Raw genomic sequence first — 71,493 nt, forward strand, 5'->3', positions numbered from 1 at the left:
GCGGCAGTCGCAGCGCTGTGCGGCGGGACAGGCTCGCGTGCGCCGCCGGCTCGCCAGCGGGGGGAGACCGTGAGAGACCGAGAGGGCGTGGGACTGTACGTGGGGGGAGGATGGACTGCTGCTAGCTGCCTCGGTTGTTGTGGCTTTGCACACCACCTTTTTGTTCGCGACCACCGAGGAGAGGACGGCGGCCCCCTGGCTGACCGGGGAAACGCCAAGCCTTGCCCGTCGCCTAGACATGTGCACCGCGCGGTGGACGCGGATGCCTTCCATTCCCGTGAACGCTCGGCTCCGGTGAACGCAGGCTAGAATTCTCATGGTGGTGGATCCTGGATTGGAAAAAAGCTTCTTTCTTCGAGGATCAGCAGTAGGACCTGAACCGTACTGTCAATAATACTCAACAACTGATCAAGAACTGAAACATCGCGGTTAACGGTCACTGTTGCCTGTGTCAGACGCACAGGATGTCGTTTGCAAATCGCTCGTACTGTGCGCGGATGACGGGTTCCTGTTATCATCGGTTGCTGCTGCTGCTGACCTCATGGAACGCTGGCCGTCGCTGTGGACCCGGACACATCGAAGACGAACTCGCGACGTGTCGCCACTCGCTGACGGCTAAAGAGAACGCGTGTCAGCTATCGAAAGGGATGTGTGGGGATGGCACGGTCCAGGCATCAAGCGTTGGGTGGACCATACCGCAACCGCACCCCTCATCTCGTCATCCCTGCTCAGCCGCGCAAGGACCCGTGCCCCGAAGGTATCTGAATAATCTGGCATGGTGATCTCAAAGCGTTTCATTGCATAGGTCACTGTTATTCCTCTATCTAATCTTTTATTGGTAGAATCAGTGCTCTATAATATTCACTAATATAGAAATTATAAAAAAACATTACCTACTCAGTACTCATCATGACAGCCTCCGCTGAATCCATTACACTTTATACACCCGGGTGCATATCTGTCATGCGAGAATATGATCTTTTGGACTAATAAAGCCCTATCCCCCGCCTTCTAAAATTTTAGCCATCTAAAAACGGGATCGACATCTAAGACGATGAAGAACGGCAAGATTAAGGGAGATGGCTCGATTTCTGACAGGATTTTTCGTCGATGGATTTAGAGGTCGTGGGAGGTAGGCCGACCTAATAGAGGTGATGGATGCGGAAGCGGAGCGATAAGGCGGTGGGGACACCACCGATCATGAACGATGGATGATGGGCTACGAGCAGATATGACCTAACGAAACTGGGTTAGTACAGGAGATTCGGTGACAAGAGCGTAAAAAAAAACATGTATCGGTAATCAGTAGAACGAGAACGAGAGGTTAAAGACGGCCAACCATCGTCTGAAAAAACTTGAAAAACAAATGTCTAAGTTACAGCAACGCCCTTATTAGGAAGATATAGAATAAAAAATTGACACTCGGGATCGAGGCTGTACCGTCGGCATACCCTCGCCTGATGTGAAAGCTCTTCGGCGATTGTATACCGTATTTCAGAAAGAACTGGCTTTTGGGTGGAGTAATCATTCTCGAGAGGAATGCCAAATAACAACCGTGACGGCGACGTAGGCGCTTTCGGGTGTGGTTGATGGTGCAAGGAAGCAAGTGTTGCTGCTGCCGGCTGCCTAGCTGCTGCTTTTCCAGGCCCTTTTTATTTTCTAGTTGCTTCTTCATGGCTTTTTCTTTCCTCTACTTTTATAATCGGCTCCGTACTCTGAGATGTGGGCGGCAAAGGAGATGGTGCATATATAGCTGCGTATTCGCGCCATACCAAACATCTCCTCTTCTTCCTCTCTCTCTCTCTCTCTCTCTCTCTCTCTCTCTCTCTCTCTCTCTCTCTCTCTCTCTCTCTCTCTCTCTCATCACCGCCACCACCACCACCTCTTGTCCACAGTTCTTCCTCTTCATCTTCGCCGTCTCGCATCGCTGGTGCCACCAGCTGAATCAAGGTGCTCACTCAGTCCATGTCCTTCTCATTCTTTACTCTTCAAGAAGCTAGCCGAGAATTTAATGCTAGGATTACGTGTTGATTTGATTTTTGCCAATCTTCTTGATGTCCCTGGTTAATTTATTCTCGAGGGTGTTCCACGCTTCAAATTCAAACTGGCCCTTTGCTTCTTCATCATCTTCTAAGTTATTTTCTTCTTTTGTACTGGTAGTCATAAATCAATTTTAATCAACAGTGGCCTCCTATGTGTATCTCTCTATGCATCAAATTGATGCTTCTCTCTGCGTTCCTTTACATCTTGTGTACAAGAAAGATAAGAAATATAGCCAAAAGAATTTCTGATCAGGGAGCTGTGCAGTGTAGATGCCGACCATCATCGTCAAGGTGGACCTGGAATGCAGCCGCTGCTATGCCAAGATCCAGAGGGTGCTCAACAGGATCCAAGGTCCGTGCTTGCTTGCATGGTTGCATGTTCTCTATGATTAATCAAACGATAGCTGTTCTTTTTTCTGTATCTTTTGAGTCGTTTATAGCGACACCCTTCTCTGATGAATCTTGGGACTGATGTCGCGGTTTGTTGCATGCAGAGAAGGGTGAGTTCTGCATCGACGACATCGAGTACGACGAGAAGAACAACCGGGTGATCGTCACGGGGCCCTTCGACGCGGAGAAGCTCGCCGACAAGCTCTGCTGCAAGGCCTGCAAGATCATCAAGGAGATCGAGATCGTCGAGCCCCCGCCGCCCAAGAAGGAAAAGACCAAGCCCCCGCCGCCAGAGCCGGATGTCGTGCCACCACCCCCACCGCCGGTGGTCGTGGAGCCGCCGCCCAAGAAGGACCCCCCTCCGCCGCCACCGCCCAAGGTGGTGGAGGTTCCCTACCCGTGGCCGTACCCGTACCCATTCCCGGCGTGGCCGTCCGACTGCTGCTGCCGCCACGGCCACGGCGGCTGCCACTGCTGCTCCTGCGGCAAGGCCCCCGAGCCGGCACCGCAGCCGCAGTACATCCCGATGCCGCAGTACGTGCCGCAGCCGTACCCCTGCGGGCCCTACCGGATCGTCTGCGAGGAGGACCCCTCCTACGCCTGCACCATCATGTGATTATCTATTAATGACGTCATGAGTACCCCGTTAATCACTATACCCCGCCGGTGTCATCATGCCTCCTGTATAAGCATCGTGCAGATTCATACTCATATAGCATTATGTATACGCACTTTCTTAGTTTTTTCTGCTAATGACGTCATGAGTACCCCCTTAATCACTATACCCCGCCGGTGTCATCATGCCTCCTGTATAAGCATCGTAAAGATTCGTACTCATATAGCACTAAAAATGTCTAGCTCTACGACACCACCCCACTTTATTTATGTTGCACTAAAAAAATGTTTCTTTACCAATCCTTTCCAGCTTCACTTCGCTCCCTAGCTTCCATTTGTCACCACTAGCGACATAATGCAGCATGTTTTGAGAATATTTCATCGTGCAAAGATGGGACGACACTGAAAGCGTGACTGGTACGTGCTAATTAATCGGGGCGAGGCGAGTGTCACAGAGCCGGAAAAAGCGAGCAGAGCACACGTAGCGATGAGGTGAAGATTGAGATCAGGCCATCAGACTATTAGATGGTACAAAGACGAGTGGAAGCCGGAAAGCGAGAGGCAGCGAAAGCCGGGATGGATAAGTATTATGGCCTTGAACGGCCGGTCGTGTCCTTGTGGGGTAGCGTAGGATCTGTACACACGCTAGACGGAGAGCCATACGCACGTAGTCACGTAGCGCGCTACATGGCTAGCGACGTGGATGAGATGAGAGGTGTAGGAGAGGGAAGCACGTGGATGGGGAGGGGACGGGGAGCGATTGGGTTGGGGCCTTGGGGGAAAAATCCTGGCAATGGGGCCCTTGGCCCTTGTCCATGGTGGCGTCGCCGTCTCGCCGAACCTTCGGTTCAGTTGAGTTGGGTCACCCGCGCACGCGGCTCGCGCACCGGAGGAGAGGAGGGAGGATCCGAGGATGGGGATGTGCGGTGCGGTGTCTGTACCGTCCTGCTTTCTTCGCTTCCAGGCTCCACGCCTCCACCCACGTCTGATTTGGACGGGCCACCTGCAGCTGCGCTGGCGAGCACTTTCTGTTCCTTCCTGCTCTCGTGGGGCTCGGTTTGGAGTTTGGACTCGCCGCTCGCCTGGTCTCAGCCGCGGTTTCTGAACATGCACATATTCAAACCTATATACTAGACACAGTTTACATAATCATATCTCTAAAAAGATCGATATAACTATCTAAAGCTCTATAGTTGATAAGCACATCACTACTTTTATTATAGCTCCACAGGCGAGATGCAATGGAATTTATTTTGAGAACAAGATCCGATGAAAAACCCGAGACGATCAAAAAATTTATTTCGGAGACGAACCCCTAGTAAGACACTAGGATGATCAGAATCGAACCCAAGTGAATAGGCTGCCTAAAGACAGCACTACCACTAGAGGTGGATCAGATTGGTTCCATGCTATCGGAGGATATTAATGAAATTTGATAATCTTCATAAAAACACATGTTTACGTGGTGTTTATTAGATAATATGACGTCATATTTAGTGGCGGTGACACTAACTATTTCTTTTTCCTTATCCACCCCTGACTACTGATTCTTGTAGACCTGTAGTTCTTCTCACACTTGATGAGTAGTAGGTGAGTTTATATGTGAGTATCAGCGAGTTAAATGTGATCTGTAACCTTTCCAAAAGAAGTGATTTGTAATCTTGATGTTGTTCCGTTTTCACCTGTTTCAGCAATGATCTCATCCACCCCGATGGAACTAGCTTGATGAGCACACGACATGGGTGAGTTCATAGGCAAACTCATGTTGGAGCTCGGTGCATAGAACACCGAATAATTATTTTTTTTAATTTTCTAGTGATCTATCGTATGGATCATATAATATGATATCTCTAACTTAACATGTAAGATATCCGAATTTTTTAGTCTAATAATTGAAACAACCGATTATTTTTGTTTTAAATCAAATAACAAGTAAGATATCCGAACTTCTTAGTCAAATAATTGAAACAACCGATCATTTTTGTTCGGAATCCGTTACTTATGAGTATAATTTTTTTTTAGGAAAGGTGAGTCGTAAATTCGTAATAGTCTGATATTCTCCTCCCTTACGCCTGTCAAAAAGGTTTGTGCTCACCAAACATCATCCCTACCAAAACACAACTCTCTGGGACTATCAATCAAATGCGATTTCATAAGATTGAGACGACCCTAAATTAGAATGAAGTCCCTGCACGGAACCAAACAGCCCTATTGTAATTTTGAAATTGTCCTATCTGATTTCCGAGGACCAGGAGGCAGGAGGAGCCTTCCACCTTCCTACTTGATCTTACCCTAACAATGCGGAGCTAGGACATGTCAGCGACGACATTTAGCAGCAGCCCCGGTTGTTCAAGTGTCCTATCAGCTGGCCTAGTGTGCTCGGTGCACGTGTGGAGCACTGCGGCTAATTGCTTTATGGTCCGGCAGAGCAGCCTTTCGTCTTTTAGCTCCGTGTGCGCAAGTTGCAGCGCCCTGACCCTGACCTATCCATGGCCGTCGCCTGATTCCATCATTTTATTATCCTCCTTGGGTACTGCTTGCTTTTGATTTTCAATTGGATATAAGCTGGACTAAAGGAGAGGATTAATGCAAGGGGACTAGGGAGGAAGAGAGATCTCCATCAACTCCCCTGAGAAAGCAAGCAACAAATGCTGGACGGATTCACAGTCCATAAGGCTGGGGGTACCGGCGTAACTTTAAGCCCATGGGCCGCCAGGGAGAAACTAGCCGAAGCGTTCAACTCAATGCTCGGCCTCCGTTGCCCGTGGCCCAAGATGGGAAAGGCAGATCGGGCACGGAGACGTGGTTGGTTTGGGATGGATCAGCACTGCTCTGGCAGCATGGCCGGCTCGCTGAGCTTCCACTGTTGCCCACACCCCTCTGCCTGACAGGCACGGCGGTTTGCGCGAGTTCTGGCTGGATCACGTTGTGGAGCAGGAGCACAGGCACGTAGGGATGGCAAAGGGACCAATTTTCGTTGGGAATGGGGGAATTTTGCGAGGGGTCTGTAATAAGAGGTAAAATAAAATAACATTTGATTGTTTTTATATATTAATAATAAGTACGTTGTATAAATAAGTAATTTACTTATGCGTACGGGAGTAATTAATAGAAGATTGATTAAATATTGTAAATTAGAAAAAAAGTAATTTATTATTTACTCTATACAATATAATATTTGTACATTTATATAAAAAAAATATGTATTCGTTCCCACATTCCCATATGAATTCGTTCCCGTCAAGATGGGTCCCATGAACATCCCTACAGGCACGCCTCACCTGCCCACCACCAACGTTTGTTGGAATCTGGACCTGGATGCGACGCTTCATCGGCCAACCCAACCATGCCGATGCCGTGCTCCGTCCTCACATACATGATACATCGACCCCAGGTGCGAGTGATCGCCTCAACGTGAGCGCCGCGCCCTCTGCTTCCTGACCGCCGCCGTCTCGCCACACGCGCGCGCGGTCTCGTGCTCGCCGGGTGGATATGGTTTTTCGATGGCGTTTCCAGGGACCCGTGGCGTCGTCCGTGCGATCTGTCCAAACTGCCGTGCCGAGGCCCGAGAGCAGGCGTGGAGGAACGTGACCCCATGAATTCACTTGCAACTGTGTGCCGACGGCAATGCTGCTCTGCGGTTTCAGAAACGTCGCCGTATCCTACGTGTTTGACACCCTGTTCCGGGATCAGCCATCACACTTCTCCAGGTTTGGAGTATCTTGGTTTCGACGGGACTGACGGCGTCCACAGTCCACTGCTCCGATGACATGAATATACTCTTTCTCTGCTTTTTACAGCCGAGGTTGTGGTCCAAAGAGAACTAGATAAGGGTCCATGTATCCTTTTCCCCGTTACATTAATAAAGCAAAAAAGACAGATTCTACGAAAAAGAAAAGGTTTGAAAGTACTAGTCGCATCTCGGACTTTAAGTTAATTTAGGCCATCTCCAGGAAAGTCACCTTCCGTATTGTAAATAACTGTAGCAACGTGTTTTTGCTGATTTTGCCGATCGCGAGCGGCTGGCGGAGCTCCAACGGAGTCTTTTTCGGATGAACAGTGTTACGGAGAGAGGAAGTGAGCTGGCAAATTTGAGGAGAAAAAAAAAATCCCGTATCACTGTGCATAGCATATGCATGTGGGTCTGAGGAGAGGAGGAGAATAATGAAAGGGAGAAAATAGGGTAGCTGTTGGAGATGAAAAAAATAGAGGATAATGTAATAGTATTAGGGGATGCTGTAATAGAGTTATAGGGGATGATTTTTTAGAGTATCTGCTGGAGATGACCTTAGGGAAATTCTATATCTTGAATGTTCCAACAATCGATTTCTGATGGCAACGGATTGCTACGGTTGATGGTGCGTTTCCCTTCTTCTCCACCTCTTTCTGAGATTCTCCAATGAGGTTAGGTTCCAGGAGACTAGGATTGGAGGTTAGATCACGTCCAAGGGATTTTCATCGTGGGCGAAAATCCCTTGACGGGATTTTTGTTCCATTTAGCGCTCCAACGGTTTGCTTTTACGGTTCTCGTCACGAAGGGATTCTTAGGGTCATTCCCTTCATGACGTGATTCTCTTTCCTTTCCCTTCGCGATTCCGCTCGAATGGAAGCTGTTGGAGATGAGAGAAAATAAAGGGAATGTGAACGTAGAAGGGAATCGGGAAGGGAATGAAATGAAGTGAATATGGTTGGAGATGGTCTTATGGTTTGGGGTTAGAGGCTCATTCGAGTTTGGTGGGCTTAGAAGGAAGACCGTTGGGGAAGGCTAACATGTCGGTGATTGCGGTTGATGGGCAAGGCGGCGAGAAGGTGGGAGCGTTGTAGGACGGTGTGGCAAAGGACGACTAGTGAGCAAGGTTAGGGTGGGGGTGAAGATGATGATAGCAGTGACGGGAGGTTGCCCCCGGCAAGGCGGCGACAAGGGCAGGAGAGGGTGTGGAAAGAAGAGGAGGAGGCAACCAGCGAGAGATTGAATAAGAATGATGGGTGGATTTGTTGGGGGAACGGGTATGCTACGATAGTGTAAATCAAAAATTTCTACCGCGCTCAACCAGGATACCATAAGAGTACGGGATTATGGATCGTTAACACTTAACGCATAGCACAACGAAAGAAGCGTTGGAGTAGATTGGTCCAACGTCGTACGCATTGAAGTATAGGAAGTAGCCGACCTTAGCATCGTGGTTGTCACTTCCACGTGATCTCCTCCTTAAATAGATATAGACGATCGACTTGCTAGTTGAAAGTGTTTTGACTTTCAACTCAAAATCGAACTGGAGTCAGATCACCAGCAGCCCGAGTTCTAGTCGCCGAGTCGATCAACATCGTAATAGTAGCAACGCATCTACAATATCAACACGTCCTAGGGTGGAACGTCGAGCACTAATGTGCTAGCACCGCACGCACGACTAGGGATTCTAGAGGTCTGGTGGAGAGGGCGTGGCTAGGGTTTAGAGTGGTTGAACTGCATGCACTCTCTCCGTGTCTCCCCATATATAAATCCCACTAATCGGCTTCCACATTGGTTGCCCATTAGGATTCTAAGCCCATTAGGATTCTAATCCCTAATGGATCACAATCTAATCAAACCCGCTAATGGATCCATTTTGTATATGTTGTTTCAAGCCATTAAATGTGTGACCCGTTAGGTTCACATCTAAACGGCACAACTTGAAAACCCTTTTCTGAACTGAAATCAACAACGGTCCCTAGTAAGGCATGTTGACTTTTGAGTATACATAAATATCATATCGACTGAATTTTGATATACACATACACTACTCCCTTTGCCTCACAATATCATTCAAGCTCAAGGCAAGACACGTGTCATCTTTATGATAGCTCGATCATTCACTCAATCTTATAGTGTATTACTAAATTTGTGATTAATTCTGTAATCACATTGGCATGACCATATATTTTCTAATCCAACAACATTGAGGGGCCTAGAGATAACTCTCATGTTACATAAGAAGAACAAATTCCATCTCGATCGCTCACACCCATAATATGTTTCATTATCTTTATGACTACCCAATTACGAAGTAACGTTTGACAGCCCTAACGTGTTATACTACACATTCTGTGAATTAATGACGATCTCAAATCTAAAAATACTGCAGGTACACCATTTAAAATTATAATTGATAGCATATTATATAACAATCTCAGCAGTATCTCAAGGTGAGTCTATGCAACACCATATTCTCTAACATATATTCATATTATTGATTTGATATCTTCCTATGTATGATCCGTGAAATATAATGATCAATTAATACATGTGCTAGTATATATGAATCATTATTATCACGCGTAATGATATGAGACTAAAAATTATTTAGAATAACATCACAATAAAAATAAGGAGCTTCACAAATAAATCACATATTTGCTAATTAATATAAATAATAATTATTAAGAAACCGAATAACATATTATTAAAAAATACATAAATATAGATATAATTAATTATCTTTATGATTATCTTTAGCATATCATCAACAGGATCCAACAGTCAAAAAAACTCAGGTGTTGGTCACTAGAGAAACACTCAGGTACCTGTAGACGGCCCCTTAATTTATCAATAAGCGTCCAACAGTAATAGCCATAGACTTTACTAGTACCAGTCGGTTTTGGTCAGTAACACAAGTAAGCTGACTAATGACCTGTCTCACCGAGAGTACAATTGCACACTGAAGCAATCAAGGGTTAATATGATAGCGCACTGGTTGTACAGAGCATTGTTATGATGGCCAAGTTGTCGCCACTGGTTAATGTAATACTGACATTGTGCGCATCATTGACGTACTGCCAAAATCTTGTCATACACAGGAACTCTCATCTGCTCTTCCATACCAGTCTCCTCATGGATGATGTGACAACCCCAAGGCACAATGATCAACCGAGGCCTCGTGTGCTGGGGACAAAATCAAGCACAGCTCGATCCAGTTACGCCTGCCGTTGGGAGCAGGGTTTCAAAATAGTCGGTAACCGTTTGATATTCACAGATACCGACTAATTTAGTGCGATTCGTATTTAGAAATATATGGTTTTTGGTTAAATTCAAATTCAGAATTAAAAATATTAAAACTTTGATAAAATTCGACCAATTTCTATTGAATTACTGTTGAAAACCGCAAGTATGGAAGAAATCGTTGGGGCTCGGTAATCGGTCTTGAATCGAATTTTGAAACCTTGGTTGGGAGTTGGGTTTAGGCCGGGATCATCTCCAGAGGTAAGCACCAGATTACGCGAAAAGGTTGAAGTTCTAGGGCCTGTTTGTGTTTTGGTTGGGTACCAAACCTATACACAGTTTACCACAATTTCTAGGCATGTTTATGCAGGTGTTTGGTTTTAGCTACAATTTATTAGTCATGCCAAATTTTTTCCATTCTGGTCCCACGCGTCGCATGCACTAGATATGTGGTAAGATTCTCTTATGCATGACTAAGTTGTTGTGCCGCTTTTTTCCCATCGCAAGTTACATGAGTTTGACAAGGTTAATTGATATACTTTGACAACATGCCCTTGGCCAGGAACATTGGCTACCTCCGCTAATCATGTGATATCTCAGAGCTAGCCAGTGGCTTATAAAGCTCGGGTAGTGGCAAGATTAGGATTTGCTTTATGTCTTTTCACGTGGATCATCTTATTAGCTCAGATCATGGTTTTGACTTTGACAGAGTTGATTTGCTACTCCATTCATCGGCACGACAGCACTTCAGGGTTTTAAACTCGATGGACATGTAGGTGTAAGTCCCGAGATGATAAGGAATGGGTGGCAAATCCTGATTTTACAATGCAAAGTAGCCCTCTTTTTTTTTTCTCCTCGTCCGATCCAAGAAATGCTCGAGTCGTCTCAGCATCTCAGGCGATCTTTTTTTATCTAAACCACTTGCACAATTAAGGAAAGTTTAACCAGCTAGTGCTAGTCTTCTCGAACGAAAGAAGAACAAAGTTTTACCCCAACTAAGATGAGACGCAGCAATACAATACTCCTGACAAGGGTCCGGCAATCTAACAGCTGATCTGATCCTCTAATTTATCGCTGCCATTATTATTATCGCTTACCACGGGGCCGGGGGGTCATCGCTACCAGAGATGGAAATGGCGGCAACTACTTTGGGAAGAGATTGATATCCTCTGATTCGACCCCTTAGAAGTCACGGCATGACTTCAGTCTCAACTCCGCCGTCTGTTAACCTGGCTTACATTCTGCGGCTGCAATCACCTCGCGTTGTTCTTTGCGGGAAATCAATCCCTCGCCTCGCACAGGGGCTCGCTCACGATCTTGTTCTTGCCTCGCGGTGGCGGCGACGACTGACCAGCGAGATGAACGCGAGGAGACAAGGTGCAAGAATTAACATTTGCACGAGTCCACATTTACTAGCCGAAATTACTTGTATTCAGTACAAGGACCGAACAAGAACAAACTTAGTTTTCATCATGATGTAGCATTACAACATTCATGCTTGTATGTAGCTCCCTAGAATACTTTTTTTTTCTTTTTATTTGCGAAAGGGGAGGGGAGTTACATTACTATTTCAGCACAGTACATCCTCAAATTGCAAAAAGGACCCTATGAAAGTAAGAAAATACAACAAAGTCCCTGCAGGTCCTCTTCATCCATTCCAGTCCTCTTCTTCCACTCCGATGAGAACCGCCGACGAAGCAGAGCGCAACACCAGAGACCGGCGAAGAAAGGACCAAGTCCTCCCACCGAAGCTAGCGAGGAAGCCCCAACTTTGGAAATGCGACGAAAGCCAATGCCCCGAAACCTCCATCGGAACACATCTATAGCTGAGAGAGCGCATCAACAACTGTCTCGCCACCATCGGTGGAGGAAAGACAACCCCGACCCTCACAACAATAGAACCAAAGCTGGAGGGTGAGAAACAAACCCCAACGTTGCCAAAAACAAGTCTGGCGACTTGAGCACAACACAAGGGGAAAAAATCCCCCCGAACGCAACACAATAAGCAAATTTACAAATACAAACCCATAAAAATCATCACCGAAGTGCACATCAGCGACGATGAACCCGCCATGGACGACCTTGATGAACAAAAGCTGGATCGACACAACCGTGGCGGAAGAGAGCGTCCGGAAAGCTTGAAACCTACCTTATTACAGCTATTCCTACTGAACTACCTACACCAAACGTCGATCCGCACGTTCCCCTCCTCCTCTAAGCCCTGAGAGCCCGTCGGAGGAAGGGGATCGACCGGATCGACGCCGGAGACGAGAAAATCACCTTGAGGTTGCCTCGCGCTACTATAGCTGTGGGACGACTCGAGTGGATAAGGGGATGATGATTGACGACTTTTACATCCCTAAAGTACTTCAGTGATGCAAACTGAAGTAAAATTGCTACGAGTTCAAAACCTGGACAAGCTCTCTTAACAATAAGAGGCTATTGGGAAACATGTACACTCATTACAACAGAATTTAGGAGTAATAGGTGAATGTGACATCATCAAAAGCTTAAAAATTGTTATCAACATAAGTCAGAGCTGAACGTAACAATTACATGAACCAGTCACTAAATGTGATACATAGATTGTACAACAATTGCAGCATATCCTGATGCACACAAAAATAATACCACCATTAGAAAGCCATTTTTTGATGCATGGAGCAAGTTAGCAGCATCACACAAAACCAAGACCCAACCTGGATTGAACTGCTACCAGTGCATTGGATTTGGGAACTTCAGATCCTTAGAGGAGCGAACATCCTATATGGCACTATTAATGAAACACTATCAGAGGAAGAGGGAGAAGAAGCGTGCAAGCATCTATCAACTCATCAAAATAGTTCTTCGGTGTAAAGGTCGTTGGTAATTCGTCCGTGCAAAGTTTAAGCACATGAAAAAACTCTTAGTAATAATACAATCACTAAATTTTTATATTTATAATATGAACAAGATTACCATCAATAGTTGAGTGAGGCTATCGATGACCATATATTCTTCAACACTATTATTTACTTGTAATTCCACATCATCATTTCTAGAATCACTATCCTCTTTTACTTATGCTTCCACATTATCATTCCTAGTCACTTGTGTTTTTTCGCTTGTAGTTTAGTTTTATTCTATGTTTTCTCCTTGCTTTGTGCTATTTATCAAGCCGAATTGTTTTTCTCTTTGAACCTCTTGTGTGGATTTCTTTTTTCTTTAAGTGTGCAACACTCAACAAGTCGTTTGGTTTCTCAACATCCATGCTGATTGTACATGGATCCAAAGTACTTCTATATGTATTGATTTGGTCTTTAACTTGCCTACTAAGGATGTCAAATGTGTTATCTACTAACAATCAATATTACATGAGCAGGCTGTTTGATGTACCAAACTGAGAAATTTGTAACATAGCACAACGACTATATTTGGATTTTCAATTATGCTTATTCCCTGGTTATCTTGTATAGTTCTATGACGTGCTTTCCGTGTCTATTGCTTTAATACATATTGTGACGGTAGTGACTTAATATTCATCAAATCAACTTTCAAAGCATGAGCACATAATATTCTAATCCTACTAAATTAGTTGCAGTGGCATAGAACTGTTTGATCAAAGGGTTACCAATAACTTTGTATTCCTCAAAGATTAGTTCTTCATCGAGACTCTCAATTCTTCATCGACTCTTTCAATTTCAAAAACTTGTAATTCTAATTTTTTTTTTATGATGCTATCAAGTAGAAGGTTTATGGAAAGTGAATGATGTGATTGTAATGTAGAACAAGATCAGTCACCTCATAGTTTCCCACCCCTCGGTCTAATACAAGACTCATGCATACTTCACAATTGGTTCTAGTTTCAGCTTGAGGACACTTTACCAGATGGTCTCTTTTATCTTGTTTTACGATAACCCTCATTTGAACAAATATACTTATGTGATATAACCTTAGCATTAGATTTCCTTTTATCTGTGTACCTCTTTCTAACCTCAAAACCTATGTGACATCCATAGGCTACCTAAAATTTTCAAGCCTCATCCATGTTCTGAAACTTCATCCCAAGTTGAGGCACCCAACTAGCTATCATGCTCTCTTCGACAAAAAAATATGAGCATTTTACCAGTGTAGCATATAACTCATATGCATATAACAAATATGAAAGTTATATTGTTTACTCATTGGATCCATGGTACTCTCCACCCATCCCAGTTCACAACTCACCCTCAAATTCTGATCTCGCCACCGTCTCCTCACTCCAGGGCTAGTTTTGTGAATACAGTTATGAAACATATTCTGCATTACAATTCTATTGTACAACAAAGATCGAGATAACCATACCATTGCAGCCATTAAAAGTGCCGCAGCGCGCCTGCAATGGGCTTTGGCCTCATCGAATCAGGATGAGGGTGAGCATCGGTGCATGACGTATGGTGAGATGAGATGTAGGACCCCTGGCTACCACCGTGCCTTGCTACTACCCCAAATGTGGGGGCGAACTGCCGCAGCTACTGTCACAGTAACAACCGCCGCCGTCACTATTGGCTCCTCACTCCGTCTGCAATGCTGCCCTCACGCACCCTTGCCTAGAGTGTGGGTGAGCTATGGAGTGGCAACGAGCGTTCAGGAGACCATGAGATGGTGGGGACAGGGAGGTGGAGTCTGATGCGAGTGCCACAAGTAGGAAGGCGACCAGAAGAGAAGAAGAGGTGGTGTGAGTAGGGGTGTAGGAGCCGCTGAGAAATTGACCAACAGTGGCAGCAGCGAGAAGGCCATCACTAAAAGAGGGGGCAGACAGATTGCGAGCAAGCTTTTGCATGAGGGATTGATTTTTCGCGAAAGGACTCTCCTGTGTCTTGAGGGATTTGCATCCATATGATGTAATGGACGGTGGATTGGATGTTGAATTAATGCCGTGACAGAGGATCTCAATCCTCGGTAAAGGAGTTGTTTGGATCCTGGTCTTAATATGATGCCTAGCTAAATTTTGATTATGCTAAAACCCGGTTAATGCCAAAATATAGACAAAATATATATTGTTTGGATTGTGATAATGCTAAGCCAAAATCGGGGCCAGCACTTTGCTCGCCCACGGATGGCCTTAGAACTATTGTTTACCGTCGCTGAACAGACCAAATTATACTAAAGCAAACTAAATTTTGATCTTAAACTAAATAGAAGCCGATTTTTTTTGGGCATGGGCATAGCCGGATGCCCGGATGACGCTGTACTTTCCACTCTCGGAGCCCCCACATCTCGTTCCAGCCCAGCTGCGGCCGCCGGTTTAGCTCCGCGCCGCCCAATCCCCTTCCCCGCCGCGCCGGCGTCCTCTCCTCGCGGTTAGTCGCGCATCGCTGTTGCTCCCTTCGTTTCCTTTCGCCTCCCCCTTTGGAGCAAGGAAGGAGGCCTGAGATATTATCACTGCTGCGGTATTCCCTTTCCCTCCCCGTGCTTATCCGCGTCGGAATCCAATCTCCTCCTTCCCGTCTCTCTCCAAGGGAAAGCAAAGCTAGCAAACCCCCCGCTTTTCGCGTATGACCCCCTCTCCGCGCCCATGATTCCCGCCGATTCGCCCGCCCATTTGCTCCTACCTGCTTCGGCGGCGTTAGTTCGGTAGTGGGAAGGAGGAGGAGGAGGAGGAGGAGGAGGAGGAGGAGGCGGGTGGGGGGGGGGAATTGAATCGGGGGCGCGGAGATGTCGTCGTCGCGGTCCAACAACCGTGGCACGTGCTCGCGGAGCAGCTCGGCGCGGTCCAAGCACAGCGCACGCGTGGTGGCGCAGACGCCGGTTGACGCGCAGCTGCACGTCGAGTTCGAGGGGTCGCAGCGCCACTTCGACTACTCGTCGTCGGTGGGCGCGGCGGGGGCCAGCACCAGCACCGTCTCCGCCTACCTCCAGAACATGCAGCGGGGCCGCTACATCCAGCCCTTCGGCTGCCTGCTCGCCGTCCAACCGGACACCTTCGCGCTGCTCGCCTACAGCGAGAACGCGCCCGAGATGCTCGACCTCACTCCACATGCCGTGCCGACCATCGACCAGCGGGACGCGCTGGCCGTCGGCGCCGACGTGCGCACGCTCTTCCGATCCCAGAGCTCCGTCGCGCTGCACAAGGCCGCCACCTTCGGGGAGGTCAACCTGCTCAACCCCATCCTCGTGCACGCCAGGACGTCCGGGAAGCCGTTCTACGCCATCATGCACCGCGTCGACGTCGGCCTCGTCATCGATCTCGAGCCGGTCAACCCAGCCGACGTGCCAGTCACCGCCGCTGGCGCGCTCAAGTCGTACAAGCTCGCCGCCAAGGCCATCTCCCGGCTGCAGTCGCTGCCCAGCGGGAACCTCTCGCTGCTGTGCGACGTGCTGGTCCGTGAGGTGAGCGAGCTCACGGGCTATGACAGGGTGATGGCGTACAAGTTCCATGAGGATGAGCATGGCGAGGTCATTGCCGAGTGCAGGAGGTCTGATCTGGAGCCGTATCTTGGCCTGCACTACCCGGCCACCGACATCCCGCAGGCATCCAGGTTTCTGTTTATGAAGAATAAAGTGCGGATGATATGCGATTGCGCTGCTACTCCTGTGAAGATCATTCAGGATGACAGCCTATCACAGCCTCTCAGCTTATGCGGCTCCACACTCCGGGCTCCCCATGGTTGCCATGCGCAGTACATGGCAAACATGGGTTCCGTTGCATCACTTGTGATGTCGGTCACTATAAACGAGGATGAGGAGGAGGACAGGGGCACCGGGAGTGACCAGCAGCCCAAAGGCAGGAAGCTTTGGGGGCTGGTGGTCTGCCATCACACAAGCCCAAGGTTCGTCCCTTTCCCGCTAAGGTATGCTTGCGAGTTCCTCTTGCAAGTGTTTGGCATACAGCTCAACAAGGAGGTGGAACTGGCTGCTCAGGCAAAGGAGAGACACATCCTCAAAACGCAGACCCTTCTCTGTGATATGCTCCTCCGGGATGCTCCTGTTGGGATATTTACCCAGTCACCTAATGTAATGGATCTAGTAACGTGCGATGGTGCTGCATTGTATTACCAAAACCAGCTTTGGGCGCTAGGATCAACACCCTCCGAGGCAGATATAAAGAACATTGCCACGTGGCTGCAGGAGTACCATGATGGTTCAACTGGGCTGAGTACTGACAGCTTAGTCGAAGCGGGTTATCCCGGTGCTGCTGCAATTCGTGACACTGTGTGTGGCATGGCAGCCATAAAGATCTCTTCCGTAGATTTTATCTTTTGGTTTCGATCCCACACAGCAAAGGAGATCAAGTGGGGTGGAGCTAAGCATGAACCAGTTGATGCAGATGAGAATGGGAGGAAGATGCATCCACGATCTTCGTTCAAGGCCTTCTTGGAGGTGGTTAAATGGAGAAGTGTTCCTTGGGAGGATATTGAAATGGATGCTATCCATTCTTTGCAGGTAATATTACGTGGCTCCCTGCAAGATGAAGATGCCAACAAAAACAATTTAAGGTCTATTGTAAAAGCTCCATCCGATGATATGAAGAGGATACAGGGTCTACTTGAACTGAGAACAGTTACAAACGAGATGGTCCGCTTAATTGAGACGGCAACTGCCCCTATCTTGGCTGTCGACATCACCGGTAACATAAATGGATGGAACAATAAAGCTGCAGAACTCACTGGATTACCTGTCATGGAAGCCATAGGGAGGTCTCTGGTGGATCTCGTCGAGGATGATTCTGTTGAAGTGGTCAAACAGATTTTGAACTCAGCCTTACAAGGTTTGTCACTATGCCTTGAATTTGATCTTTTGTGCTCTCCAGCTCAGTCTGAATGTGTCCATTTATTTTTAATGATAACTTAGTGCTTCCTTTCTTGTATTTCAGGAATTGAAGAGCAAAATCTGGAAATCAAGCTAAAAACATTCCATGAGCAGGAACACAACGGCCCTGTAACCTTGATGGCTAATTCCTGCTGTAGTCGTGATCTTTCAGATAAAGTTGTGGGGGTTTGCTTTGTAGCACAAGATTTAACAGGGCAGAAGATGATTATGGATGAGTATACTCGGATACAAGGGGACTATGTTGCAATAGTAAAGAACCCCAGTGAACTCATCCCTCCCATATTTATGATCAATGATCTTGGTTCCTGCTTAGAGTGGAATGAAGCTATGCAAAAGATTACTGGTATGAAGAGGGAAGATGCGATAGATAAGTTGTTAATTGGGGAGGTTTTCACCCTTCATGATTATGGCTGTAGGGTTAAAGATCATGCTACTCTAACGCAACTTAGCATTCTAATGAACACACTGATTTCTGGTCGAGATCCCGAGAAACTCCTTTTTGGTTTCTTTGACACAGACGGCAAGTATGTAGAATCCCTGCTGACAGCAAACAAGAGGACAAATGCTGAGGGTAAGATCACTGGTGCTCTTTGCTTTCTGCATGTGGCCAGCCCAGAGCTTCAGCATGCTCTGCAGGTGCAGAAAATGTCTGAACAAGCTGCTACAAACAGCTTCAAGGAATTGACATATATTCGCCAAGAATTAAGGAACCCACTCAATGGAATGCAATTTACTCGTAATTTGTTGGAACCTTCCGAATTGACAGAGGAGCAGAGGCGACTTGTTGCATCAAATGTTCTCTGTCAGGAACAGCTGAAAAAGATTTTACATGACAGTGATCTAGAAAGCATTGAACAGTGGTAAGTGCATCTGCAGTAATGTGAGTTTAATTATCTTTTCTTATTGGGAGCCCATTGTTTATTTTTGAAATCATGTCTCTACTCATGCTTATCTTATAACAAAGAGTAAAAATCCCAAAACTACACTTCTTTTGGCTAAACTATCACAAAACTACACTTTTTGATCTCCATTTCACAAAACCGCACTTCTTTTGGGTTATGTATCATAGAACCACACTATTTTGTTTCCGTTTCGCAGAACTACACTTTCTTTGCAACATTTTTTCCCCGCAAAAAGTACACTTTGAAGGTCCTGGGTCCGCATGGCATACTCACACTCTCCATGAGTATTCCATGTGGGTCCGAGCTTTTCAACCTAACAAAAATGTGGTTTTGTGAAAATTTATTGCAAAGGAAGTGTAATTTTGTGAAATGGAAACAAAAACGTGTAGTTTTGTGATAACTTATCTAAAAGAAGTGTTGTTATGTGAAATTGAAACAAAAAAGTGTCATTTTGTGATAGTTTACCCAAAAAAAGTGTGAAGAAGTGTATTTTTGTGATATTTGCTCTATAACAAATCTTTGGGTTACTATATGATAACATAAAGACATAGTTTCTATTCATATCTACGTGATGGTTATAAATGCTGATTACTGAGACATGAGAGTTTTGTTCAATGTAGTAATGCTTTTCGTACTAGAAATCTATGCAATCTATGCATACAACTTTATAGCATGGCAGCTCCTTCCACTTGTACATTCATGACAAAATTTAGTAGATTAACTACTAACAAATGCTTTCTGTTACAGCTATATGGAGATGAACACAGTAGAATTCAACCTTGAGGAAGCTCTGAATACGGTCCTAATGCAAGGCATGCCATTGAGCAAGGAAAAAAGAATTTCTATTGATCGTGATTGGCCTGTTGAGGTATCATGCATGTACCTATATGGGGACAATTTAAGGCTTCAGCAGGTCCTTGCAGACTACCTGGCATGCACTCTTCAATTCACACAACCAGCCGAAGGACCTATTGTACTACAAGTCATTCCTAAGAAGGAAAATATTGGGTCTGGCATGCAGATTGCTCATTTAGAGTTCAGGTAACACACCAATTACCTCATTTAGAGTTCATGAACTGAAAGGACTTTGGAAGTAAATGAACCACTAGATTTTACATCTGGTCCCATTGATCCAACATAATAGTTTCATGTTTAGCTGGGTGCTCTTGTTAATAAATTCGACAGTGGCCCTTGTTACTTCTACTATGAACAAAGAGGACTGTATGTTGACATGCAACAAATAAGCCCTGCCCCTAATGTAGGCAGATTCAGGCACATGAAAACTCTGCAGTTAGAAACTGTACCCCTGTGTAAAACCAGCCCCATGTCACCCACTTGTATAAACATTGCGGCGGTTAAGAATACCTGTCACATTGGTAAAATGTGGTCATCCACAACTCTTTCTTGGGCGCTAAATTTTGTATATTGCTTAATGAGTTTACTGGGATGCAAGAGTAGTCTGCATTACAAGTCTTAACTTCTCATGAATAGCAGCCGTTTAAACCGACTGATTCTAACGCAGGATCGTCCATCCCGCACCGGGCGTCCCAGAGGCTCTGATACAGGAGATGTTCCGAAACAGCCCAGGGGTGTCCAGGGAGGGCCTGGGCCTGTACATAAGCCAGAAGCTCGTGAAGACAATGAGCGGGACGGTACAGTACCTCCGGGAAGCCGAGAGCTCGTCGTTCATCGTCCTGGTGGAGTTCCCGGTCGCCCAGCTCAGCAGCAAGCGGTCCAGGCCTTCGACAAGTAAATTCTGATGCTCTTGCTCCCCCAGAACTGTAAACTAGGTAGCCCCTTCAGGGAGAGCTCAGCTGTGCCAAATGCTCAGACGTACCAGTATGGCAGTGTGGAACATTGGTTGGTCACGCTGGTACGCATCTGGCGCGGACTGTGTAATGCGGGTTGATTTGGTCGTTTGGAGAGCTAGCTAGCTGGCTAGGTGTAGTGTAACGTTAACCGACAACTGTATGTGAATGATGGAATGTGGCGATGAATAAAAACTTCACTTGTGTTTTTTTGGTTCCCTTCCGTTTGACACGAGCGTCGCTTGTGTTGTCAATACGAGTGTCTCTCGGGTCACGTTGTGCAATTGTGCTGGTGAAAAACAAACCGTTCAAAGGTTGCAGATGAGCTTGTGTTGTAGGTTCATGGGAGCTGTATGTATTAATCAGTTCATATAAAAATTTATGTTTATAAAGAAATGTGTTAATAAAGAAAGATAGATAATTTACTTATATTTTAATACTTCTCTTCACGTGGAGGTTTAAAGAAATCTTATACATAGAAATAGGAGTCACCTGTATTTTTTTTTAATTGCGCTTGTCACGACTCCAACTTTAAGACCTCTGCCTTAATGCCGTATTGAGCTGTATGTACCGATCGGTTCATCTAAAATTTTAAACTGATGTGAAAAGATAAGTAATTCAATTGTACTCTAATAAGTTTCTCTTTCTGATACTGAGTACATTAGCAATGGGTTGTTTATTTGTAAGAAATTTATTTTTTCTTCTCATGATAAGTCACATTTCTTACCAACTAGATCCACATCTAATGAATCAACCGAATAATCTGCATAAAATTCAGTGGTCACAGGAAGCAACTAATTTTTTTTGCTATTATAAATAGCAAACCTGTTTATAAATTTCTGCTATAAAGTCGCATCACCGGGCCCACAGAGGTTCTGGAAAGCCCATCAGCCTAAACCCACAAGGCGTCCAACCCAAGCTTCGTCGCCGCCAGCACTCGAATAGCCGTTGTTGGTGCAAGCCTGCGCCGGGTGGGGACTGGGGAGGCGGGGAGCCGTAGCGGCGCGCGCATCACGATCGACTCGCGCCATGGCGGGGAGGGAGAGGCGGAGGCGCTCGACGACGCTCGACGGCGACGGTCAGCGGCGGCGGCAAGAGGAGGCGGCGCTCCTCCTCCGGAAGATCAAAGGTTCCGTTCCCCCATCTCCTCGATCGCCTGCCCTTAAACCCTCTCGCCTGTAGCAGCTGGAGCTGATCCGTGTGGGCGGACGGCGCAGGGCTCGTGCGCTGGGTGGTCGCGGAGCTGGCCGCCGGCCGCTCCCCGTCCGTCGCGCTCCGCCGGTACCAGAACTACTGCGCCGCCGGCGCGGTCGCCGCGTCCCCGTCCCCATGGTTTGGCTCCCAGCCTCCCACTGTCCCTCCCCACATCACCACTCCTTTCCTCGCCTTCACGTCTCTAGCTTCGCAAATTCTACCCTAATGTGTCGAATACTAGCCCCCTATGTGTGCGTGCGTGCGTGCAGCGCCTGCAGCTACGACGCCCCCGTCGGCACGGACGTGCTCTCCCTGCTCCACAAGGATTACCACGCCTCCCGCCTCAGTAAACATCTGCGTGGCCTAGCACGCAGAATCCACCAGTGCTTTTATCTCAAATTGTATGTGTATTAGTGTATGATCACGTTAATCACTTTGGAATGCATTGTTGATGCCCAGATGTGCTGCTGAGGGTTCTGCTCGTGGTGCAGCAGCTCCTGCAGCAGAACAAACACTGCTCTAAGAGGGACATCTACTACATGTACCCCTCCCTTTTCCATGGTCTGTGCTCACTAGCTGCCATGTTTGCTCCTCTTTCCGCGTAGTGAGAGTTTCAGATGAAACATGTTTCGCGTCATGTGCGAAAATTTATACATCAGCATCTTTGCTCGCTGCAGAACAAGCCATTGTTGACCGTGCCATCAACGATATCTGCATACTCTTCAAGTGCAGCCGGCACAATCTCAACGTGGTAAGTCTAGCTACTATGACATCTTTCCAGAACTTTTAATTATGCTTTCAGGAGGCATATGTGCATTGACGAATAAGTCTATAGTTGCTCCTTCACTACAGTGTAGCACCTTGTCTTGTTACGCTTGTATTGTGAATAATGTCTTTATTTCATAGCTTTTTTCACTATTTCTTCATAGCTGACTGGAAATTGTGCTCCCTTGGCTGTTTGCAGGTTCCTGTAGTGAAAGGGTATGGACTCTGTCATAGAGTTGTGAGCTCTAAAGATATGTTTAGTCTATTATATTTGTTTTATGATGTTATGATGCTTCATTTTTGTAACTTAAACCAATCAGATTTTCTTTTGTTTCTTAATCCACACAAATGCTTCTCTACTTTATGTAAAAAAATCCGGGTTTGATTCATGAACTAGCGGGGATGGGATAAAGTTCTTTCAGCATAGGCTGAGTATAATGTGTACAGTTGCTTATGCTATGCATCCATGGATCAATCTGCAAGCAAAGTATTGCATTTGAACGCCTAAATTTGCCTTAAGATTACGTGTGTGAATTGCAAAAATATGAAGCCATGAAGAATGGTTTGTCCTTCCCAGTGTTGATTTTTTGAGATATTTCCTGATAAGTGACATGTCTGGATACATCTTTCTGTCTTGATTCATCTGAATGCAAAAATCTTCCAACATAGCAGAAGTGCTAGATAAAGTAATGATTGGAAACACAAGATGATTTTCCTATTAATTTTTTGTTGTTGCTCAAATTTTAGTAGGTTCAATGTTTTCTTGATATAATTGTTCGATTATATGCATTCATTTTTTGGTTGTGCAATTGCATATGCCTTCACCGTTCTAGTTTGGTGATGGGCTGGATAAGATTTGTGGAGGGCGAAAAGAAAGTGTATTGCATGACAAACGTCAATGCTGTAAGCTTCTATGATTTTTTTTTCTAATCACTTGGAAGTGCTTTGTTTACATAAATCATTTATTTGGTTTGATTTTACCTTCTTTGTATGTAGGCTTTCACCATCCCAGTCAGCATTGAGTCAATCAAAGGTTGTTCTGCAGTTTTAAGAGGCACAACTCTCTTTTGACACTAATTTAAAATGTGAAGGGAGAAGGCACTGAAAAAAGAACTGCTTCCTGATATGTTATGTTAACACAGATTCAACACGAGGCTCTAAGATGATTTTCACCCTCAGATATTAACAGAGATATTTAATTTCATATCTTTCTTTTCTCGACAGAATTCAATTTCATATATCCTGAATTAAACTACTATCTTTGATATTTTATTAAGTTGTTCTCAGCTAGAACTTGTAATCAAGTTAGCATTTGATCTCTTAACAAGCTGGATTTAGACATGCCTATTAGCAAAATTTGGATGTCCAGCAACAACAACAAAAGAACAATTTATTTCTAGTTGTTGTAACCATGGAGTTGAATATCCTTATCATTCCAAGTGTGTCACAGGCATCCTCCCTGATTCCGATTTACATTGCAATGAGCCAATGAACTGAAGCTGTCTTAGTTTTTTTTCCTTTTCTTCCGCATATTGCAGATGTTGTTAGTGTAGCTCACTACGTACTAGCTGTTGAGAAGGAGACAGGTATGAGTTTTGAAATGTTCCATTTGCATGTGATACTTCTACTCTTCCTACAGTTGCTTCAGTACTTTCTTCACAGTGTTCCAACGTTTGGCCAATGACAAGTTCTGCGAAAGGAATCATTGCATTGTTATTACAGTAAGTGGCAACTTACGGCTAGTGTTATAGTGACAGTGTTTCTAACGTTTTCTTTTTATGATATCGCATTGTCTATGCAGGGAAGAGGCTACCCTGATATTCCAACAAGAAGGCATGCCCTTTTTGTTCTCTAAGTTTCACTTGTATATTACTGAAGTGCATTACATTTTAAATTCTTTTTTACTATCACAGATTCTTGCACTACCTTGTTGAACAGCTTCATCTGCCTGCCTATTGCTTAGTGGACTCAGATCCTTATGGGTTTGACATTCTGGCCACCTATAAATTTGGTTCCATGGTAGGGCATGGTTTATCTAATGTTCTACTCTTCTATTGTTATTATGAACTAAACTTTCTTAACAGGTCTGCAAATTAAATTTGCAGTTAGCAACTTTACGGATATGATCATACTGCACCGTTTTTTATTGTTTCCCTTCAGCAGCTGGCCTGGTCTCTTTGCATTTTCATTTTTGTTTACTTTATGAAGTTCTGCTAGCATTAATGCTGGGAAAAAAACAAATAGTCAACTCTGGTTTTTTCCCACACAAATGAAACATAATTAGATCCATTTTGCACATCTTATTCATGAAGTGTTGTCCTATTTTTGTTGGCAAACTTGGCCTTTCATGCTTATTTTTCCTCCTTGAAACCTAGGATTATGGTATATTTAATTGTGTAACGTGTGTTAACTGACCAATTTTTGCTACTCGCTTGTGTACTTATCATTCTATTTCAGCAATTGGCATATGATGCAAACATGCTACGTGTGCCTGATATTCGGTGGCTTGGGGTCTTCACATCTGACTTCAAGGAATATTGCCTTCCAGACTGCTGCCTACTTCGCTTGTCACCTGAAGGTGATTAACTAGAGGGATATAAATTCCATCTGTATTCTTTTGATTGTAAAATGCTCATTAATTTTGCTGTTGTATGTCAAATGCCAAAATGTTGAGCCATGTATTCTGCTGCACAGATAGGAGGAAAGCTGAAGGCATTCTCACCAGGTGTTATTTGCACAGGGAAGCCCCAGAATGGAGGTAAAGAAGAAGGAAATTTGACTTTGTTGTTTTACTAGGTACAACAACAACAACAACAACAACAAAGCCTTTGTCCCAAGCAAGTTGGGGTAGGCTAGAGATGAAACCTACAAGATCCAACTAAAAAGAGTTGTTTTACTAGGTGTATTCCAAGAATTTACTCCATGACTTGATGTGAGCTCTGGTTCATGTCCAAGGCTTGCTATTGAAACTTTGCCTTTTAATGGTCGATCCCAAATCTCAGTAGTAGTTAAACTCTAATTTTCTTAATTTATTTCTTAGAGGTCCGCACAAAGAACATGTTGACAAAACTAGTTGACCAAATGCAGCAAACGAGCTAGTTTGTCTGTGCAGTGATCAATTCTATGATTTAACCCCTGCAGTTTTAAGTGACTTCAGCACCAGTTCTTTAGTTTCAGATTTTTAGTAACTCTATACCTGCCTGCATTCACCAGTAAGGGACAATGGGTGCTTGATATTTGGAAGATATTAAATGTATCATTCGCCTAGCAAAAATTCTGAGTTCTTTTCCCTTTGTTCTCGAAGGACTTTTTTCTGAAGTTTTCACTATTATTCTCCCCTTGGCAGGTCAGAATTGGAAGCAATGTTGCAAAGGGGTGTCAAATTTGAGATTGAGGCACTGTCTGCAAGTTCCATTTCCTTTTTGTCAGAAGAATACATACCCCAGAAGATCAAGCAAGGAAAGTATATATAAGATCGAGCATGCCTGTACCCGTCCAGAGTTGTGCCTTTCTAATGAAAAGAGCCTTATTTTGTTTAGTTATGCTGCCTGACTGTGGTTTAGTGTAGTGTTACATATCTGATCTTGTAGTAAAGATATCCTTCAAGATGGGTTGCCTGTGACTGGAACTTAACTTGCTGCAAAGATCCAGCAACAATTGTTAGGATGGAAGCACTTACATGCTCTCACAAAAAGTGAATGGCACAATTCTGAAAGCAAGGAGGGTTTTATTCGCAACCACCAATCGCTCAGCTACGAACAATGCTGCTTTAAGATTTCTCCAATTTTAGTTTTACCATTGTTGTATTACTGCGGTAGTGGTAACCCATTAGAAGTGAATTGCTTAATGATTTGGAACTTTGCATGTTCTTTGAGTTCTGCCAGGTCACCTTCCTATGTGAACTGAACTAACTCCACAAGCATTGTTGAATTCATGGATGATCTCTAGGCATCAGGTTTGCTAATTGCTTGCGGCTTCGGAGCTAAGGCCGTCTCCAACGGCAGCGGCAAAACCGGTCGCTTCCCTGTTGATAGCGACATTTGGTGCTTGACCCTGCCACATCCTTCTCCAACGGAAGCGGCAACATTGATCTTCCCAGTGCTACAGGGTTGCAGGATCCAGCATCGGTACTTGCTGATGGAAACCGGTCTCCGTATTACTGTTCCTAGAGACTGATGTGTGGATCTGAGGGAAGAAGTAGAGTAATGGAAGACAGGAAATATGGTAGCTGTTGGGGATGGAAAAAATATGGGATGCTATAATAGTGTTAGGAGATACTGTAATAGTGTTATAGGAGACGAATTTTTAGAGTATCTATTGAAGATGATCTAAGAGTAAAAATTCCAAAAGGTCGTGCATCCATTCCAGTGAACATCTCGGGGACAATCATTTGCACATTGTAAGCTGGAATACGGCAATGATAGAAAAGATTTAAAAACTTCATATATATATATATATATATATGCAAGTGTGCAAGACCGGCGAAATTTACAGCACATATTTGTTCTTACACATGTTCAGGGGAGATTCCACTATGTTGGTTAGGGAGGGATATATGGACAGCAGAAATGCTAAAAGCATCAACCATAATCATTACAGTAACAACAAAATCATTCAAGCAGAAAAATTAAGGCCACATGCGCATATCTGTCACTGATCGGTTTGTGCCGGATAAAGGTCATAAGCTGAGAGTGTGCCCGACTCGACTGGTCAACGTCGAGCTCGTCAAACTCCTCAAGAAGGGAACGGAAGGTATCTCCTCTTGGTTGATCTTACCCAGCTCTTTGAGCTTGTACAGGACAAATTCAGCAGCACTGTGCACATATCAATGTTAAGAAGTCAGCATCAGTGATATCAACACTTCAAAAAAACTTGACTGCTCTGATGGAAGAGATGCCAGAACTGAGTTATGAGTTATGAACTTACCCGACTTGACGGTCGCCATCCAGATCAGCTGCCTCGAGATCGATGGTTGTTATCGTCCGTGTGAGCACCCATTTGGGCAGCATTTTCTGCCGTTGCTCGGTGTAGAGTTCAGCAAGGTACAGGAAGAACTGAGCCATTATGATGGTGCTCGAGATTATCCAAAACACCGCAAAACACGCCCCATTTTAGATGAGAAGCTTTTATCCCCATAACCCAGGGTAGTGATCGTGGCACATACGCAGTAGAAGGAATCAACAAGACTCAGCTTCTCGACCTTCCACAGAAATAGAGTACCAGCAACAATGGCCATTTCGAGAAGTAGAGCAACCGTGTAGAATTTGTACTTTATCCTGTTTGTCTCGATTGCTCTGAGCATTTTAGCCTCACCACCCTTCATATTCATGTGCAGTGCTTTGAAGAACAACACCTCCTGCTTCTCAACAAGGTAATCCGCTGCTTCGCTGATGAAGAGAGCAATGATTGCCATGCCGGTGAAGACGAAAGCACAAGCAAGCATCTTTGTTGCGTTACTGTTAGGGACGAGATCTCCATAGCCAACCGAGGTCATTGTGACAATACAGAAGTACAAGGCATCAAGCACTCTGTTGGTTCTCTTTCCAGATATCTGGTCCATGACAAGGTAAAAGACGATGACGCCCACTAGCAGGTAGACGAAGAGGAGAAGGCCTACTAGTCTGAAGCTCGGTCTTATCTTCTTGAACAACTCCTTGGCTTGAAGCAAGGAGCCGTCTTCCACATGTTTTTGACCTGGAACTGAGGAGGGAGTTGTCCTGCATCGTCGAAACTGTCTAGCTCCTTCAGATGGCTTCCCTTTCAGCACATTGGGAGGATCATCTAGCAATGCTTGTTGGATACTATTGTCAGCCATTAATGGGCTTAGCCTGAATCTGCTGCGATCACATTGAACGAACTTATATCAGATAGCTGCACACATTGCAATATATATGATGATGAGAAAGGTAACTGAGGAGGAAAGCATTTGGATACTCTTAAACTATCATCGAGACATGCATACACACAAACAGAGCTGCACGGATCACCAGGATTGTGTTATTTTCAGCTTATGGACTGGGTGAAGACCAATTCATAGACAAGGCAAGGCAGCCCGACCTTATGACTTTTGGCCCTTTGGCACAGAAAAGGCATGAGCATCCCCTTATCCCTACCTGTCTCTTTCTTTCTCGGTCAAATGTCCATGCCAGTCTCTATCCCCATTCGTTGAAATCGGATCTCTGGTTCTCTACCCCGAGTCAAGTTGTAACTTAAAGAAACACCATGAAACCGAGCAAGAGAGTTTCTGCGTTGAACATGGTAACCATGAGGTGGTTGGGGAGTTCAACTATTCAAGCAAGGATGGAGATGATCAAGAACGATACACGAAGGGAACCGAAACGAGACAGGGAGGGAAGCGTTTCGTTTCAGCATGCAGTCAAGAACTGTTGCTACTAATGCAATCACAGATACACCGAGACAGCCTTGATAGTGCTTGTAGAGAAAGTCGGCTTTGATGGTTCCAAAAAAATGGCATAAAGCTATCAAGCAAGCAAGAAGAGATGCTGCAGCGATTCAGGGAGCTTCGTTACCTTGGGGCTTTGGGAGAGTCGGACCAATCGAGCTAGAACTGGATTGGATCCTCCGGGCAAGGCAAGTTTCTTCGGTTCTTTCTCTCCCGGCACTTCCGTCTTCTCCCCTCTCCTCATTCTCCGTGTCGCTTTTTGTCAAACTTGAGCTGAAGCCGAGAAGACCGACCCCGACGTGAGCTGCGCGTGCCTGCCACGTGGGTCGTAGAGGCTGCTATTTGAAGGGAGATAATCGAGTAACCGACAGGCCACCGAGCCGGTGGAAGATGGAGCCCACCGATCCTTTTGAGTTGCAGGGGCGAGCCCAAGCGCGAATCCTGATACGAGCGCGCGTGACTTCCGATTCGGGCGGGGGAGGGGCGCGAGCGGCCTGCGGGCTGTAGGGAGGGGGGCGCGGCCTGTGGGCCAAGACTAGGGGGAGCAGGGAAAATCTAGGTCGGTTTTTTAGTCTATGTGGATTTATGTTGAGAATTTTGTTTAAAATTTTGAGTTGAAAACTTTTTGTTGAAAAAAGTTTGTGCTGAAAATTTTTCACGATAATTTTTTCTCGCTAATTTTTCTTGATAACTTTTCTTGATAACTTTTTTCGATAACTTTTCCCGATAATTTGTCTCGATAACTTTTGCTTAAATTTTTTTGGAAAACTTTCAAAAAAAGAAAGTTGCGGAGGGAGAGGGCTTTCCGAAAAAGAAAAGTTGTTAGTTGGCTTCCTAGCGTGCGCTCGTGAATTAGCCACATCTAAGCCTAAGAAGGATCATTGGTGTACATATGTACACCTAAATTTTGTTCCATTTTTTTTCAAGATATATGCTATCCAGTCGAGCCCAAGCGGTCGGCCTCGATGCTACGTATGCAAGGCAGTGTGTGCACGACCATGTGCGTGATGACTGGCCTACCCACGGGCCACGTTTGATGGCCCACGCCAACTGCCAGCTAGAGAGCGGAGACAAGGTCACGGACAGGATGAATCAACGAAGGCACGAGCCCACAAAGCCACTAATGGATCGATTCGATACGAGATGGAGGGCGCTGCTGGTGCCAGCGCCAACGCGGGTGAGATCTAAGCCGTCTAGGCGGGAGCAGCGGGGCGCGAGGGTGAGATGGGCCCCACGGGACAGTCGGGGCACGGGCGCAGCGCGGCTAAGGCCAGCTAGGCGGGTGCCGCAGCCGCAGGTAGAGGGCGCGGCATGGCCGAGGAAGGCCAAGTGGGAACGGCGCGGGCAACAATGAAGATCAACGCGCGGGCAAGACCGATGGCTTGAGTGCTCTAGGTGTTGACTAAGGATTGCATTAGTAGTTCATTTTTACCAGCTGGGCAATTACACTTCAGTCAATGCTGCCATCTAGTTTCTCATTCATGCACATTTAAATTCCGTAGGTTTCGGTAGTAGCTTATGTGACTATATCCAGTTTGTTGTCGGGTTTCAGTTCATTCCACAGTATAGCAAATTACACACAACAACCAAAATGCTAAGTTCCACTTAGCAACTTCATGCTTGCTAGTGAGCATTCCAATAGAATATATTTAGCAGTCAATAGGGATAGTACATTATATGTTGTTTGCTGTTAAGATTCACCATAGTCAAGGAGGGGGAAATATTATATGGGGAAGAGGAAATGCTACGGAGATATGGTTGATGTTACTCTCTATGGAGCTATGCTCTAGTTTTCATTAGCTAGTTTAAAGCTATCCAAATGGGCCGTGTTTACTGGGCTAGTCTAAGGCACGCCAATGTAGGCATGACACGATGCATTGGGCCATGCCCAGGCCAAGCGTTTGGCATGCTGTGCCGGCACGACACGTCTCGGCTTAAACAGGCTAGCATGGGCACAGCGCGCCCTGGTCGCTCCGCCGCTCTGCCGCCCGACCACCTGCCTTGCCACTCTGCCCCATTGCCCGACCACCCCGCTCCTCCCTGGTTGCACCGCTGCCCGACTGCCACTCACAACATGATACTTTATATCAATGTGTTTGGTAACTCCACTTGTCCTGTTGTTACTCGAAAAGAATACTGCAACTTTATTATCACATTATATTTTGAGCGGTTTTGTTATGCTCTCAACCATTCTTAGCTCCGGGATAAAATTCTTAAGTCATACAGTTTGCCCGATGACCTCATAACATACCACAAATTCAGATTGCATCGTAGAAGATGTAGTAAGGGATTGTTTGGAGCTCTTCCAGGAAATGGCTTCTCCCGTGAGGGTGAAAATATAACCTGAAGTTGATTTCTTTATGTCCATGCACCTTGCAAAGATAGCATCCAAATTACCCTTAATCTCAAGATTATCAGACCTCTTATATGTGAGCATAAAATGCTTAGTGCCTTGAAAATAATGCAATGTCTTCTTGATAGCTTTCCAGTGCTCTAATTCTGGATTAGATTGATATCTGCCTAGCATCCCCATTATGTAAGCTAAACCGGGACGAGTGCATACCTGAGTGTACATAATGCTCTCGACTGCTGAAGCATAAGGAATCGTCTTCATCTGATCAACTTCTAATCCTCAGGGATTGGAATGAACCAAACTTATCCCCTTTAACAACAGGAGCAGGTGATGCAGAACAATTATGTATATTATTCCTTTTGAGCACTCTATCAATGTAATCCCTCTAGGATAGACCTAATACCCCTTTGGACCTATCCCGATGGATCTCAATACCCAGAACGTAAGAAGCTCCACCAAGATCCTTCATATCAAAGATGGATGGTAGAAATTGTTTAGTCTCATGCAACATGTCCTTATCACTGTTAGCTAGTAAAAATATCATCTACATAAAGTACCAAAATGACAAATTTGCCCCCTTTAAGTTTAATGTAAATGCAATTGCCCACTTCATTTTCTTTGAAACCGAACTTTCTTATGGCTTCATCAAACTTAAGGTACCATTGCATGGACGTCTGCTTTAGTCCATAAATGGATTTCCTGAGTCTACGCCCCATATGTTCCTTGCATTCCATGATAAAACCTTTTGGTTGAGCTATGTATACATTCTCATGCAAGTCACCACTAAGGAATAAAGTTTTAACATCCATTTGATGTAGCTCTAAATTATAATGAGCCACTAGCGTCATAACATTCCTAAATGAGTCCTTTTTCGAGATAGGAGAAAAGATACCATTATAATCAATCCGTTCTTTGTGAGTGAAGCCCTTAGCGACGAGTCTTGCATTGAACCTTTTGACATTTCCCTTAGAGTCATTTACATCCCACTAGTTTGACTCCGTTAGGATTTTCTACTAGGTAATAGACCTTATTAAAACTCATTAACTCCATCTCATCTTCCATGGCCTCATGCCACTTTGATGAATGCTCACTCATTATGGCCTCCTTAAATGAGGCAGGATCATCTACCTTTCCTATGTGATTCACATCTTCATTCATGTAGATGGCATAGTCATTCGAAAGAGCAGATCTTCTTTCTCGCTGTGATAATCTTAAGGGTGAGGACCTATCCAAATTAAATTCAAGCTAATCATTAGTATGATCATTTTAATAAAATGAGAGCTAGCCCACGTCCATATCTAGACACGCCACGTGCTAACCTACATCTCACCATAACGATCGTAGCCACGAATAATTAAAGCAAATCTAACTTCGGCAGTCCCGATATGTGTGCCCTGGTAACTCCTAAAAGAGCTATTACCCACACATACCTTTACAACATGAATATAAAAACATCAAGTTAAACAAGATTACAAGCGATTACAAGCTGAACGAAATAACAAGGATAAGTGTTTTCTAGTGTAAACATATATACATAAATCGCAGCGGAAGAAAAACATCTAGAAATAAAATGAAGGCCGGTGGCGCTATTTGCCCATAAGGCAACCAACCAGGGTTAGTAGTATTATAACGACTACTTGCCACTACACCGCTCTTGGTGGGATTCGAGCAGCTAGCACCAATCTTTAACTAGAAAGAAAATAAGCAGCGTAAGTACGAAATTACTTGCAAGACTTAATCTATAGTGGGTACATATAATGACCCAATTCCATAGTCTCCGGGTGGGAGCCCTCGGGTATCTTTGGTTAGGATCACTCAGAACCTCCGGGTTGTGACCCAGAACCTACGAGTTTCTGCAGAATACATGTTTTGCCATGTTTTTTCAACCAATTCAACTTGCATGTTGAATTTCACACTTAAACATGCACAGGCATTAAAATAAGAGTTCTAGACCTATTTTATCCACTCCACAAACACGAATCACTAGCTCTAACTCATCCAAACCTTCATTTTGGCTCTATCACCTCAAGAACACAACATTAGTTCGCCATTCCTCGATTATAGCCCACAAATCCATCCAAAACCGAGCTAAAACATACATTGCTAGTAAGGAACACTAGAGAATTATCCCAGGTCCTTTACCAAGAGTTGTGCTCGTCGATTTTGGAAAAATCGGAGGGAAGAACTTGGAGAAAGGAAACCAAAGTGCTGTTGGAATTTCAGAACAAAGGTGGTGACGAAATTGCTAGCAATTCCTTCTAAACTCCATGCATGCAAGAGATTCTTGGACGAAAAGGAAGCTAAGAAGGAGGGAAAAACCGTAGTATAACATGCATACATAAAATCCTAGTGTGTGAGGTGGGATTTTTGTGTAAAGTGAGAGAGTTTGAGAGAGGGAAGGAGAAAGAGTGCGGCCTCTTTTGCTCTTGGCTATTGGAGAGGGAGAGAGTGAACATGAGGGAGAGAGTGAGGTGGTGGGGAGGGGCTGCTGCTGTGCAGCCGTGTGGGAGAGGGGAGGTGGTGTGGGGCCGACCAGGTGGGTCCCACTTGCAAGAGAGATAAGTATTGCTACTGCACCCTCATATCTTTCTCTCATATTTCTTCTTCTCTCTTTTATTAACCCAATGATGCTCTAGTGCTATAATAATTTTAGGAATTATAGTTTAGCGATACCAAAACGAGATGAACCCATTTAAATGGATTCACCCACAACGCATAAGCAGAGTTTAAACTAAAGGAAAACTCTATTGTCGGGTATTTCATAACACTTAAATTTTTTTAAACCACCAAAAGAATTTAACAAGCTCTCAACAATTAGCTTATGATGCATGATTATGTTTAATGATGTGATTATAGAATTAGGATATGACATTAAGGGTTCATTAGCGATCATAGGAGTATGATCTATATGATGCTCATCGTTAGGTGTTGCGCTACTAATTTCAGAATCTTCTTCTTAAGGCTGAACATTTGGAGGTGCAGCAACAACATGAGGTGCAGAGACATTAGCCTCTTCGATAATTGGGATAGGAACATACATCCAGTTCTCCTTGAGTAAAATCTTTCTTCCCTCAGAGCTCCCATTGATCTTAGCATTTTCTAAGATCTTAGCATGTCTCATTTCTATAAACTTAGTGGTACTATCTGGACAATAGAAGTGATAGCCCTTTGATCGTTTTGGGTACCTAATAAAATAGCAACTAACTATCTTATGGTCCAATTTTCCAATGCACAGGTTGAAGACTTTGGCTTTAGTTGGATAGCCCCACACTCGTAAGTATATTAAGCTTGGTTTTCTCCCAGTCCATAATTCATAAGGTATCTTAGACACTGATTTACTGGGGACCCAATTTAGTATGTGAGCGGCTATCTTTAATTCCTCCATCCACAAATTATTTGGCAAACTGGAGTTACTAATCATACCCCATACAATATCCATAAGAGTACGGTTTCACCTTTCGGCTACTCCATTATGCTGAGATTCACCAGGCATTGAGTATTGCACACCTATACTATTTTCCTGAAGGTACAATGCAAAAGGACCAAGAATTTACTCATAGGGAGCGTGCCTACCATAGTACTCTCCTCCTCGGAATGACCCCACTACCTTAATTTTTAAATTATGCTGATTTTATACTTCAGCTTTAAATATTTTAAACTTATAGAGTGATTCAGATCATCCATGAATAGGAATGATGTATCTGTAACAGGAGTAATCGTCAGTGAATGTAATGAAGGAGTCGTATCCATCCACACTCGGAATAGGAAAAGGCTCATATATGCCAGTGTGGATCAATTCTAATAATCCCATGATGTGGGTGGCTCCCTTCTTAATCTGTTTAACATATTTCCCTTTTATACAATCAACATAGGGGTCTGAATCAGAGAAATCAAGAGCATGGAGTATTTCTTTCTTAATGAGACGTTCCATTCTCCCATTCTAAATGTGGCATAAGCGACAGTGCCACAATTTCAATGAGGTCTCATTACATTCATTAACTTTACTGCACATATTCAGGGATTCAGGGGATTAAGTAATGCAAGTCTATAGAGCTTATCTTGGCGAACACCATAACCAACATTGTCATTGCCAAGCTTTATTACACACTAATTTTTCCCAAAAATACATTCAAATTCATGATCATCCAAAAGAGAAACAGAAATAAGGTTCCTACTTAAGGTGGGAACACAAAGTACATTATTTAAATGGAGCACTAATAGAAGATCTCCTATTGCTTCGTCTTCATCTTCCTTTCCATCAACCACTCTAAGACTTTGCTCCCCTCTTCTTAGAGTTCTTGTTCTTTCGGACTAGCACTCTTTCCCTCTCTTTGACAAATCTGGGTATTTGGAGTTATGAAGGTGTGGTAGAGGTCCTAGAGTGCCCATCAAGGGTGCTAGCACATACCTCGGGGTGATCATCACCACCTGCACCTTGGCTGTTGCTTGCCATATTGGACTGATGAGCAAGCTAATTCGGAAATGAAAGAAGGCTACCGGAAACTACTTTCTAGGTATCGACCGTAATAGGCAGAGGGCGCGGTCCATGGGGAGACCATCCTGCGAAAGTGACCGAAGTAGATTTTCTCAGCTCCACGAGTCAAACAAAATAAGGAAAAAGGCTAGAGGGCATTACACAAGGCAGGAGAGGCTCTTGATCTGGGGTGCGAAGAGAATTTTTTATGACTTCCACTTCTTGATCCTAACCCGTAAAAGTTCAATAAGTCTTTTTTCTTCTTCTTCTTACTTATCGAAACTCAAGGAGATAACCTAAGAACTGAAGCCAGGAGGAGGAATCAACAGCAAGAGCGCACGGAACGGAATCCTTGTAATGAATTACATGCATGCGCAGTTGCAACGGAGTCAATCCACCAGGAATCAGGAGAAAAACTAGCAAAAAGGGTTTCATCAACAAAAGAAATAACATTATTACCCTTCTTGGCAAGCCACTCCTTAAAACTTGCATAATCTGCCTAAACATGCCCCTTACCCTTACAAAATTGGCATATTATTTCATTAGGTCCAGAGGGTGCAAGTGGTGCAGCAAGTAACTTTGGTTCCTTAGACTTCTGTTTGCTTGAAATCCTTCTAGAGGTGAAGTGCAGCTTCTTCTTTGACTTGAACTTCCCTTGGAACTTCCTTTTTCCCAGACTTGCACTAACCTGATGTGCACAATCCTTTTTCTTAGCCTTCAGCCTCTCCTCCTCATGAACACACATAGCAGTGAGCTCGCTCATGGTTCACTTCTCCTTCTGAGTGTTGTAATTTATCTTGAATGGTCCAAACTCAGAAGGGAGAGAAGTCATAATGAAATTAACCAAAAAGCCCTTAGAGATCTCCATCTACATGCCCTTAACATGTCATTCATCATCATCACATGCTCTCTAACACCGCTAGTCCCATCATACTTGGTTGTCAGTATCTTCATAATTAATGTGCTAGCATAAACTTTTGAGAAGCCCTTAAATTGCTCCTCCACTGAGTCCAAGTAAGTTTTATCCCTTTCGGAATTGGGGATTGTTCCCTGATCCCTATAGTAATGGTGCTCTTCATGATCATTAGGGATATGCGGTTAAACCGCTCCCACTTTTTCTTAGATGCCTCATAGGCCCTCTTTTTCTTAGTGAGGTTCGGGGCATCATGAGTGGGTTCTTCAGGAGTAATCTCTCATACAACATACTTAAGATCCATCGCTCTCAGGACAATCATAATCTGCCTTTCCAGGAGGGGAAGTTAGTCCCAATCAATTGCTCAATACCGTTAAGGTGACCGGTGATAGCGGAAGGATTCATTGTTGTAATTTAAATAATAAATATTAAACATAACTATAAACATATAATTAAAACAATTAAATAAAGTCTGGTATGAAATTAACCCACGTTAGTTTGATAATAACATGCTAATGACGGTTCAAAATTTTGCATCACCATTGGGCAAAAATAAAAAAAAAATGAACAAAAATAATTTAAGTAAGAAAATAATTTAATGACGCATAATTATTATCAACTTGGTCAGAAAATAATTATGGCCATAAATAATTTAATCTCCAATAAAAGCTTCTCGTTGGTTCTACTTAAATTGGAGAGAAATACTCATAATTTATATTGATTACATAATTAAAATTGTAATTGTAACAGTGCAAACATAATCTATAATATTTTAATAAATGCATGAGGAAATAATAAAACATAAGAGAATAAAGGGCAATTCTATTCTTAAGTGAAAAAGGCCCAAAATCACAGCATGGCCCAAGTGCGTGACCCAACTCACCAGTGCACGGCGCGGCCCAACTCTATGCCGCAACCCAGGATCTCGAGAGTGTTCCTCAACCATTAGATGAGATCGACGGCCCGCCGCTTTTTTCGCCCAAGACAAAAAATCACCGTGACCCAGTGAAACACTAATCGTATCCCCACTCTCTCCCTGTTCTTCCGAGAAAAATGCAAGTGAGTGAGAGAGAGAGAGAGAGAGAGAGAGAGAGAGAGAGAGAGAGAGAGAGAGAGAGAGAGGCAACAACAGAGGCGATGTGGTGCGCGGAGCAGCGAAGTGGCGGTGCCGAGCGACAACAGCGAAGGATGCAAGCAAAAGGCATTAGCGTGACTGCCAGAGCAGCAACTCGCTCACGCACGCACGAATCTAAGGTGGTGCAGAGGGGTGCGAGCATTGCGGCGTCGGCGAGCACACTACACTCCATGGCGAAGCTGATGTTGTAGGCCTATACGCAACACCTAGAGAGGCTAGGAGGACTGTGATGACGCGTGCGATGAATAACCAAATGGTCGCGGCGACACTGAGGTGGTTTTGGGCATGACAAGGTCCAACGATGGTGATGGCGACAACAAGAATGCTAATGCCCTGACCAACGGTGAACCCATCTTAGGTACCCTTTCTCGAAACCAAAAAAAGCTTCAACGATGAACCCATTTGAGGGATTTCATGATCTAGGGTTCCAAGAATCTGGGGATTTCGGGAAAGCTAAGGTTTCTTGGATTTGATTAAATCCCCTCATTCTCTATGCTTAAAAGACAAACCGAGGAACAAGGATGTGATAATCCGTTCCAATCGACACTGATTAGGGTTCAGCTCATGGAGTATTACGGGGAATTACATCTAGGGTTCTCGATTAGCCCTACTTACTCCTCCTATGCCTTGAACCGAAGCCTAATTTACATAAGTAATCATAAAATTGACAACTATCGAGGAGATAAACTAAGAATTAGCAGAAACATAGGCATAAATAGGATCTTAACCAAAGCAATCTCACCAACAACATCAAACCGATACAAAACTGAATCAATTCAACTAATGGCTTCAATTAGGATTTAGGTTAGGTTAATTAGGCTCTGATGCCATAGTGTTAACATAATTCACCTAAACTATGTGATCAAGATTAACCTAATCACTAAGCACCATCAATTAGCAGTAAAATTGTGCAATTAACTTACTAACCTTGATTAGGCGAAGCCATTAGCAAATTGTCTTGATGGATTGGAGTAGAGCCAAGACAGGGTTCTGTACTTCGGTGAAGAGAAGCCGAAGGTGTAGAGGAATCCAGTAGATCCATTGGCGTAGTCACTTGCAACACACAGTGACGGCCTTCGGTCACCATGAGCGCTAACCTTTAGATCGGGAATATTAGGGTTTGCACGAGCCTCACAGAATTGATAATATATGGCCATCGGCTAAACCTTCTTTATATAGCGCTAGGTGATCAGGACCGAAACCAATTAGGTGGAGTCGCCACCGATCATGGCGCATGTGTCGGTCCACCAACCCCCTAAGGACTCGACTAGGTAGTTTGTTAGCCCAATCGAGAAGATCACAACCAACAAGGAGGACCCTCCACTTTGAAGTTTTTCAGAAAAAGAAAAAGAAAAGAAGAAAGCTATATTTATGGGAAGAAGCATGAAGACCAATTGATAATGTACGGAACACTTAAACCGAGTTATTGTTTCGTTGTTTCTGTTGTTTCCTTGTAAACTATTTTCTCCGGTCCCTCTATGTAAGACATATTTTTATTTAAAAAATTCAAACTTCATACTTTTGTCCGATGATTAGTCAAATTATATATATGTTTCAATAGATTTATATTTTAAAGTACTAATATGATGCTAATTTAATAGCAATTGACACTATAACATAAGAAAAATTAAAGATCAAAGTCTACCTTTTCATTTCACAATCATGAAACACCTATTAGGCATAGATGCTTACATCAACAATGATGCTATGAGAAAAAGCACCTAATATGTTCTTAGTGGCAATACAGAAACAAATTTATTTTACTAGAAGCCTCTTCGAGCACCAATATTGTATATACCTTAACCAGGGCCGGCCCTGAGAGGGGCAAGCGGGGTGACCGCCCCAGGCCCCTAAAACCGAGTGCCCCCTCCACATGTACCTGTGTATAGTGTACATGTATAGCAGTCTGCACGATAATAGATAGAACTAGGTTTAAAGTAGCAGCTAGATTTAGAAGTCTGCACGGTAGAACACATGTGGCCTGGTTCCTCAGGTCCATAAAAAATCAACCTGTTTGGCTGCCTAGCCCATTTGGTTGTTTGCTTGTTTCATGTTTTCTTCCATCCAGATAGTCCAGTTTCTTGTATTCCACGGGACCACGACTCCAATGCGTTCTGCATGCCCGCAGCTTCAATCAAAGATAGGCATCAGTCATTGCCATATGAGTTCTCGTCACTGGTTTTTTTCCTCTATAGTTTCTACTCCACCTCAAATAGATCTAACCCTTACTGAGATCGCACGTTTAAAATATGAAAAGGCCCTCACTCGCTTCAGCGATCGATGGGTTCAGCTCTGTTGCACCGTACGGGGGCGGCCCCCTGCGTGCGTCGTCATCACAAAACTCGATCGTGCGCACCACTAATCACATAAGCACGCAGCCGGTCGACCACCGGTAGTTGAACCCAACCGTTTAGTAGTAAGTAGCTAGCTACCAGCGTAACATTTGCGCTGTGGTACTGGCACCTGCGAGCAGATAGCTCTAAAGCCATACTATGGCTGCAAGCTACCTGCTGAATGTATCGGTGAGTAACTAAAGCTGCACGTAGCATATTGTACATAGGCATGCAGATGCAGCTGATCGAGTATCTTTACCTAACTAGTATGCATTAACGTAAGCATACATATATATATATATATACTTCGACCCCTCACAATTTTGTTCTCACAAGCATTTACGATAAGCTAAAATAATCTGAAATGCGTCCGATCTAACTTACTGTAACAGATATATTATCTCAGATTATTCTATCTTATCGTAAATGCTCATAGACTCTATCAGAGTATTGTCTTTACAATTGATATATAAATATTTTGATATTATATTTAATAGGCTCATTTTAAGTTTCGTCATGAGTCACTAAAATCTTAGAACTCACCCTAGCCTTAACAGTGTTTAGAAAACATATAAGATGCCTATCTTGGGCTCAGCGGCTTCCCGATATTGAGATTGGACTCGAGTTTTCCCTCTAACCTCCCGGAGTTTACCATCTATATATGCTGTAAATATTTTTAGATAACGTAAAAACATCCATCCCAACCTCAGCATCATACGATGCACCCAACTCTATGTTACAATTTTTGTATGAGTAGAGAAACTGTATCCAAGAGTAGTAGATATCAGTGTCATTACTTTATTATTATCAGTGTCATATTCGAAAAGAAAAGGATAAAAAGAAATAGATACCGTTAATTTGTTGCCGTATCAAGACAAGTACGTAGTATCTCGATTACAGTTACGGACCACATGCCAAATCAGTGCTGCTCTCAAGCCCGGCCCTACTCGGCCCGTCGCGGCTTAGCTTCCCCTCGGAAGGACTCGTCCTCGTCCACTCCTTTTCTTCCTCTCGCTAACGCCGGAGAAGCTTGTCGTTGTCGAAAACAAACCAAGGAAAAGGAGAAAGCGAGCTCCGTGTTTTGCCTGACCTCTGACGTCGTCGGAATGTCGTACACACAAAGAGCTCGGTTGAAACATGCGCCAACCAATCCAAGACTAGTGAGAGAAGAGTTGCGGGCTCACGCTATCTAGCTAATAAGGCCGTTCCTGGAGGTATGCGCGCGTGCGCCGATGGAATTCCGTCCGGCTTCCCAGCACAAGGGAGATGGTGACCGGTGAGGGCAGGTAAAGCGCGCCGTAATATTTCTTGATTTCACCTGAATGGGACTGCTTGAATTCGTACAGATTTCGTATGGATCTCTGTGCTTCCAAACAAAACATAGCTGTTACTCTTGTTGTCATGACCTAGTCCACATATTGAGTGAATGCATACTAGTGATTGAACATTGTAACTTCATGAGAAAATAGGCTGCTCGCTGGATCCCTCATGGGTCCGCCTCTGCTTGTTATTAGTAGATATTTTGTTGAGAATGTATGATATCCTACCGCAGCCAACAAGTGCGTACACATCGCGAGGTCCTTCAGCGCACGGAAGTTAATTAGTAGCATGCGGGCACGGTTCTTTCTTTCTTATGCATGCGCTTGTGATTTCGGTGAGCGCAGGGAGACACTGTCCAAGTGGATGATGATGCAACTTGAGACCTTGACGGGAGCAAGAACTGGTTCAGAAGCTGGAATGGGATATTGTTTTGAATTGACTTGTGTGGTGCATATCGAACATTTGTGTTGTGTTCTAAGTTGGTTTGTAACATCATTTACTAATTTTTACATGGAGCAAGTGCTACCCTTGGCTATATTGCCTGCCTGAGCACACTGGATATCATGAATCATGATAATTTTAAGTTTCAGTATACGAGAGGTGCGTTGCTAATGAGGTTCAGATTTGGCATGAGGAGGAGGCGGAGGAGTGCGCTAGTGGCGGCTGGTGGTACCGACAGCCGAGTTGGCTCGAAATCGAGCTGACTCATTTCTTTTTTTGCTCCTGGTCCCCACATCAGTGTCATTTCGTAGCTCGAATCGGCACTGATGTTAAGTTACTGTGTCGGTTCAGACTCGATATTGATAGTCGATAATTATCAGTGTCGAGTAATCAGTGTCGTTAAAAAACTGACAGTGAAGCTATTTTTTAACCGATATTGATATATTTTTTTAATATAAGGTAGCGCAAAACGTGACTTGGAAGTGCAGGTGAAATTCAGAGGGCCGTGGCCCTTGCAAATCGTTGCTTTGCTTATACTAGGTAATAGATTCCTAGTCTCAGCACCCACAAAACATCAAAGGAAACGCTCAGGATGCACACAGTCATTTACGACGTTACACTGAATCTGCTTTTGCTTATGTAAATTATACTCGTAATTGTAAAATTCCCGGGGGGAAAACCCCTACATAATTGGTATGTTTCATACGGACCCGCATAAATTGGAAGAGGAGATTAAAGCTAGGAGTTACGTATGTATGGTAGGAACCGAACGGGTGACATAGCATCCTATAGTCCTTCCTACTCTCCTCCGTCTCTCTCCCGCTGGGGCAGTTGCTCGAGATTGCGAGGCAGCTTGAGGCGCACAAGGCGGGCCAGCAGGGTGGCGTCGCGGTGGTAGGAGGGGAGCAGTGCTGGGCGCTGGCGTCCACCATGCGCGCCGCAGCCAACAAGTCCGTACACATCGCGAGGTCCTTCTGCGCGCGGAAGTTAATTAGTAGCATGCGGGCACTGTTCTTTCTTTCTTATGCATGCGCTTGTGATTTCGGTGAGGGCAGGGAGACACTGTCCAAGTGGATGATGATGCAACTTAGACCTTGACGGGAGCAAGAACTGGTTCAGAAGCTGGTATGGGATATTGTTTTGAATTGACTTGTGTGGTGTATATCGAACATTTATGTTGTGTTCTAAGTTGGTTTGTAACATCATTAACTAATTTTTACATGGAGCAAGTGCTATCCTTGGCTATGTTGCTGCCTGAGCACACCAGAGATCATGAATTATGATAATTTTAAGTTTCAGTATACGGGAGGCACGTTGCCAATGAGGTTCAGATTTGGCGTGAGGAGGCGGAGCCGGAGGTGGAGCCGGAGGAGCGCGCCAATGGCGGCTGGTGGTACCGGTAGCCGAGCTGGCTCGAAAACGAGCTAGCTCGTTTCTTTTTTTTATCTTCCGATCCACCTATCGGTGTTGATTCGTGACTCGAACTGATACTGATGTTGAGTTACTGTGCTATTTTTAGACCCGACACTGATAATCGGTGACTATCAGTGCCAAATAATCAGTACTGGTTAAAAAACCAACCGTGAAAATATTTTTTAACCGACACTTTTACGCATTTTCTATAGTGGCGCAAAACATGAGTCGGAAGTGCAGATGAAATCCAGAGGGCCGCGGCCCCTGCAAATCATTGCTTTGCTTATACTAGGTAATAGATTCCTAGGCTCAGCACCAACAAAACATCAAAGGAAACGCTCAGGATGCGCACAGTCATTTACGACGTTACATGAGCTTCTTCGCTCAAACAAACCCTGAATCTGCTTTTGCTTATGGAAATTATACTCGTAATTGTAAAATTCCTGGGGGGAAAACCCCTACATAATTGGTATGTTTCATACGGACCCGCATAAATTGGAAGAGGAGATTAAAAGAGTTACGTGTGTATGGTAGGAACCGAACGGGTGACATAGCATCCTGTAGTCCTATCCCAAGGCAGTGACAGGAACCCAAACGGAATCTCATCCTGAAGTGCTCGTAGCGGACAAAGGTGAGCCCCATAGGTCGACGATTAATCAAGCATGGATTCAGTTCTCAGATACAGTTTTATAAAGATGCGCCACCATTTCTTGCGTATGAAAATGGAGATACCGCGACGGCGACATGGATCCTAGCAGCCATCAGTGTTCATACCAATTTGATCGCATGCAATCATGCATGCAAGCACCAGGAGAACTGTAGGAACGAGAATGAAGATTAGAGTAGGTGAATAAACGTCTTAACAATTTTTTTTCAAAATAGATGATTTTTTTTTATTTCTCATCCAACGCACTCAAAACGTTTTAGCAGAATCAAAAGAATTAAAAAGACAAAGTAAGAAGACTACTTTCATGGCAACATGACTCCACAGATAGAATATGAATCATAGGTTCCATTTAGGACCATTCCATGTGTCTTTGTGCACAAAAACTCGTAATTTTCAAAGAAACTAGATAAGATAGACACTGGACAAAGTTATCCTCTAAGATGATAGTCTAGTGGTAAGGGACTCAAGACCCGCTTAAATACATGAGTATGTGAGTATTTAAGCCACTAGCATCAAGAAAAATAACCCTGCAAAGGTGAAATATTGCAGCTCAAAGAAAAAAAATCACCGGGGAAGAAATCTCTCCAAATTGATGATCTAGAGGCAAGGGTACTTAAGACCCATGAGCATACACTCGTATGTGAGTTTTTATGACTCTAGCAACAAGAAGAATGATCTCACAATGTGCTAAAATTTTAGTCCAAACACCAAAACGAAAATCAAAATCGAAAATCGAAAAACTTGCAAACTTGTAAGGGAACCAATAGAGAGAAACTAGAAGGAGGAGAATTCACACATATGCAAAAACATAAACTTAATTACTCAAATAGATCAGCCATATTTTAGGCGGATTACAAAGATTTATCTCTCAAAACTCTCACCTATCACATACGCTAAGCACTCGTCTTTCTCTCCTCTAAAATCCTAACTCTAAGGCTATCAAATGAGTAGCACAAGGGGCTCAAGTGGCTGGTTCAAAGCTCTCTCTAGCTCTACCCCTCTATTTATAGGCCTAAGAAACTTGGCACTTAAGTTTACTAGTTTTTTCCCAAAATACCCCTCTCTTGTAGTGCACTCCTATCTACCACTGAGGGTATTTTGGTCCATTTTCTTCTCTATTCATCGGACGGCTGCGGCGCCTTCATGACTTAGCTTTGCCTCGATGCAAGCTTCGCGATGGTGCCACAGACTCCTCCAGTCCTCCACGATTTTGAGGTCGAACTGCGAAACCGCCTGCACGCTTCTTAAAGCGTGACTCACCATCTTACTTACACCTTAAGCAAGCGCTTCGATGTTGATGTGTGTATTCTGTCATACGATTCTGATCGCCGGCAAGTCTCTCCCGCTCTAGATCCCTCGGGCCGCCTTGTCACTTGCACCGGCATCCTCTTCGCTTGACTTTGTTAACACGCCGTCTCCATCCGCCTTCAATGCTTTGCTTGACCTCCACGTGTTCAGCTAGGATCACCCTTGACTCCACCCGGCCTCCTTGATCATCTAGCACCAAGCACTCGGCTTGACCCCGATCATCCCGCCGTCGACCTCCAAGTTGCATCCATCATCTGCACACCATGAGACAAGCAAAACACATATCTCCAACTCTAATTCCAATTAGTCTATAATCAATATGCTCAAATGAAATCTCAAATCAATTCGAATCACATCAAAGCTCATGCAAAATCGAAGATCATCAAACCAAATAAATGATAATATCAATCACTCATCACAAGAAAACCAATACACATTACGACTTGGTTTCTCAAGAACCATCTGTTGCAGCCGAGTTAAGGATGTGATATTCGTGAGTCACTGGATTGAAAATCAGTGCCCTATAGATCCGCATCGTGGGCAAATAAGTCGCAGTCCATATGGGATTGCCGATGGTCAGCTGATCCACCTCAGAAATTGATTTAGCTTTAGGTAGTTGTATACGCATTGAGAGTCGTGCTCCGATGGCAGGGAGTTACGATTGATCTTATTATTGCTAATAAGGCTATCTCCAGCAGCTATATCAAATTTTCATTCTAAAAAAAATACTATTACAGCATCCCTTATTTTTTCTATCTCCAACAGCTACCCTATTTTCTACCTTTTACTACTCTTTTCCTCCCTCCGAACCCACTGTCAGTCTCTGTGAACAGAACTGCTACAGTGTTGCTACAGTCCTTTCGGGATACTGTAGCACTGGATACTCCACTGCAAAGTAAAGGGTGTACTATTCAGATCAGGGTTGAGCGAATATCAACGCGGTCCAACGATCGAATATTTCAGTGAGTCTAAGTCAAAATAACAACCAGTATGATTGCTAGACAGAGCCTCTAGTTTCACGGAAACCATCAGTAAGACCATATTTTTGTTAGGACTTATAATCTTTTTACAAAGTGATTTTCTTTCCTTCAGCGCTCTAACAGTTTCTCTTTACGGTTACCGTCACGAAGGGTTTTTCAAGGTTATTCTTTTTAGGATGTTATTCTCTCTCCTTTCTCTTTACAAATGTATTCGAAGGGAAATTGTTGGAGATGAGAGAATATAAATGAAATGAAAACGGGGAGAGAAATCGGAAAGAGAACAAAATCAAAGAAATATAGTTAGGGATAGTCTAACATCTATAACTCGTGTGCTATAACGGTTGTGCGTAGCTCGATCCACGGTGGTCAATTCTTGGTCTATGCCACCAGAACTTCATAAGAAGAGCTGGAAAAAAGAGAAAATCTCGGACGATTCAAATTTCAATGGGTAGAAATCCCCGCATCCCAAACGAACTTTAAATCGACTCGGAGCAAGGATGGTAGTTCCAAACTTCCTATCTCCCCGAGGATAAGAGTCGAGATCCGTCAACCGTGAGCCAAGAGATTCCGAGTACGTTACCGTAGGAATCCACATCACTTGATCCTAACCAGGAGGACATCGGAATTCATGGTCATGGACCCCGGGAATCACTCACGGCTCGATCAAGGAGCAGAGCCGCTGACTCACGCCACCAATCCAATTCCAACCAGCAGAGGCAGCCCGGCCAGGAGAGAACCAACGGTGGCACACTTGTAAGCAGGAATTAAAATTTTGCTGTAATTTCAGAAATTTTAGAAAAAAAAATGAAATATCTAATTTTAGATTTTTTCTTTTACTGACACGTGAGACTCACGGAGCGGAGAATGAAAAGTAACCAAAATTTCAACGAAATTTTACTAATTTTGGTCCTTTCACCGGTGAATAAGAAAAATTATAAAACAAAATTGAAATCCCTGCTTGTAAGCACATGTGGCCTCCATATTGTTGCTGGTCGCACTCGGTTAAAAATAGCGGCAATATCATGTTCGTTATCTAATCAATGCATGGATGTCCACTAGCTGCATCAAATTATACGCATGAGTATGAATTTGGATCAGAATGGATGGATGAACATGGTCCATGTAGGAACTTACTTCACGGCTCTTTTCTCCGTGTTAATCATGATCGCGCCATGGAATTTTGTTAGGCTAATCCGCCTGTTACCACTAACAAAGTAACAGTTAACCATGCCTAACTTCTTTTCTTGTTCTTTCCTGCTCCTGGCCTTCTATATAAACCCATTCCTGCATTGCAGGAATTGGACAAGCAGCAGGTCACTTGAGCAAAGAAAAACAGCACTGCACAGTACACACCTGAGCTGCTGGGTGCACAGCACTTGAAGCAAGCATGTCTGTGTCACCGTTGATCCTCGCCGTTCTTGTCGTGGGCAGCGTTTGCACTGCTCCCCGCACTCTCGCCGCGCGCGAGCTGGCCGGGGAGGACGCCGCTGCCGACGCGGTCATGGCGGCGCGGCACGAGAAGTGGATGGCGCAGCACGGGCGCACGTACAAGGACGAGGCGGAGAAGGCGCGGCGGCTGGAGATATTCCGGGCCAACGCGAAGCTTATTGACTCGTTTAACGCTGCAGGGGAGAACGGCCACCGGCTGGCCACGAACAGGTTCGCCGACCTCACCGACGAGGAGTTCCGGGCGGCCAGGACCGGGTACCGGCGCCCGCTGCCGGCTGCGGGGAGCGGCCGGTTCAGGTACGAGAACTTGAGCCTGGCCGACGCGCCGCAGAGCATGGACTGGAGGAGGATGGGCGCGGTCACCGGCGTCAAGGACCAAGGCTCCTGTGGTACGAAACACCGGCACACAGCCACAAACACACCACATGCATGATGCATACTGAATAGCTGACTAGCTAGCTAGTATTTGAATAAAAAAATAGAAAATCAATCTAATGGTTGATCAAAAATAATCTACTGAGAAGTTCATAAATAGTGTATGCAAATTTGCAGTTGTATTGTATATATGTATCGTGCATGCGTGGACACGTCTGTAACTTTTACGTGACGCACGCGTAAGGTCAAAGCAGAAAGGTAAAGCGAAATAAGACAGTTGACAACTGAAGACTAGAGTCTACCTACACCCCAGTCAGTGCACTTTTAGTCAAATGATTCCCTTTTTTTTTTACAAATATCTCTATTTCACCATCCAATCCAATCATTTGGGTCACAGAAGAGAAGAAATAATAGTACAGCTGCACGTACAGCCATGAAGCAGTCGTGTCCAGTTCTAAAAAACAGAATCAGCTGTGTTCCAGTGATCTAGTCTATAACGTGCATGCATGCGTGCAGGTTGTTGCTGGGCGTTCTCGGCGGTGGCGGCGGTGGAAGGGTTGAACAAGATCCGGACAGGGCGGCTGGTGTCGCTGTCGGAGCAGGAGCTGGTGGACTGCGACGTCTACGGCGACGACCAGGGCTGCGACGGCGGCCTCATGGACAACGCCTTCAGCTTCATCGCGGCCCGCGGCGGGCTGGCCTCCGAGTCCGCCTACCCGTACCGCGAAGAGGACGGGTCATGCCGCTCGTCGGCCGCCGCCGTGCGGGCCGCGTCCATCCGTGGCCACGAGGACGTCCCCGCCAACAACGAGGCCGCGCTCGCGGCGGCCGTGGCGCACCAGCCCGTGTCCGTGGCCATCAACGGCGCCGACTACGTGTTCCGGTTCTACGACGGCGGCGTGCTGGGCGGGACCGGCTGCGACACGGAGCTGAACCACGCCATCACGGCCGTCGGGTACGGCACGGCGAGCGACGGCACCATGTACTGGGTGATGAAGAACTCGTGGGGCACGTCGTGGGGCGAGGGCGGGTACGTGAGGATCCGCCGCGGCGTCCGCGGGAAGGGCGTCTGCGGCCTCGCCAAGCTGCCGTCCTACCCGGTCTAGCTACTGTTTCATCGAATACAAGCGATGCACGGGTGGTGTTCCGTTCGGTGCCCGCACGTGCCGCACATGACACGTCACACGTGCATGGCAGATTCGACTAGGTAAGGCTAGACTAATATTCTAAATTAATAATAGTAATTAAGATGTGTATTGTACATACTACAGCAGTACTACAGCATCATGTGTGTAGATGGTTACTTCGTGGTGGTCGTCGACCCATCACCCATGCGTGAACAAGAACGCTCGGGTTTGAATCGTACGTACATGATGGGTACGTGTATTGTACTGTACAGATTGGTTTGAAACCAGGGAAACTCCATTATGGACATAAATTGAAACCAGATTGGCTTGTATTGTAATGTACAGATCTCTCCCATCAATCGAACTTTGAGATGCACGTCGGAAAAAAAAGTTTTCAAATTCCATCCATTTATTTAACATATTTTCTAATATCAGAAATCGAGCTTGATCTCTCAAATGACAAGTTATTAGTAGCAGAGGTTTCGGAGGTCGTTTGTGTGTTTCCTGGGCTTAGAGGTATGCTCGGGGAAGCATGTCGCCCCAGTAGAGAAGGCGGGTTGCCCCGGTAGAGAAGGCGGGTGGGGCGACGGGGACGTCACTGGTCGTGGGTGACGGAGGACGGCTGATGGACAGTGTCGACCTGGCAGAGCCAAGTTAGCACGGCGGGGGTAACGAGTGTGGATCTGGTACTAGGAGCGCCATTGGAGACAATCAGAGGTGGTTAGTAGGCGGGGGCGAGCAAAGAGTGGTGGAAGAAACAACGTTGAGCGGGGCAGGATGAAGATTGAAGAAAAGACAATCGCACTACAACAGGACTGACTTTATACAACATATTGTCTGCAACCCATGGGCTATGTGTTGTAGCTGCAATATTTTTGCATCACATATTATATGTTGTTGAGGCTCTTTGCAACATATAGTTCACTTAATATAGAAAAGTGTGTTGAAGAGTCTCATGGCATCATATAATATGTGTTGCTCATATATATATTGAGAAACGCAAGCCCTCATAACCAGGGGAACCAAGCTGTTGCTTGTTTTAGATGGTGGATATTTATTTACTTGACATATCTGAGAATTACACCAAAGTAAAACAAGAAGGAAACACTCCCCATCCTCTCGTTCCTCTGCGCCGTTCTTGTGGCTATCCTCCTATATCCTTTTCTGCTTCTCCATCGGCCTACCCTCAATCTTCTCTGCAACTAGTCGTAGATCTTGTCCTCCATCGCCGTTGCCTGCTGCTATGTAGCCTTTTGGGTAGCCAAGACAGTAAGAGGGCGGCCTGGGAGCAGTGCTGGTGCGGGAGCTCTATGCTACAACGCAGCGAGCCTTAAGACTCCACGCAGCCAGGCACGGTTAGGATCCGATGATGGCCAACCTATGGTAACAGGGGAGGTTGCGTGTCTCACGGAGGTGCACCAACCCATGTCCAACATAGCAGGTTGCCTCAAATCATAACCTATTAGGAACAAATCAATTGATTGGTTTTCTCGCGATTGAAATTGAAATGGAATGTTTGTCTAATATAAAAGTATATGCAGTGAACAACTGTGGATTAGCTTGATGTTTGAAGAAAATAGTTGAAATTGAGATGAAGATCCAACAACTACCGTAGTTTTAATATACCACTGCATTGCACTTGTCCTCTGGTATTTTGTACCAACATATTGAGTCCTATAGCTCATCCTTCTCAGTTAACTGCATTCTTTTGTAAGTAGTACCATTAAGCATGTTGTTTTTTCAGAAGAAAATTTAAACATTTGCATTTTTGTTGTTGTTGTCATATGCCTTTAAATTTTACAGAGTCCAAGTTCTATTTGAAGTTTCTATATGTTGACAGTTAATTTAATTATTCTTTTTCTATTTTTTATCATAGTTAATTGATGGATCTGAAAGCCATCAAGAAATTGCTACTTTTTGATAGACCAAGTGATGATTACGTAGCTAGGGTAAATGGTTTTCTTGAGTTTGCATATAGGGAGAAAGGTTATAATGCCAAGATATGGTGTCCATGTGTCAAATGTGTGAATAGGCGGTTGAAGAAGCGAGACGAAGTGTATGATCACTTAGTTTGTGATGGAATGCTACAAGGATATATTATTTGGGATTGTCATGGTGAAACTGCAGCATACATTCGTGCTTACTAAGTATCAGATTTACAACATAAAGAAATAAATAGTAATATGCACCAGCTTGTCCATAATGCTTTTGGGTATGAAGATAACCAATTCCCTAATCATTAGTTTGATGGTCTAAACCTATCAAAAGTTGGATCTGATAAAGAAGCACAAGATTTTTATAATTTAATTATAGAGGTGGACGAACCTTTGTGGGCAGGGTGTGAAGTATTAAGACTTTCATTTCTTGTACTTTTGTTTCACATGAAATCCATTAACAAGTGGAGTAACAAGTCTTTTAATGATTTGCTAGCAATTTTACAGTTAGCAATTCCCATTGGCCAGAATTTACCTGAAACATTTGTCGAGGCTAGGAAAATAATTGGTAAACTTGGCCTTAATTATCAAAAATTCCATGCTTGTTTGAATAATTGTCAACTTTATTGTAAAGATAAGGAAAATGACAATTTCTGCTCAAAATGTGGAGCTTAGAGGTGGGAAATCATAGCAGATAAGATAACTTTAACTAAGAAGGAAAGATGGAAGGCAACACAAAGTAAGGTGTTATGTTACTTTCTAATTAAACACAACTTTCTAATTAAACCACGACTTAAGAGGTTATTTATGCACAAGGACACAGCTATAGCAGCAAGATGACATGATGAGGGGCGTATAAAGGATGGGGCTTTGCGTCATCCCGCTGATTCAGATTCACGTAACATTAGATTAGAAATTGCTATTGATGGTTTCAATCCATTTGGTATGTTGAGTTCAACTTACAATTGCTAACCTGTTGTCTTAGTACCCTACAATCATCCTCCATGGTTATGCATGAAAGCCTCTTCTCTTGTACTTGCTCTAATAATTCCTGGCCCATCTTACCTTGGACTGAACTTTCATGTATTTATAGAACCAATTTATGAAGAAATAAATGAATTATTTGAGGTTGTTACACCTACATATGATTCATCTCGTGATGAGATGTTTCAACTTCGTGCATTTGCATTATGGACTATAACTGACTATCCCGGATTAGTGATATTTGCTGGGATCAGTGTTAATGGTGAATTTGGTTGTGTGACTTGTCGTGAAGAAACATGCTCTAAACGCTTGAAATATGGGCACAAGTTCTATTTTATGGGACACTGATGATTTCTACCTGCTGATCACGAGTTTCGATATGATGCTGCTTCTTTTAATGGGACTAAAGAAAATAGATCTGCACCAATTGCTTATAATATAGAAGCAATTAGCGATCTTGAACAGTCACAAACATAGAGGTTTGTTAGTGGCCTATATTCTCTACCTTATTGGGACTCCAACTTGCTTCGACACAATCTTGATTTCATGCATATAGAAAAGAATGTTTGTGAAAATATGTATGATACACTTTTAGGGTTGGAGGGCAAATCAAAGGATAATTTGCATGCATGGCAAGACCTGCAAGAAGTGAACATCATATCAGAGCTTCATCCATACAAAAAAAGCTTCTAATAAGTTTTACTTGTCTCCAGCTTCTTATACCATGTCTAAAAAAGAGAAGCAACAATTTTGTAAAGTTCTTCATGACATAAAGGTTCTAGATGTCTATGCAGCAAACTTCTCAAGACATGTAAATGTTGGTGAAGGGAGAATCCCCTGCTTGAAAAGTCATGATTATCATTTTCTAATGCAAGAACTTCTACCAGTTGGTGTGAGGTCTTTACTTCCACACAATGTTACTTCTGTTATATTTGATCTATATGCATATTTTAGAGCACTTAATGGAAAAGTCCTCTAAAAAAAATCTTGAAAAGTTGGAGGAGAGAATTATCATGACATTATATCATATGGAGATGATATTTCCTCTTGGATTCTTTACAACCATGGTGCACTTGGTTGTCCTTTTAGCAACTGAGGCAAAATTAGGAGGACTGGTCTGTTACTGGTCAATGTACTTTGTGGAAAGGTATTTTTTTCTCATGACCAAGTACTTCAACTTAATTGTAATAATTTAACTTACATGATTGCTCATATTTCTTTTCTTTTGGTCCTATAGGTATCTTGGTGAATTGAAGTCATATGTTCGCATAATTTTTTGTCCTTTTAGTTTCATTAATAAATCCCACAACCTTTGTATATATTGCATTTGTGCATCTTAGCATTTTGACACCAATATTTTTCAAGATTACTTCCATTGTTACATTTAGAAAGCAGTATTGAAAATATAAGTGCATACCCACCTTAGTTTTTTTTATGTTATTAAAAATTATAGATTTGATCTTCATGGAGGAAACAGGGAGGAAAACAAACTAGATTGTCCAGCCCTGATAAGGCTCTGTTTGTAAATCCAGATACAAAACCACAGTTCAACTAATTAGAGTTTGTTGCCCTATTCAGTCTTTATTTCCTGTACAGTTGCTGTTATTTTAAATACAGAAACTTGTTAATCCATGCTAAAATTGTTTCTTCTTGCTGTATCACTAATAGTGTGCTTCTCTCATGTTCACATGCTGGGATTGTCTGCTTTGTGCTTGTATTCTCAGCAACAGTTTAGATTGTAGGAAAAATACGTAGAAGTGTACGATTGAATGTGGTACGAATCAATGATTCAAATGCCAATGGAAGGCACAATAACAGTGAGCTTCTTTTGCCACAAGATGAGCTGGCTATTGAATCTCAAAATATCGGAGAAGATTATATCCATGCTGAGTATCAAGATTATGATGATCTTAATGTCTTGGGTATAACTGTAACTAGAAAGATGTAAAACTAGTTTGGAAATACAGAAATCTATGTTAATCCAAAGTTTAATTAGTTCTCCTCAAATGATTTATAGGTGAATATGGTGAAGTACAAAAACTTGGGACAACTCTTTTGCCTCATGCTTGGGATCTTCCAGCAGGAGAACGTATAGTGGTGAAGTGTAACATGTTTGGAGAACCCATTGGGAGAGAAGATGGAGTGCTTGGACAACTTTTGGGTACAGTGGCAAAAAATGGAGGCTATTGTCCATTAGACAAAAGGATTGGAGATTAGTAAAACGGAATGGTGGAGACAAAACAATTCTTGATTTTGTAAAGGTATGCCATATATGTAGTGTTCCAGTAAAGAATTCCTCTTGTTCCAATACTACCTAGTCATTGTTCATTCTAGTACTACATGTCAGTTCTAAAAGACAGCAAACTTGTGCTTAAACTTTTTTTTATAATTCTACGTTATTTCATACAAAGTTTTTCTATCCTCGATCATGTGAGAAGTGGATACTAAAATCAGTTGGGCGAGATTGGAAGCAATATAAGGCTACACTAAAAAAAGCTCTATTTAATGTTAAGAAGAAGAGAGTTGTGTTGTATAGGCGGTACCCAGAAGATGTTGACGACGATCAATGAGTTTCCCTCATCAACCATTGGAAGTCCAAAAAAGACAAGGTAATAAGAGTGCAAATATGTATACATTATTTCTCCAACTATGATTTTACGATTATATGAAATTTACATAATTTGATTAAATGATTGTACTTTGCTTCTCTAACAGGCACAAAGCGAGAAAAACAAAAGAAGTATCTCGATGAAGAAGAGAATACATACAACAGGGACAAAGAGTTATGCTCGTTGGGCTAAGGACATGGTGAGTCACCTTGTTTTGTTAAATACATATCTCTAATGTTTTCTTGATATTATTTATCTCCTTTTTCAGAGACAAGCTGATCCTTAGAAGAAGCAGCCACATAGAGTGGAGGTTTATCTAGCGACTCACAAACATAAGAGTGAACAACGAAGTGAGCACGTGGTAAGGAATATGCACATTTTACATGTTTTTGGACTAATTTTGATTGGCAGGTAATTATGCACATATTTTTTAACTTGCAGGATAACTTGAAAGAAATCATGGAAGAACAACCTAAATTAGGACAAAATGATGAAGGAAAAGTTGCGTGGGAAGGTAATGCATTACATATAGTATTGGGGCAAGAGAAACCAGGACAAGTTCACGGCATGGGTTTGCTTCCAACACCTAAACAAGCATATGACAAGAAGTCACATCTTTTCAAGGACATTAATATAACTACAGTAGAAGGCCCATTAGAGATAACTGTTTTGGAGGAGATGGGAAAGCTGAAGGAACGTATAGAAAAGCAAGACCAAATTATCGTTGCAAAATAAACAATCATCCCATGTGAATAGAGAACCAGAAGAGGTAAAGAATCTTTTTAACCTACATATTAAAGTTTTCCTCAAATCTAAAACATCTTTTGGTAGGTGAACTGCGAAGCAACTTATGAGGATATTTTTCAGCTACGACCTGAACATTCTAAAACAAACGTACTATCAAAATTTTGATCTAGCATTAGTTCTTTCCAAAAACTTGCTAATACATATTTTAATATGCAAAGAATAGAATGTGATGCAATTGTACAAGACTCACTGAGTGAACATCAAGAGGTAACCATACGTATACCTTATTTTTCCTTCTTTTTTACTACTATAACATTTTTTTCAAACATGATTCAACATTAGTTATGTAGTTATAAATTAAGATAATAAACCATTAATATTTTTTATTCATTTGGCTTGTTAGGAAGTAATTAAATATTAACATATTTGATGTGTTGAGTTTCTTTCCACCATTGATTTAATTATCGTTGTTCCATGCATGTTTTGAAACTAGTTACTCTATTTTGGATTTAGATAAATTATGCTCAGCCTATTTATGTGCATGTAACACTTTGTGATCGTGATGGCAAAGTTCGTACTTATTGCAAAATAGCCTAATTAACGTGTCTTCCTCCAACACTATAGTTCACAAAGAACAAGGCACAAGAACAGGTTACTCAAAACAAGATCCCACGCCGTGCGAGTTCAAAAAAGGCACGCCCTGCTGCAATGACGGTATGAAAGCAAAATAGAAGTGTTTTGATTAAGCTATTACAACTACTTCCTTTTTGTATCTTAATTGTGCTTGCATGTCCGCCAAATATCCCAACAAAGAGCATTTTGGCAACTGCGCATTGCTTTTCCATTTGAAGAAAATGAGGTGATGGTAAGGCCATGGAACCACTACAAGACAATCAGTGATGCAAAAGGAAAAACAATAGATTGGCCTTCATCTTCTGTATGTTTGTCTTGGCTTGCTTTACTTTCAATGAGTTATCTCTATATCATACATACTTATACACCTACAATTTATTATTGTCCATGCAGGTTGAAAAAGTTAATAGATGAAATTTCTATTTGGATCTATTCCTCACCAACTCATCAAGACGAAGAAGAGACTTCATAAAGATTATAGTGATACTTATGTTTGGCTTTTTAGGACTCAATTGAGACATGTTATCATGTTTAGCATTTTCAACAAACTCTAGTTGATATATGGAATGATGTGAATGACAATACCTTTATTTATTTTCATGTACAATGCAATCTATCTTTTCGGTGTTCTTATATTGAGTTGTGCAATTTTTATATTCTCAAACATTGAATGAAAATTATTGAGATAATAGTTTGTGTACTTTCATAAATTGTAAAAAAAATATATATTTCATTATATTGTTGAATTTGCGATAAATATGCAACTGGCCATAAAAATATGTTGCTGATAACAAACATGTGTTGCTGACAAGTGTTTGAAATGTTGTTGAAATATGTGCCACATGTGTTGTTATAAATAGAGAAATGTGTTGCAAGCCCCATATTTCATCAACACATATTCATATGTATAACAACATTTACTTTGTGTTGCATAGACTCATCCTAGCAACGCCACCTATAACAACACTTAACATTTGTATTGCTAGAATCATCAGCAACACTTTTTCGTACATACAACAACACATACCTATGTTGCTATATGTCAGTCCTGTAGCAGTGTCGTTGGATGTAGATCAGAGATCTGACGTTAATCCACTGAGCTAGCTTTCACAAATAAGAGGAAAATAACATCACTCTTTATTTATGTTAGAAATAGATTATAGTTAGTGATCAATTAGCAAATAGGTGTCTTCACCGAAGGGACATGTCCTTTGGTGAAGAGACTTCAGACCCTTTTATTTTGTCCATTAGAGAGAGACATGTCTCTCTAATGGCACCCCTTCATCATGTATATATATGTAAACAATACATTGAATCAATGCAACAAATCATTCTCTATCTCATAAGTGTCTCCATTCTACTGTATTTACATTTATTCTCAATACATTATCAACACTTTGTTCTACCACTGATCAGCAAGAAGAAGAAAGATCAGAGGCACGAAGGCCTCGATCTCCCAGGGTAAGCCATGGTTCATCCACGCTAATCTTCTCTTCCAGTGGGATTGGCCACTACTCTTCACGCTCTGCACGAGGGACACTATCGACACCCGCACCAGATGTAACATCACCATGGTCTTCTTGTCGCCCATGGGCGTGACCATCGTCGGCACCACTTCTGCCATGGCAAAAGATGGCCGCTGCTTCCTACTTGATCGCGAACGCTTCTTCCAGGGACGTCGTCACCGTTGTCCTCACCCCATCCGTCGTCCTTATGTCAGCGCGGACGACGCTGGATCAAGCCGCTCACCGGCCACGACAGACGACAGTGCCATCCTCCACCCTCTACCTCCATGCGTCCCTGGATGGTGCCCCACCCACAGCCTCGTGCTGTTCACCTGGAGCCTGACAATTCGCACAGCCAGGCCAACACCTCAACCAGTGGCCGCCATGGCGTCGAGGCCTCCCTCTCCAACACCACTGACACTCGTGTTCCCACCACACGGGCCAAGCCGCCCTAGCCGCATCACCTCTATGGTGGTGTGGCTGCACAGTAGTAGTACCATCGCCTTTGACGGCGGCACATCGATGGGTTTTGGCCCCGGTGTGGGCCCTCGCTCTAGGACACCTCCACCTGGCTTCACCGCCACCAAGGAACTCTCATCACTGAGCCCGACTAGGTTCATCAACCCAGGAGGCACTGTGGTCACACGCCGTGGAGTCCCCTCGTACTACGCCGCTGTACCGGACTCGGACCCCATCCTCATTCCCGCCACCGAGGTCGCCGACACTCCAACGTCATTGTTGATCACTCCTTTGCGTTGGACCCTCCGGATCTGTGTCGGAGGCCGAGGCCTTTGGTCCATGCACTTCACACCGGCACCTCCTTCAAGCGTCAATGGCCCCGACTCCGCCTGTTATGGATTCTCAAAGGCACCGCCCACAACTGCCCCCATGACCTCACCTTCTAGCCCACCGCCTCCTCCGCTGCACAAGCAACTAGGTTAGCTTCACGGTGATTCACGACGGTCGCTCCATCAACGGGCGGCACACAGGGGGAGGTCCGGTGCTCCGTCACGGCAACATGACCGACATGGCCGATGTGGCCCTCCGGCATAACCCTGACACGGTGGTCGGTCCATCTCCAACAGACAGCCTGGCTCTAATGGCCGGCGTCCTAACCGGTGGCGGCTGTGCATAGTGGAGAGGGGGCGTGCGATTAGGGTTGAATCCGAACTGTCACCTCCTTCTCCTTGTACATGGCCAGGGGGCACCTAGCTTGGGCTTTAGGCTGTAAGGCCGCCTGGGCAGTAGCCCAGGTTGGCTTAGCCCACTCGGCCATGCCAAAATGTAGCAGGCCTTTGACCATTTTGCATAATAGCCCTTGGCTTTCTGCATATTTCCAATGTGGATGGCTATTTCTATTTAGGCCCATGGGGTCCCAATAAATAGCCCATTTGAATAGTACCATGTGTATTATTATTTCTGTTACAACCCCTGTACTTGTTTATAATTGTACCAGTTTATGTACTTTTATGAATAAGCATTTCTAGACTCAATAATACTAGATTTGCAACATGTTCAATGTGTTTGCATTCCCGCATTCCCAAAAAGATGTCTTTACCTTTCCATACTTTTAAATTCTTGCAGTTTACTTTTATATTGCAATTGAATGCTCCCTGCACTCATATTTTGATTTAAGCCTAAAATTACTACATAAAAGCACAAAGCGCTTAATTAAAAGTGGACTTTAATGCATAATATTAAGTGTTTACCTCGATTTAATATTTGTGAAATACAAGATAATAGAACTATAGCATCTACTGTATTTTTACAGATTATCCACCATTACTGTGAGGTCTACATTTTATCATCTTAACTTAATAATTACCTTCAACGTGTTCTTCCAAATATTCTATTTAGCATAACACAAGGTAATAGAAATATATGCATCTACTGACAAATGCCAGATTATGCCTCCTACTACTACGAGATCTACACTATATTTGGTGATTATCTTTAACGTGTTAGCTACATAATTTGATGTCTACACTATGTAATTTAAGTCTCAATTTGACTTTACAAAATTTTGCATCACCATTACAACATTACCATGATGATTTTTAATTTACCAAAAGTAAATTAATCAAATCTATATAGGACACAATGGCTGGCAAAGAGTCCATTGAACTCACGCTTGATCGTCACAAATGGGCAATGGACATTAAGTTCAGTCTTGAGTCTCAAAAAAAATAGTAGCGGCATTCCAACCTCCCCAAGAGGGAGAACCACCGCTCATAGATTAAGTTAAATATGGTGCATTATATAAGGTACTAAGTTCATCCGGACATCAAATCTGAGTATTTGATGAAAGAATCCAAGCATTCTATGGCTGATTCTTAAAACAAGATATGAACAATATTAGGGAGTCATTATGCCTGATGCTACTCATGAATGGACATATCTCTGAATAAAAGACTTTAAGTCCATCGGGGAATACAATCATGTTGTTCATAAAATCTGTTCAAAATTGTATTTTTGCGAAAAAGAACCTCTTTATCTATTATGCTTTCGACTGATAGGATCTTACAACAACAATAACGTGCAAGAGAATACCAAGTTTATTCTAACTTAATACATGTATTACTTCATGCCGTAAAGCATGATGAACTCCGAAGGACTCATCATCAGTGTCCAATCGACGTTGCTTCTTTACCTGAAGTATATGCTAATGTCCAGAATAATAATAAGTTTGATGGCTCTTTTAGACGCCATCCAAAGAACTTCAATGGTAAACATAAACGCAACAAGAAGTAGAATCCCTATGCACCGCATCAGGGTCAAGGCATTTCCGAACTTGATAAATCTAATGTTTATCGCAAGAGTTGATGCTACAAGCACTCCACTTAGAAATGCCATAATCTGAGATATTTAGTTGATCTGTATTTACAATCCGTGAAACATAACCGACCTTAAAACAAAAGATTTTAAGCACACTTCAATCTTCAAACTGACCCCACCAAGAAGGCTAGTTGTTCATCACAAATTCTACAAGAACCAAGTAACAACCAGATTCTTCTGCAACCAGAAGATATCATGAGCATAGAAAACATGTTTATCAAATTTGCTTCGCACGATATGTTTGGAGATCTTAACTAATCTTCCAAGTCCTTAGATATCATATTATCTATGTCCCATTAAATGTTGTAATACAATATTATATCAGCACTATGATACTACATAAAGTTTGTATGTATTCTATATATCTGATAAGAATTTTATATTAAATTCTTCATTTCTATATATAGATTTCTAGGAGTCAATCTGATAGAGAAAGAAATGTGCCTAGTGGACATATGCACAACAAATTCTATACTTAGGAAAACCAAAATATTTTCAAACTCTTACTAAGAGATAAGGAAATATTATGACAATCGTTGGACGTGATGCTATGATTGTTAGCTCTGATTGCACCATAATCACTCTCCCTATGGGTACTCAAATTACAATCGATGATGCTCTATTGTACCTTGATTTAACTCGTATCTTACTAAGTTATAGAGATATCCATCAAAATATTTTTCATATCAAAACTCATGATGACAATAAAGAGGAATTTCTCCTCTTAATCAAAATAACGGACACGACTATCTTCCCTACAGATCATCTGGATTGTACTATACATACATCAAATCCCGTACCACATATTGCATATAAAATAACTTTTCTATCTTGATCACATCAAGACATAGAATGATTGTCTTGATCACTCTACCTTAGAGATAATAAGAAAAATTATGAACAATTCTATTGGTCAAAGTAACAATTCCAGTATCTTTAGATTTGTGTGCACTACATGTGTCATAGGGAATTTAATTTTAACGCTCTGTTATGGATCAGGCTCATTGGGGCCTGCTCGGTCGGCCCAGCAGGGTGGAGGCAACAGCCAGGGCTAGGGCTGCCACCGACCTCCACCACGGGTGGAAGGTATGGGAGCCCTAGGGCTGGCTGCCGCCTCTGCCAAGTCATCATCAATAAGGAAGTCCAATTCAGACAAGGAACAAAATAAAGTCTAGTTAGAGAAAAGGATATAGATTTGGATTTAAATTAAGAAAGATGTGAGATCATATGATGAAAAATTGGTTTGGTTGATAAAATTGGTAGAGCAAAGTGATTTAGCATAATGACATTTGGTTGATGTTCACCTAAGATATGTTTGGATATCATAGTTGGTTTGATGCGTTATTATTAGTTGGGTATGCTTATATTAGTGTGTTAGTTTTGCTTGAAGTTTGCATGGTGTTGCGTGAACTGATCTTGAGTCAAGTCGGGAAGGACTTGTGCTCGTACTCGATTGTTGTTTTATTCGTGTGCAGGTGTTGCTCAAAGGCGAACGTGGTCGATGACATATCAATGAACTAAGTTTAGGGAGGAACTGAGGTTCGACGACTAGGTTCAGGAGGAACTGAGGTCATTGTGATCGAGGATGTCATGCGGGACCTTCGAGCTAAGAGAACAATGCATATGGAGACAAGGCTTTGCGATGGACATAGGAGGCGATCGGATCGTGAGAGGACGTGAATACCAATTCATGTTCAAGTCGGAGCAGACACGAGGGAGTCATATGGTGGCTGGACTTGAGACAAGAGTTAGTGTCGGAGACGGACTTTGAATTGATTACGTATATGCATGTATGCATAGGAGATGTGCATGCATGATTACGTAAGAGTTGTTGGCTAATTAGCTTAATTAGAGAAAGTTGTTTGTCCTCTTATGATTAAAGGAGGATAGAGACTAGATTGAATATGATAGGGAGTTGTAGTTCGATTCGGTCACGTTTGTGCATGTGGCTATCCTATAAATAGAGAGATCTGTTGTATTATGTAGAGTACAACAGAGCACAGAACAGGGCAGCACAACGCGGCAGAGATAGAGAAACTCGAGGGAGAGTTGTTTTGGGATTTCGTGAAAATCCTTGTTGGATGCTTTGGAGAGGCATCTTGTAATCTTATCTATGCAATAAAAATCAAGTTTCATAAGTTGATGAGTTGCTGATTCAGAATTTTCTCTATTATCTATATTCCGCATGTTTGGTTTTGGTTTTCGATTAATATAGTGCTTTTATCAAGTTTATCTTGGTTTAATCCATCCAAAACCTTCCTAGAATATCTAGTGTTTGATCAGAGAAAATTTCGAGTGGATTTGGTTTATTCTCGAGTAGCTTTTTGTCAACTCGACTAAGTTTTGATCTACTCGATACTAGTTAACACAATCTGCTTCAACTAGGAATAACTTTTGATCCACATATCCAATTTACTTGATACTTATTGGGTTAGTTTCATATTTAAATCTAGTTTCTGCTGACCAAATTTGAGAGCAATCTGACCAGTAGATATTTCTGTACATCGTTTTTACTAGAGCATGTACATTCTGTTTCGAGTGGAATACCGAGTATAAATCAAGTTTCGATTTGGGTGAGCTAATCTTTGAATTTGGTTTTCGCAATCATTCACTCCCCTTCTGATTGGGTATTTTGCGTATATTCAATCCTACAAAAGAGATGTCCCTCATGATGATGAGGGGCGATCCGGAGGATCGCCTTCCTTGTGGCCGCACCATGCTGCTCATGGCTACATTGCGAGTGGGCAGCCTACGCATTCTTGTGGACACCGACGCGACTCACAATATCATCGATGAGTCACTTGCACTTCAACTGGAGCTGCTAATGCACAACATTAAGATGCAGATCATTGTTGGGACTAGAGATCGCATCATCAGCCATGGTCTCTGCCACAACCCACCGCTTGTTGTTGAGCGGGAGGTCTTCTCCATCGACAGCTACACCTTCCCATTGGCGAACAACACTGATATCATCTTGGGAACCCCATGGCTTTGTAGTTTGAGTCATATCCGTTGGGACTTTGCTCATTTGGAGATGAGCTTCCGCTGTGGTGACATGACCGTCTACTTCTTCTGCATCGACACCGCTCCACCTCCATCTCCTCAGGCACCATTCATGGAGTCATCCATTCCTACAATACATCCGCCAGCACCTGTGCTGGCCCTGCCTGCTTCTTCCTTGGCACCATCGTGTGGCAGCACTGGCTCGTTCTCTAGAGTGGGCAACACTAGTACTTCGACAATGACCTTGGAGATTCTTTCTCAGGACCTGGACATTCTAGACGAGGTTCACCGTAGGGTCCGGGCTGACTCGGAGCTCATCGACCTCACAGCGCGCATACGATAGAAGGAGGTTGCACCAACTTGGACAGTGATCGATGACATCATCTTGTTTGACCATTGCCTCTACATGCCTACTTTTTCATCACTTCTTCACCGCTTGGTACATGCTCTCCTTGGCTCAGACGATGAGGCCCTCATTCGTCACTTGGTTGTGGGAGTTCATATGCCTTCTTCTGTGGGCACCCAACATGTTTTTCCGAAGTCCGTCTTGCTTCTTCAGGAGATGTTGCGTTCGTTCGTGCCTATTGCAGACTTGATTTTTTCTGATCATACTGGATGCGAGTTTATCACCATTGCCCAAGTCGTTTATGGAGTTTGTAGTTCTTCTAGTGCCTTAGCTCTTGTACCATTCGGCGATGCGTACACACGACTTCTGTTGGGTCATTGCCTTAACCTTACTGTTAGCCGCCCAATTCCGACAGACATGTTCGTTTTTGGCTTAGACGTGACTCTATTGCCTCACGCTGCCCTTCATCACCAGCTCTTCGATTCTCCCCCGTCGGCAGACGAGCTCTACCACCACGTGGGCATCTGGCAATACTTGGTGGATGTGCCTGGAACTCCCGCCATGAAGGGGAATACCAGGTGCCCGACGTCTTGGCATTTCACTCTTTGCGGCTACATGAGCAATGTGTCATATGAGTTCACCATGTGCATCGACCACACCATCCGCAACCTCACTAATGCACTAGTGTTGGGCCAACTGCACTCCAGGGTGTGGCTTTGGGACAACTCTTCATCACCACGCCAGGAGAACAGATCAGGCTGGAGCATGGAGACCCAGTGTGAGGATGCGCTGGAATTCAATGGCGGAGGAGATGTCATAGGTCAGGCCCATGGGGGCCTGCTCGGTTGGCCCAGCAGGGAGGCGGCGACAACTAGGGCTAGGGCTGCCGCTGACCTTCACCGTGGGAGGAACAAATAATGCATCTTGAATTTGTTTGAATTTAAATTGAATTAAAAAGAGAATATCACTTGAAATGACAAAAATGTAAATAAATGGAGCATTACAAAGTAACTCACTTTTCATCAAATAACATAGGGTTGAAAATATTTTTATAAATTAGTACATCATATGATAAGAATATTAGTGAATTTTTTCTGATTTTTTAAAAATTTATTCAAGGCACTAAAAATTTCTATAAGTTATAAAAGTAGGCTGTTTTGGAGAATTTTAATTAAATATTGACTTAGACTTTCTGGATCAAATCAGTTAAAATGTTTTGCTAGTTAGTTCTAGTTTGCTCATGAAAACGTTTAAAAAATTGACCACTCATGTACTCCAGATAAAATCAAGATTTAAATGAAAAATATGGAAACATGCAAACGTACACAAACTAAACATGGCTGGCTGAACCGTGCACACGAAAAGTACTCGCCCGATCAGTAGGCGATATGTTTTGGTAGGCCTACTGGCACAAGATCTTGCCCATTTAGTAGGCGAGATAAATGTCTAAAAAGGTGTCCACAAAGAGTCGCTTGTTTATTGGGCGAGAACTTGATCTTGCCTGCTAGACGGACGATGGTAGCCTACTTTTGCGATTTTTCCAAACGGGCGTGTATTCTTGCAAATATTAAAAAAATATAAATGAAAAAAACCATCACCCGACTGGCTTCGTCACGCGCGCGAACGGCGAAAAAAATCCAAGAACAACCGTGTGCAACGGGGGATTTTTTATTTTAGCCTTTTTTAATTAATATTTTAAAATAGCTTGTGTGAAACTAAAATTTCAGGAAATAATCTCTTTAATCACACCAAAGTGACTGACGTGACTCCTCAATTTAGTCACACCATATGTATTGGCGTGACCAAGGTGACCACCCTGACGGTAGCCCCGAGGCCTTCACATGTGGGGTCGACGTAGCAGCCTTGAGTCACGCTATAGGGGTTGGCACGAACGTATGTCACGTCAACCTCTTTGGCATGACTCAGGTGCATACAAAGGGCCACTCTGACCCTTTTGTCCCACACCTCTTCTTTCTCCTCTAGCAGACCGCGACCAGAGGTGACCTAGGAGTTGTGCCGACAACCCCCCTTCCTCCACCAATCGGGCCTGATTCGAAGGGGCCAACAACTCCAGGTTGACAATCAAGCCACCTCGTGTTGTTGTAAACGCAGAAGATTTGTCTAACTCCGATGATGAGGATGACATGATAGATAAGTACGATCAGATCACCCGCCACGGTCGCCAGTTTGAGCGTGCCACACTTCACAACTACATGATACTTGTAATTCATGATAGGTGCAATGTATTGACTCATGGTTTTTACCGTACTTAATGGATTGCATCGTGTTTACAGGGTCAGCAGCTCGAATGCCTTGCAAATGAGGCTAGACAAGAGTTGCTACTCCCACGAGGTTCTGAGGAGGAGGTCATCCACCTTTGCGCATTTGTGGAGGTGACAATTCATGTATATGCCATTATTCTTTTTTTTTCTCCTTTATCTCTATATTCAAACACGCTCTAACATTTTCACCAACTTTGTGTAGAGGGTTTGTAGGAGCTATTGCCGCCTGACGTACAAGATGAGTTGCATAACATCACCAGATGTGGCACTAGCACTAGGTGCTACTTCTTCCCAGCCATTTTTTGGCCACATGATAGCTTCAACCCAGTAGACACCTATGCACTATGGTACCAGAGCCCCCAGTCGAAGTGTTAGTGTTGGTCGCACGGTGTCACACACTAGCTCAGGGACTGTCTCTACCTTCTTGGGAGTGGGTGCATGTGGGAAAGGTAAGGCCCGACGCGAGCAACCTTCTGAGAGTGAGGAAGATAATTCGGAGGGTGACGACCCATCCTATGGGCCCAATGAGATCTGGAGCTCACAATTCGCAGGAGCTTGTCCACCGACACAACATTCACATAAGCACGGTGTGCACGTGACAAGAGCGACATTACGAGTGCCAATATCCTTACTACCAACACGGGCCGTGATTGGAGAAAGAAGAAGCTATACATACCACATGGCTGAGTAGTGAACAATGCATGTCGACGGTGCTTGAACGATGTCATGTGTGGACTATCTTGTGTTGACACTTTAGTTTCGTCATGTTGATTGTGCTATCGAACAATACCATGTGTGTGATACTTTTGTGTAGACTATATGTATGCAGCATCCCCTCAGTTTCCTTCTTTAGGATCTTGAGTAACAAAAACTTGTACTCTATGTGATCAAACTTTCCATTATATTTGCACGTGTAAAGTTCAGACTTCACATTGTGCTCATGTCAGCAGCCTAAAAGAAAGATGAGACAAATCTCGGGGTTGTGCTACATAGGCTTGTCACACCAAAGGAAATGATGTGGCCACATAAACAGTCATGCCAAGGTTCTTGGAGTGATATGCATGTATAACATTCGATTTGCGTTCAGGCTTGTCACGCCGAAGTGACTGACATGATTACCTCTGTCACGCCAAGGCCTTTGGTGTGACACAACACACGTTGCCCCCCCGTGATCCCTTGTAAATGGTCTTCCTCTAGCGTGGCAACAGTGTCTATCATGCCAGGGTGCTTGGCGTGACATAGTGTGCTCTCACGCCAGCTCTTCCTCCACTTCCTCACTCCCGGTGAGCCTTGGAAATGGGGTTCCTTTGGCGTGGCAGCAGTATGTGTTACGCCAGGATGCTTAGCGTGACACAATGTGCCGTCACGCCAACCCTTCCCCTGCTTCCTGGCTCCCCGTGAGCCTCTGGAAATGGCTTTCCTCTTGCGTGGTAGCAGTATCTGTCACGCCAAGATGCCTCACGTGACATAATTTAAATTGGTTAAATGAATATATAAAATTGTTTCCAACCCATATACAATTTAAATTGGTTCGCAGCTAAAAAATTAGCACAGGCTCACTTGAATCCAAAGTAGTTCACTATTTTCAAAGTAGTGAATAATGCTCTGATTGATGAATTCGTCGAAGTAGCTTTATGCCACCACTTTATATTTCAAAGCAGACAACTTAAAAAATACAAATGAACAACTGTATACAAAGTAGTTCACTATTTTTAACCGTGGAAAATGAATTTAAATTGACAGCTACAACGATTGACAACTTTAAAAAATACACCAAGAGTGTTAGCCGACATGATGTTTTATTTTCAGAGTACTATGTTTTTAATCCCACCAAAGACGATACTCTTATTTGCCGTAGTAGTAGATGAGTTTTGCCATCACAATGCATTGTAATCATTTTCTAATTAATTGTTCTCAGCATCCATCTATTATGTTACCTTCCTATTTATATTTTAGCATAATTGTTGCTCTTGTTAGTATTTTAACGCGTTCAAATGTCTCAAATAAACATACCAAATACACAAATAAAACAGTCCATATGGTTCACATATTATAATCAATGATGATTACACATAAAGTTCAAAAATAGTTCATAACATAGTACGTAAATATAAGACACGAACCATATACCCATCTAATTGACCTCTCATGCTAATTATCTAATCCATCATAGAGCAACTCATCATCATCATCGTCTGGAACAAGCAAATGCAAATTAGTAACAAGAGACTTCATTGTCTCTATTTGCACCGCCTTAGCTGCTACCTCTTGATCCTCTATGGCTCTTCTCTGGTGCTAGGGATACATAGCATGGTAAAAATCACAAGTTGTCTTCTTACGATGCTCCAGATAGCTTGACAACACCATCGAATAACGTTTACTCCACCATATAATCTCATGACCACCTCGTCTTTATCAAGATACTTCTTCCATGAACATCTCCGCGAACTCTATTCCCCAAAACAAATTTATATGAACTCCCAACATAGGATATTGAAATAAAAAATATATATAATATGCATAACACTAACCATATCCTTGCCAGCCATATGTCCGCAATAGTACCACACACCAAGTTCGGAGGGCACTATCTGGTATCGAGCTTTCACACCATAAGTGCACTTCCTTGGACCACGTGGTTCTATCACCCTATTCCCATTCACTTGATCCTCTTCCTCCTCTATCCATTCACCATTAGGATCGTATAATAAATCCTGAAAGTTACAAGTAGCACCATAACGCTACATTCAAATTTATAACACAAGGTATATGGCATCTAATTCTACCTCATCTATATTGTAAACAAACAACTATGCTAGGTTTTTACCTTTGTCATCCTTTCACAACGGAAGTAAGGAGATCCCCAGAAGGTTCACAAAGCATGCTTCACTTCCTACACTTGCACAACAGAGGATCCGCTATACGTCTTCTGCTCACTTTTCACTTCTCTTTATCTATCGATTTTGGTGGATTTAGTGGAGGAGGAACCCGATAAACAAACTTGTCATATGACTCCGGATACTGACTAAACCATTTCACCTTCAGAATCCTATGGTCATACATCTCAGGATTATCAATTCATTGGAAGAAATAACACATCTCTCACTCTTACAAATTATTAAAATATAATATCAGCAAAAGTAATATAATATGCTTCTACCCTAACCCATAATAAATATACACTCACATGATAATCCTTGCACACGTAGTAAGCGCAGCTAATAGTATCTTCATGTAGCGACTGAAGGATCACGATATGCTTACCACAGTCACAAGTCAGGATGGTGAGAGCGGGAGGAATGGGGGAATCCTTATAACTAATATCGGGATACTTCTTGTCCATGTGTGCCCACTTTTACTTACGCCATAAATTGACTGTCATACTATTCAAATACATAAATACCAATACATTACGAATTTAACATGCACCAAACACTTTTACATTTAATACTACCAAATCCTATGCACTAACTTGGTTACCATATTGAACGATCAATTTCGCAACACAAATGACAATATCAGAATATTATATGTACAAGCATAATAAACATGCTACCTTAAGTGTTAAACAACAACAAACAACTATTAGCTAATCTAACCAAATTTTAACATTTTAATCACCTAATCTCCAAACCCTATATAGCCTAAAACCATTTAAAACTATGGAGAAAATAAAAATTGAATGGATGCAATGAAGTATTTACCTTTAATGAGTAATTTCTGGTGAAATCATATTTGATTTGAGTCTGAAATCGATGGATTTGATAAAGATTTAGAGAAGAGATAAAATGGGCAAAAACAAGGTCATCGAGCTCACTGGAAAGAGAATGAGGAGGAAGGAGAGGAGGGCGACCAGCACGGTGCTATATATGCTCCTAAGTTGCGCCAATTCATCTGGCGCGACTTAGCGCTGCCACGTCGGTGTCACTTGACACAGGGCCGTACCGCAGTATATAGGGGCCCTGTGCAAAATTGAAATTACACTCTCAGAAAAGAAGATATCTTTTCTCGAATACAGTTGTATGTGTACCGTTAAAAACAGAATTAATGTTATATGTGGTCAATATTTATAAATAAAAGAGGAATATTTGAGAAATTCATAAAAATATAATAATGTCCATAATATCCAATTTATATTCTATATGCTATACCATAATATCCAATTTGAATGGGTGATGAAAATTCAGTTACACCTAAAGGCTAAAACATGCTTAGTACTAGTAGTATAGTTCTATCTAATCTTCGTATAAAAATTCATAAGACGTAGCTGTTCGCAGTGAGATAAATGACCAAATTAATAACCTGCTGACCTAATTAATAACCTAAAATTATAGAAATTAACTTTAGTAAAGTAGGATTGATGACTACATAAGACCCTTGCAGGGTGGGGGCCCTGTGCGATCGCCCACTCTGCACATGCTAATCGACGGCCCTGACTTGACAAGGCGTCGGAGCGGCCGCTAGTGTGGCACCTTGATTACGCCATATATATTGATGTGATTATATTGATGAGTCACATCAGATATTTTAATGTAATAAAATGAGCTAATTACAGAAAATTTAGTTATTAGCGTTGTTTTTAAAATATTAATTTAAAAGAGGTTAAAATTTAAAAAAATCCGCAGCGGGGAAATCCCGGAAGAAACGTGATGGGTTTCGCCACTTCGGCAGCTCCCCACTCCCGTGCCCAGCGGTCACCGCTCCTCAAATATTCCCCGAAATTTCCGGGAAAAAACGATACCCAATCCCCTCCTCTTTCTCCTCCAGTTTCCCAAATCGAGCAGTCGACGGAGAGCCCGGCCAGGGAGAGGAGGGTTCGGGCTCGAGGGTTCCAGATTCAATTCCTCCCCGAATCTCGCTACTGGCTTCTCTATCACGGTACGTGCCCTCGTTCACCTCCCGCCCCCATTTCTTGCGAATTAGGGTTCTTGATTTTGCATCTCCTCTGATTTCTTCTTATCGCATCTCGATGCCCGCCGTCTTCCCCGCAGGATCGCCGCGAATCCCCAAGGTTGTCGCGGATTTCGGCATGCCCTAGCCAGCCTGCGGCGATCGTTTCGCGGTCGGGCTCGTCATGTCGTGGGGGCGGTTCAGCCTCCACCAGGGGGCGACCCGGTCGGGGATGCGGCCGATGGGGAGGTGCTCCACGCAGAAGCCCGCGCCCTGCACCGTGGTGGTTATTGATGAAGAGGATGGTGATGATGCCTCCGACTCGGAGGTTTTCATAATCGATGACGCCGCTGGGTATCAGACCAAGAAAAGGAACGGTTCCTCTGGTAATGTGATTAACATAGATGATGATGAAGAGGTGGAGGAGGGTATTGGCAGGGATAAGGCAGGCCCCAGCACATCCCCTGCGGCTGGGTCTCCAGCAGCTTCCACGCCGGGGCGTGGTTCTCCGAGAAACAGATATGGGTTGGATTGCACATCTGACAGCTCTC

General features: G+C 43.4%; 5 protein-coding genes and 2 pseudogenes across 7 annotated transcripts in view; 6 read left to right on the forward strand and 1 right to left on the reverse strand.

Annotated features, from left to right (window-relative positions):
• Window positions 1-1,699: 1,699 nt before the first annotated feature.
• On the forward strand, window positions 1,700-3,214 carry LOC133913325 (protein PYRICULARIA ORYZAE RESISTANCE 21-like). The gene is made up of 3 exons (XM_062356452.1): window positions 1,700-1,950; window positions 2,296-2,394; window positions 2,537-3,214. Exons 2-3 carry the CDS (start codon window positions 2,313-2,315, stop codon window positions 3,046-3,048), a joined length of 594 nt encoding a protein of 197 aa, XP_062212436.1. The 5' UTR covers window positions 1,700-1,950; window positions 2,296-2,312; the 3' UTR covers window positions 3,049-3,214.
• Window positions 3,215-15,211: 11,997 nt separating this feature from the next.
• LOC133913326 (phytochrome C) lies at window positions 15,212-20,740 on the forward strand. Its single transcript, XM_062356453.1, has 4 exons — window positions 15,212-17,752; window positions 17,858-18,674; window positions 19,464-19,757; window positions 20,239-20,740. Exons 1-4 carry the CDS (start codon window positions 15,700-15,702, stop codon window positions 20,474-20,476), a joined length of 3,402 nt encoding a protein of 1,133 aa, XP_062212437.1. The 5' UTR covers window positions 15,212-15,699; the 3' UTR covers window positions 20,477-20,740.
• A 703-nt stretch (window positions 20,741-21,443) lies between these two features.
• On the forward strand, window positions 21,444-26,091 carry LOC133913327 (meiotic recombination protein SPO11-1). Of its 3 annotated transcripts, XM_062356454.1 has the most exons (15): window positions 21,445-21,653; window positions 21,742-21,856; window positions 21,988-22,064; window positions 22,178-22,279; window positions 22,396-22,469; window positions 22,683-22,699; window positions 23,317-23,386; window positions 23,480-23,516; window positions 24,022-24,069; window positions 24,146-24,204; window positions 24,285-24,316; window positions 24,397-24,502; window positions 24,941-25,061; window positions 25,178-25,241; window positions 25,830-26,091. In XM_062356454.1, the coding sequence occupies exons 1-15, from the start codon at window positions 21,554-21,556 to the stop codon at window positions 25,954-25,956; spliced, it is 1,149 nt and encodes a 382-aa protein (XP_062212438.1). In that variant the 5' UTR covers window positions 21,445-21,553; the 3' UTR covers window positions 25,957-26,091. The 3 variants fall into 3 exon arrangements, with proteins under 3 accessions (XP_062212439.1, XP_062212438.1, XP_062212440.1); XM_062356456.1 differs by lacking the exon at window positions 21,742-21,856 and having other exon boundaries at window positions 21,520-21,653; XM_062356455.1 differs by lacking the exons at window positions 21,742-21,856; window positions 21,988-22,064 and having other exon boundaries at window positions 21,444-21,653.
• A 915-nt stretch (window positions 26,092-27,006) lies between these two features.
• Window positions 27,007-29,121, reverse strand: LOC133911246 (two pore potassium channel a-like; annotated as a pseudogene).
• Window positions 29,122-47,508: 18,387 nt separating this feature from the next.
• LOC133913328 (senescence-specific cysteine protease SAG39-like) lies at window positions 47,509-49,512 on the forward strand. Its single transcript, XM_062356457.1, has 2 exons — window positions 47,509-48,061; window positions 48,564-49,512. Exons 1-2 carry the CDS (start codon window positions 47,611-47,613, stop codon window positions 49,151-49,153), a joined length of 1,041 nt encoding a protein of 346 aa, XP_062212441.1. The 5' UTR covers window positions 47,509-47,610; the 3' UTR covers window positions 49,154-49,512.
• A 3,644-nt stretch (window positions 49,513-53,156) lies between these two features.
• LOC133910775 (uncharacterized) lies at window positions 53,157-55,436 on the forward strand (annotated as a pseudogene).
• Window positions 55,437-70,718: 15,282 nt separating this feature from the next.
• Window positions 70,719-71,493, forward strand: part of LOC133913330 (uncharacterized) — a 3,907-nt gene continuing 3,132 nt past the window's right edge. The window contains exons 1-2 of the mRNA XM_062356458.1: window positions 70,719-70,930; window positions 71,044-71,493. The exon at window positions 71,044-71,493 is cut by the window's right edge and continues 1,640 nt beyond it. Coding sequence (XP_062212442.1) covers window positions 71,127-71,493 — 367 coding nt within the window. The 5' untranslated portion in view covers window positions 70,719-70,930; window positions 71,044-71,126. The remainder of the gene's footprint in view (window positions 70,931-71,043) is intronic.

This window comes from Phragmites australis, chromosome 3, assembly GCF_958298935.1.
Source record: "Phragmites australis chromosome 3, lpPhrAust1.1, whole genome shotgun sequence".
Lineage (NCBI taxonomy): Eukaryota > Viridiplantae > Streptophyta > Magnoliopsida > Poales > Poaceae > Phragmites > Phragmites australis.

Excerpts from the sequence above, each read along its gene's own strand:
- LOC133913325 (XM_062356452.1), top strand. The coding sequence starts at position 2,313 with ATGCCGACCATCATCGTCAAGGTGGACCTGGAATGCAGCCGCTGCTAT. Across the intron at positions 2,395-2,536 it reads GGTGCTCAACAGGATCCAAG|AGAAGGGTGAGTTCTGCATC; the intron begins GTCCGTGCTTGC and ends TGTTGCATGCAG.
- LOC133913326 (XM_062356453.1), top strand. The coding sequence starts at position 15,700 with ATGTCGTCGTCGCGGTCCAACAACCGTGGCACGTGCTCGCGGAGCAGC. Across the intron at positions 18,675-19,463 it reads CTAGAAAGCATTGAACAGTG|CTATATGGAGATGAACACAG; the intron begins GTAAGTGCATCT and ends TTTCTGTTACAG. Across the intron at positions 19,758-20,238 it reads ATTGCTCATTTAGAGTTCAG|GATCGTCCATCCCGCACCGG; the intron begins GTAACACACCAA and ends ATTCTAACGCAG.
- LOC133913327 (XM_062356454.1), top strand. The coding sequence starts at position 21,554 with ATGGCGGGGAGGGAGAGGCGGAGGCGCTCGACGACGCTCGACGGCGAC. Across the intron at positions 22,280-22,395 it reads GTACCCCTCCCTTTTCCATG|AACAAGCCATTGTTGACCGT; the intron begins GTCTGTGCTCAC and ends TGCTCGCTGCAG. Across the intron at positions 24,070-24,145 it reads AGCTGTTGAGAAGGAGACAG|TGTTCCAACGTTTGGCCAAT; the intron begins GTATGAGTTTTG and ends CTTTCTTCACAG.
- LOC133913328 (XM_062356457.1), top strand. The coding sequence starts at position 47,611 with ATGTCTGTGTCACCGTTGATCCTCGCCGTTCTTGTCGTGGGCAGCGTT. Across the intron at positions 48,062-48,563 it reads CAAGGACCAAGGCTCCTGTG|GTTGTTGCTGGGCGTTCTCG; the intron begins GTACGAAACACC and ends GCATGCGTGCAG.